The sequence below is a fragment of the Metarhizium album genome (assembly GCF_000804445.1).
Source record: "Metarhizium album ARSEF 1941 chromosome Unknown scaffold_34, whole genome shotgun sequence".
In the NCBI taxonomy this organism is placed as follows: domain Eukaryota; kingdom Fungi; phylum Ascomycota; class Sordariomycetes; order Hypocreales; family Clavicipitaceae; genus Metarhizium; species Metarhizium album.
This window is the reverse complement of record NW_024467608.1, coordinates 15,723-83,309: the sequence shown is the minus strand read 5'-3', so window position 1 is coordinate 83,309 and position 67,587 is coordinate 15,723. Positions and strand designations below refer to the sequence as shown.

The 67,587-nt window shown below is 55.4% G+C and overlaps 16 protein-coding genes across 16 annotated transcripts; 6 read left to right on the top strand and 10 right to left on the bottom strand.

The window, feature by feature from the left end:
* Window positions 1-476: 476 nt before the first annotated feature.
* MAM_07654 (RSC complex subunit Rsc7) lies at window positions 477-2,641 on the bottom strand (the record flags this gene model as incomplete). Its single annotated transcript, XM_040826452.1, has 3 exons — window positions 477-1,837; window positions 2,203-2,283; window positions 2,575-2,641. 3 exons carry the CDS (start codon window positions 2,639-2,641, stop codon window positions 477-479), a joined length of 1,509 nt encoding a protein of 502 aa, XP_040675532.1.
* An 11,566-nt stretch (window positions 2,642-14,207) lies between these two features.
* Window positions 14,208-17,212, top strand: MAM_07653 (mitotic control protein dis3; the record flags this gene model as incomplete). The annotated part of the gene is made up of 2 exons (XM_040826451.1): window positions 14,208-14,403; window positions 14,454-17,212. The coding sequence occupies 2 exons, from the start codon at window positions 14,208-14,210 to the stop codon at window positions 17,210-17,212; spliced, it is 2,955 nt and encodes a 984-aa protein (XP_040675531.1).
* Window positions 17,213-17,443: 231 nt separating this feature from the next.
* MAM_07652 (nucleolar GTP-binding protein 2) lies at window positions 17,444-19,176 on the bottom strand (the record flags this gene model as incomplete). Its single annotated transcript, XM_040826450.1, has 2 exons — window positions 17,444-19,080; window positions 19,149-19,176. 2 exons carry the CDS (start codon window positions 19,174-19,176, stop codon window positions 17,444-17,446), a joined length of 1,665 nt encoding a protein of 554 aa, XP_040675530.1.
* Window positions 19,177-20,209: 1,033 nt separating this feature from the next.
* MAM_07651 (PCI domain-containing protein) lies at window positions 20,210-21,017 on the bottom strand (the record flags this gene model as incomplete). The annotated part of the gene is made up of 3 exons (XM_040826449.1): window positions 20,210-20,596; window positions 20,687-20,749; window positions 20,859-21,017. The coding sequence occupies 3 exons, from the start codon at window positions 21,015-21,017 to the stop codon at window positions 20,210-20,212; spliced, it is 609 nt and encodes a 202-aa protein (XP_040675529.1).
* A 3,575-nt stretch (window positions 21,018-24,592) lies between these two features.
* Window positions 24,593-26,279, bottom strand: MAM_07650 (MYND finger family protein; the record flags this gene model as incomplete). Its single annotated transcript, XM_040826448.1, has 3 exons — window positions 24,593-25,443; window positions 25,504-25,693; window positions 25,776-26,279. The coding sequence occupies 3 exons, from the start codon at window positions 26,277-26,279 to the stop codon at window positions 24,593-24,595; spliced, it is 1,545 nt and encodes a 514-aa protein (XP_040675528.1).
* A 255-nt stretch (window positions 26,280-26,534) lies between these two features.
* MAM_07649 (Nucleotide exchange factor SIL1) lies at window positions 26,535-27,755 on the bottom strand (the record flags this gene model as incomplete). The annotated part of the gene is made up of 1 exon (XM_040826447.1): window positions 26,535-27,755. The coding sequence occupies one exon, from the start codon at window positions 27,753-27,755 to the stop codon at window positions 26,535-26,537; it is 1,221 nt and encodes a 406-aa protein (XP_040675527.1).
* Window positions 27,756-29,403: 1,648 nt separating this feature from the next.
* Window positions 29,404-30,314, top strand: MAM_07648 (glutaredoxin domain-containing protein; the record flags this gene model as incomplete). Its single annotated transcript, XM_040826446.1, has 2 exons — window positions 29,404-29,908; window positions 29,995-30,314. The coding sequence occupies 2 exons, from the start codon at window positions 29,404-29,406 to the stop codon at window positions 30,312-30,314; spliced, it is 825 nt and encodes a 274-aa protein (XP_040675526.1).
* Window positions 30,315-31,453: 1,139 nt separating this feature from the next.
* Window positions 31,454-31,714, top strand: MAM_07647 (uncharacterized protein; the record flags this gene model as incomplete). The annotated part of the gene is made up of 1 exon (XM_040826445.1): window positions 31,454-31,714. One exon carries the CDS (start codon window positions 31,454-31,456, stop codon window positions 31,712-31,714), a length of 261 nt encoding a protein of 86 aa, XP_040675525.1.
* A 1,590-nt stretch (window positions 31,715-33,304) lies between these two features.
* On the top strand, window positions 33,305-36,186 carry MAM_07646 (AMP-dependent synthetase/ligase; the record flags this gene model as incomplete). The annotated part of the gene is made up of 3 exons (XM_040826444.1): window positions 33,305-33,500; window positions 33,579-35,169; window positions 35,328-36,186. The coding sequence occupies 3 exons, from the start codon at window positions 33,305-33,307 to the stop codon at window positions 36,184-36,186; spliced, it is 2,646 nt and encodes an 881-aa protein (XP_040675524.1).
* Window positions 36,187-37,220: 1,034 nt separating this feature from the next.
* On the bottom strand, window positions 37,221-39,092 carry MAM_07645 (C6 zinc finger domain protein; the record flags this gene model as incomplete). Its single annotated transcript, XM_040826443.1, has 5 exons — window positions 37,221-37,299; window positions 37,365-37,560; window positions 37,657-37,708; window positions 37,781-38,822; window positions 38,866-39,092. 5 exons carry the CDS (start codon window positions 39,090-39,092, stop codon window positions 37,221-37,223), a joined length of 1,596 nt encoding a protein of 531 aa, XP_040675523.1.
* Window positions 39,093-40,912: 1,820 nt separating this feature from the next.
* MAM_07644 (Helix-loop-helix DNA-binding protein) lies at window positions 40,913-42,600 on the bottom strand (the record flags this gene model as incomplete). Its single annotated transcript, XM_040826442.1, has 3 exons — window positions 40,913-41,265; window positions 41,330-42,316; window positions 42,441-42,600. The coding sequence occupies 3 exons, from the start codon at window positions 42,598-42,600 to the stop codon at window positions 40,913-40,915; spliced, it is 1,500 nt and encodes a 499-aa protein (XP_040675522.1).
* A 14,053-nt stretch (window positions 42,601-56,653) lies between these two features.
* Window positions 56,654-58,671, bottom strand: MAM_07643 (Peroxisomal targeting signal 1 receptor family; the record flags this gene model as incomplete). The annotated part of the gene is made up of 2 exons (XM_040826441.1): window positions 56,654-58,417; window positions 58,501-58,671. 2 exons carry the CDS (start codon window positions 58,669-58,671, stop codon window positions 56,654-56,656), a joined length of 1,935 nt encoding a protein of 644 aa, XP_040675521.1.
* A 583-nt stretch (window positions 58,672-59,254) lies between these two features.
* MAM_07642 (Brix domain-containing protein-like protein) lies at window positions 59,255-60,299 on the top strand (the record flags this gene model as incomplete). The annotated part of the gene is made up of 2 exons (XM_040826440.1): window positions 59,255-59,268; window positions 59,357-60,299. 2 exons carry the CDS (start codon window positions 59,255-59,257, stop codon window positions 60,297-60,299), a joined length of 957 nt encoding a protein of 318 aa, XP_040675520.1.
* A 414-nt stretch (window positions 60,300-60,713) lies between these two features.
* Window positions 60,714-62,018, bottom strand: MAM_07641 (C6 zinc finger protein; the record flags this gene model as incomplete). Its single annotated transcript, XM_040826439.1, has 1 exon — window positions 60,714-62,018. The coding sequence occupies one exon, from the start codon at window positions 62,016-62,018 to the stop codon at window positions 60,714-60,716; it is 1,305 nt and encodes a 434-aa protein (XP_040675519.1).
* A 1,604-nt stretch (window positions 62,019-63,622) lies between these two features.
* MAM_07640 (cystathionine gamma-lyase) lies at window positions 63,623-64,879 on the top strand (the record flags this gene model as incomplete). The annotated part of the gene is made up of 1 exon (XM_040826438.1): window positions 63,623-64,879. The coding sequence occupies one exon, from the start codon at window positions 63,623-63,625 to the stop codon at window positions 64,877-64,879; it is 1,257 nt and encodes a 418-aa protein (XP_040675518.1).
* A 618-nt stretch (window positions 64,880-65,497) lies between these two features.
* Window positions 65,498-67,264, bottom strand: MAM_07639 (uncharacterized protein; the record flags this gene model as incomplete). The annotated part of the gene is made up of 2 exons (XM_040826437.1): window positions 65,498-66,870; window positions 67,000-67,264. 2 exons carry the CDS (start codon window positions 67,262-67,264, stop codon window positions 65,498-65,500), a joined length of 1,638 nt encoding a protein of 545 aa, XP_040675517.1.
* Window positions 67,265-67,587: the final 323 nt, after the last annotated feature.

Here is a 67,587-nt window from a genome sequence, read left to right as displayed (position 1 = left end):
AAAGAAAACCAAGCCAGAAGGGCTGCCTTCTACTGAGGCTGCTGCTGCGGCGTCCACCACTGGGGAGGCGGCGAGTGCTGGCCTGACCAAGACTGAGAGACTTGTGGCGCTCCGGGTGTGCTTTGAGCCATGTATTGTCGTGGGGTTTGGTCCGCCGGATACATGCCCTGGCTTGTACTGTATTGCATACTACCCATGCCCGGGAACGGCATGTTCGATTGCAGTTGCCCTGCACTTGGCTGGCGTAGGTGCGAGGCTGGGGACTGGGATGGGTGAGGCGCCTGAGATTGCGTGGTATAGCTGCCATAGCTGTGGTGCGGAGTTTGTGTATTCTGTGACCACAAAGCCTGGTTGGGCTGATAATTATAGCCGCCCGGCGTGCCTTGGCTCATGCTGCCGCCGCCTGTAGATCCTGGAAGACACTCATGTTAGCCTTGACTGTTCCCCAAAGGGACCTTGAGGGGGGGCCTTGTCCATCAATCAATCAACGCATCCTCGAGGGACACGGGGGTGACTGGAGAGGTTAGGGGGTTCTGACCAAGTGGATTTTGAGCGTGGATCGACTGCGAGTATGGAGCCGCAGTCATCATCATCTGAGGGCTTTGGGACGACACGACGGGTTGCGAAACGCCGGCAGCAGCAACGGTATGCGGCGAGCTCGAGGGTCGGGTAGTCGTGGCTGCGGTGTCGGTGGCGCCAGCAGAGGGATTCAGCGACGAGGTAACGGGCTGCTCATGGGGACGGCGCCAGACGCCCTGCAAATATTCACCGCGCATGTCACGCTGCTGGTTGACGGATCGGTTGAACTCGGCGGCGTGATGCGCCTGCGAATGGATCTCACTCAGCGGTGATGGCCTGGTCTGGTCCTGATAAGCCGGGCCGGTAATCTCCTGGCGGGGACCGCCTTTGATGATATTGCTGAAGTCCCTAGGGCGAGTGTCGCCCAGCTCTGGCCCGACTGTTAATCCAGGCATTCTTGCAACGTTCCCAGGTGGCGCTCCCATCATACCTGTTTGGACCAGATGTGTTGGCGGAGCACCGGAATAGGGTCCGGGGGTGTTGTTGTAGACGATCTCGGTGTGAGGACCGCTCATCAGGAGGTTGTTTTGGGCTTCGGCCGCCTCGCGGGCCTTGGCGGCACCCGGTCTCTTCTCTCCGGCTAGATCCGCCTCGGTGAATCCTTGCTTGCGGGCCTTGGTTTCCCAGTAGTCATCCCGGACGCGGCGGCCATTCTCAATAACGCGGCTCCCAAACTGTCTGAACATGGATCTGGCAGTCACAATGGCAATTTGTCTTGAACGATAGGAAAAGGGCAAAATCTCCTGCTGGACAAGATCATCCTTTTCGGCCTGGCTGGCAATGATTTTGAACAGAGACCTGTTCTTGTTAAACAACAGGTAAGAATCACGGTATCCCAGCACTCTGGCACACTCCGTCGCAAGCATGAAGAGCTTGTCGCCTCGGTTGGGCACCAGGAAGGTCCGGCACCGGTAGGTTCGGTTGCCCAGGAGCTGGCCGTTGGACATGACCTTTTTCTCACCAAACTCATCAATCTCTCTTGGCAGATACTCATCGCCAGCTTGATTCAATTGGTCAGTAGTATGGTCTCTGACGGTTGGCAGGGCCTTGACCGTGGACTTGGTCGGCGTCGTCTTGGGAGGCGCTCCGGCGGGAGTCGCGCCATAGGCGGGAGTCGTCTGGCTCGGCAACGTAGAGCTTTGAGATTGGGGCGTCTGCGGCGGCGCGCCAGTCTGCGCAACCACGGGGGCGGGCGGCTGCCCAGTCGCGTCGGATGGCTTCATTTGCTTGATTCGCTTTGTATGAGGCAGGAAACTGGCTGTGATGTATCAACATGGATGGTTAGCCCTCTTCTTGTCCGTCGTTTGTAGCGTGCCTCAAAGCACCAAAAATTAGTATGTGTATATATCAAAAACAAGCAACAACATCGCAAACGCAAAGCACATCATGTCGAGTATTTCGTCATCGCTCGTCGTACAGTCACTTCCATCCACGGTGGACCCCTTTTTGTTCTTGTCATGGTTTTTTCTTTTTCTTCTTCTTTTTTTTTTTTGCCCATCGTAACACGGCCGTGTGTTGAGCTTCGGAGAATGGATTGTGGCGCACTGCGGCCATGCGCGCGCACTGTACCGCAGGAGGGACGGGGCAAAATGTCAAGTTGGGTGAAACCCTGCCACGACATACCGTCATCGCCGGGCTGCAGGATGTTGTGAGAATCCGAGGACCGGCTCCGCTTGAGGCCGCGAAGCGGCGGGTTAGATAGGACTGTCGAGCAACAATAGTCAGCAACGCGACACGGAACAGCACACAGATATAAAAAGGCACAGGTCAAAGTCGCGCCAACGTCACAGGTCAAGATGAGCACACGAGTCCGCGTCGCGAGCGCGCAAGCTCAGCAGTCTCGGGAGAGGCACAAGGAGAAGCACACTGCGACGGCTTGGGCCGCGGCCAGTCAGAGTGTGACTTGGGCCAGCCGGTGAGGTCCAACGAAGCTCAAAACGGCATCGCGACTTACGGGCATGGCCGAAGAAGTGATTTCAAGGAGGAACGACTCACCGGGAGAACTCAGAGCGGCAGGATTGATGGTGGCACTTTCAGCGCTGTTTGGCTGTGGCGAGTACATGACAGACGGGCCAGACCAGCAATAGCATCGAGGACAGCGGCAAGGACGGTGACGGTGACGGTGACGATGCCGATGACGATGCCGGCGACGTGTCGTGAAGCAGTTGGACCTGGGGAGGAGCTCAGGCGTGGAGGAGGTGCGGCAGAACAACGTTAAGCGTGCAGGTGGCCGGCGGGGCGTGGGAGTGGGAGTGGGCGTGGGCGTGGGCGTGGGCGTGGTGGGCGCGGGTGCGGATGCGGGAGCATTGATTGACCTCGAGGAGCGTCCAAGTCTCGCGTGGTACCCGCCGCAGGTTCGACAGCGGGAGGGGTACCTGGCAGTGCGCCGCCCGGGGGGAGGGACTTAGGTACTTTGGCCAAGTACCTGCTCTGACGCAGGACGGGGAGCAATAGTGACGGGGCTGAAGCCCATAGCGTAGCAGCTCAGAGCTCAGAGCTCAGAGCTCAGAGCACCAGTGGAGGAAAGGGAGGCTGTTGCCGTGCAGAGACGGAGGGAGGGGAGGAAGCCGGATATACAGATATGCCGTCCAGATGTCGAGGGTGCCAGGCAAGGCAAGAGCGATGCGTGCGAATCGCAGCTGGCTGAAGAGAGAGCACCGAGTTCGGGGTGCTGGCCTGGTATGATATGTACTCCGTACAGAGGGAGGGACACGCACCCGTTGAAGGCTCAGACGGACTGGACTGTGAGCGGCCGGCCGGCCTTGCACGAGGCGCGCGCGACTGCGACTGCGACTGCGAATGCGACTGCGACTGCGACTGCGACTGCGACTGCGCGACTGCGACTGCAGCTGCAACTGCGCCGCAACCAAAGTGCGACTGGAACTAGACCGGGACCTGGGCCTGGAGAGAGAGAGGAGAAAAAAAAGACGACGGCGCGCACCAGACGAGACACGGGCGCCTTGTCAGACGAAGAGGAGGGCTCCTGTCAAAGGCTCACACGCGGCCGCAAAAAAACCCGCGACGAAACAGTCGAGATTTCGTCACACCAACCAAAAAAAAAAAAATTAAACAAAATAAAATAAAAAAAAAAAAAAAAAAAAAAAAAAAAAAAAAAAAAAAAAAAAAAAAACAGCTCAGGATGGTTTACCTTTGAACAGGGCCGCAGGCGCAAGAGAGCGCTTGTGCGACAGCGGCGGCGATCACGGCGGGTGCGCAGCAGAAAGACGGCTTGGACCAGCAATAAGTGCCAAAGCTGTTACGTCGTCGTCTTGGCTCGCAACCGGCACCGCGACAAATCGACGGCTTCCCGCAGGCGCAGTCGCAAAAAAAACACTCGAGGGCGATGAGCGCGACTCGGTCAGGCGACGTGTGGACCGGAAGTGCAGGCGTTTTCCAGATGCGCGCGCGACCGACGAACTGATTGATGGAATCCTCGATGGAAAGTGAGCACTCGGCACCGCGCTGCGCTGCGCACGAGAAACAAGTGATTGCTGGGGCCGTGGCCGTGGCCGGGAGTGGGCGCGCGACCGTGTGAAGGTGGTCGACTTGGTGGTGGTGTTTGCAAGTGGGTGGTCGACCTGGTGGTGGTGGTGGTGGTGGAGGTGGAGGAGGACGGAGGAGGACTGGAGGGCGGGTACAGAGCAGCGGCAGCCGGCTGGGGTGGTGTCGTATTAAGCAAGTCAACGGGTCGACGGGTAGCAGGTGGACATGGAGGTGGTGGTGGAGGTGACAGATGGGGGGCGCGCCCGGCGCTGCACGAGCTGCACGAGTGGCACGGGGAGCGGGGACGGGGGAACGGCTGCAAGGCTGTCCGCGACCAGAACTCATCGAGCCCGAGAACGGAAGAAAGAGAGAAAGAACGAAGGAAAGAAAAAAGAAAAGAACAAGGTCGGCCAGGGAAAGCAAGCCGACCGACTGGCCACTGCGCGCCGACGCAAAGCCAGAGTACGGAGCTTGGAAGCCCAGGTGCCAAGTGCCATGGGAATGCGGAGTACGGGACCAGAAGGTTGGGTACTTACCTAGGTACTTAAGTACTTTATGCCAGTCAGTACGGGGAACCCAATTAAGTAAGTAGGTAGGCAAGTACTAGGTACCTACTTAATCTAATAGTACCCAATATCCAATACCCAACACCGGGCCCGCGGGCAAATATGGGCGTGCACCGTCTTCAAATTGTTGTTTCCTTGTTCGTTGATTGGCCTTTTGGCCTCGACTCGAGTAAGCGCCTGTACTGGACCTGTGACCATGGCGGCCGTTGTGCCTGTCCGAGGTACCGAGAACCTACTTAAGTACCTAGGTACTTAAGTACCTCAAGTACTTGAGTAGGTACCCAAAACCACTCGAGCACCCAGTGACCGAGGCACTAAGTAAGTACTCAAGTATGCGCAAGTGTGCAGCTGCCAACGGCCTTTTCTTTCCTTTTTTCCTGGCCTCTGCGCCTACCTTTCTGTACTGATATATCCCCTTCCCGGGTATCCGCACCTACTTAAGTGCCTCCCTAGGTACTTACTTGAGTATATACATACAAAATGTACATTTCGCAAGTATGTACTTTATTCCTTCGCTTTTTTTGCCACGCACAGCCGACTCTCACACAAGGGTCAGGGTAGCACGCACGCACGCACGCACGCACGCGCACGCACGCGCACACGCACGCACGCGCACGCACGCGCACACGCACAAGCAGGATAGTGGATGGGCGGATATCCGACGTGCAAGGGAGACGGATGACGACGCATGGTTGGCTGAGATGGCGCCGCCTGGGGGAGCTAAAAGAAGATATCTGGAGCCTAGGCGGGGTCATTACAGCGGCGATGGCGCCAGGGAGCAGCAGGGAGCAGGGAGCAGGGAGCCCTCGAGGGAGCAGGAAACGGGGTATGAGCAGCCAAGCAGTCTGGCTCGCACTTGGAGGCACTTACTGGAACCAGGCTGCCACCTAGTGCCATGCCTTGTCCTAGAGCAGCTAGTGGTGGTTGCTGGTACGGAGCACATGATATGTGTACGTCCCCCTGCTTGATGCTTCAAGCAACGCGCCATGTACCTTTGCGCCTGCAATGCCGTGTCGTGGTACTTGCCAAGCGGGGGTCTGGTTCGTCGCCCACCCTTTCTTCCACCGTCGACTTGTTGCCGCTCCTCCCTCCTCTTCGTCTCCTTCCGTCTCCTCCTCTTTTTCCAGCTGGGAAATCCCTCCCGATGGCCGTGCGGACTGGAAAAGTAGGCGTCCAGATGCACGTTGAACAGCGGCTGCCAGTGTGGATTCTGCTAATGCTGTATGTAGCAAAGGAGCCGAAAATGTAAGTCACTCGGCAAGTCAGACAAAGCCCGCGCAAGGGTTAGAGAACGACGCCATCTCAAGCTGCATACCTATGCCTGGCGTTCAACTGTATAACATACCTAGGTACTACCCAGGATGTCAAGAACTTAATTGCCCCGTACACATCCCTGAGCTAAGTAAGGCCTTTGGAAGCCACATCCGAGTCCGCTCCTAGCCCGGCGATGTCAGAGAACCTCACCAATATACCACAAACAGAGCCATCATTGTCCGGTAACGTAAGTTAGTCAGTAGCAAAAAAAAAGAAAAGAAAAAAAAAAACTTCAGGGGTGGGGCGACGCCCATCAACCAAAATCACACAGATCGGAGAGGCCATGTGAAATACCAAGAAGTGCGACGCTTCCCCCATTCTCACGCGAGAACGGATGCAGCCAGGCTGCATGTCGGACTCGGGACATGGGGGAAGCACAACCCCTGGACGCTTGGAGGGGAGCATTGTGATACAAACATACATACACCGCCGTCTCGTGGTCTACCTGCCTGCCTAGGTAGGTAAGTACCTGATAGGACCTGGGTCGTTGTGACTTCAGAGGAAGGGACAGGAATGGCTTACATGTACCAAGTCTCTCGTCACAGCTCGTAGTTCGGTCAATGCCAATAATAGGATGAAAGATTTGTCGTTTAGTATGTTCAATATGGACATAATGGGGACAAGAGGTGAGTGCTTTTTTTTTTGTTTTCCTCAAGGCCGAGCAAAGGAAGGAAACGAAAATAATGCCATGTTCAGTTCTGACATGGGGAGGATAGATGGCTCTGGACGACGTCGTTAACACCCATGCTCCTTTACTCTGTTGTCGAACTGCGGTTACGGAGTACATAAGCAAGCATCTGTCGACAAGCAAAACGAACCATTTTGACACGATACGACGACAGCTTAACAACCTTTATCGTGGCTAGGCAATTTTTGACCGATTGACATTGGATATTAATGGTCCTGTTTCATAGTCTCTCGTTCCTTTACCATGCAGCTTCGGGGCCGAGAGTCCCCAAGGTAGATGGAGTGGCAAAGGCCAAGGGGTTAACTGGCTGGGTGCATATGGAGCTAGGATATAATTGCCAGTTTATCCACTGATTGACGGAGATGAACGCTGCTGACGGTTTTAGAACGTCGCACCACCCAGCAGTTGCAAGGCATGTTGTTGTCGGCTGACGTCAATCAACGGATTTCAATACTGCGGAGCAGTGAAGCGCTCTCGCCCGCCTGCAATTGCAAAACTCCTAGCTACTAATCAAATCAGCAAGAGGACCGGGAAGACTGAGGGATGTGACGCTGGTCTGATCAAGTGCTTACGCTGCCTGGATATAATATGTTCGCTGCTGACCATGCACATCTTCCCCGTCTTCGATGCGTCAAGCCTCCCACTGACAAGCGTCCATTGTGAGTTTCAACGCCGCTGGTGCTGGAGGCTTCAGCCGTTGCTAGCTAAAATGGCTATTATGGATCTTTCATACAACAAGGCCGCCCTGGATTATAACTCACAATATTAACACTTGCGTATCAAATAGCCTTTCGGATTTATCGAGCACGGGAACAAAATCGTGTCGCTTTGCGGTGCCTCGACAAAGATGACGCCTGTGACCCTGCAACAGTGCAAGTCAAGCATCTCCCTCTCATCATCTAAACAAGAGCCAGCTCAGGAAAGGAAGGACTGCCGCTCTTGCCAGACGAGCGCTCTTAAAGGTGGAAGAGTGCAGGAAGGCCCAACCGGTGTCGGTTGATTGGAGCAGGCGCGATCGTGCGGATTCTCAGCCCCCCTCGGCCCTGACCTAGCTAGAACCAGACCAGTCATACTCATCATGAATGCTCATGCTCCTCACTGGGAGGCGCGTGCAACTGAATGTACTCCGTCCATATCGACCAGAAGTCTATGTCTACTTGGGTAATTTTCCTAAGAGGCTTTTTGACATTGTGCGTGCCTCGTGGCTCCACCCGCCCGGCTGACAGCGACATGGGACGACGATCTCGCGGCCCGTCATTCCAGATGTCGGATAATACATGCCATTCAACACTAAAGCGATAGTCCTCATTTTCAACACGATTTCCAAAGCCCATGATGTCCGCCGGTTTTACAATGAGCAAGCTGACGAGTACAAAGCCGACATCTACGCCGTGCCAGATTTACAAAAGAAGACGAAGGACACACTACCGCAATCATCCAGGACTGCACCAAGGGAAGCAGGGAGGATTGAAAAGCAAGATACTTGTATTTCCACCTGAAGCCTACACCAAGGTGTCTCTCCATCGTCCAAATACTGCTTACGACGTGTTAGTACGACCGTGGCACGGTGCTTCAACGCCTCCTAGGCAACGCCAATTCATGGCCGCGAGAAGCGGTTGTTAAAGCCATGGTGGGTAAGAATCGTCCGACTCGACCGACCATTCACTGACACCCGGCCGGTTAGACGGAATTGCGCCTTGCTGCATCGCGCTGTGATTGTCATCTTTCAGCACTAAAAAGTAATTATCTACCTAGGTAGGTGACCGGGATTTTCAACTGGGCGATTGCGACTTTCCCACACGTCGATTTCAACAATCCGTCAACTAGTTTCGGCTGATGATGGTCATCGTCGTCCTTACCCTGGTGCTCAAAGCTCCAAACTGCACATCGTGTTCACTCTCCCAGTGATCAATGTCTCATGGGCATGCTGGACACATGTCTCGCATTTCACTAACCGAGTAGACTTCCTCCCTGTCCCCCGGGTACTGGATGTCTGGAAAGACTGCTTATCAAACAAGTACTCCTCTCGGCGGCGAACACTAACTCTCATCAATGGACAAAGGGAGCTCTCGCAAGTCTCTCTTGACTGTGACGGGAACATGAGCCAGTCGACGCCGTGACGCCAGCGTGCGCCAAACTCCCAGCCGTGGCTTGAAAGAGGTCTGAATGACTCCAGCCAAAGGAGCAACCAAGACCAAAGCACCCTCTTACTTCCTTGAGTTTGCCTCTCAAGGAGTGCACAAGGACGTGCAGAGAATGAGGAGGGAGGTGCGGGAGCGATGCGATCGCTCAACCCCAGACACCTCAGACCACACCAAAGCCATACGTACTAGGTTCTGTCCAGCCACACTGACCGCGCATGACCATGCATGGTGCTTTGGGATACTCCGTACATGATGGATTTTACGGAGTACGTCAGGTCGGGTAGTCCAATCACAATCACAGCGTATGCAACGAAGCACCCCGCATCACAGGGCTCGTGGCTGTGTCTTTTGGTTGGCTTGAGTCGTCCTGTCGATCTATACACCTCTCACAAGTGAGAGATCTGAGAAACGAAATACCCTGGGGGACGTGACAACTAACTTACACGGCTGTCATTGTGGCTAGTCCCCAGAAGACTTGACTCACTCATTATAGTGAGCATGTTACAAAACTTAAATGGTCGAAAATGCTGTGCGCTTGGGCTCATATGAAGACTCGGACGACCTTGCAGCCGCCGGTGCACGGTCCGAAATGGGATTTGATTCGATCGACCCTAATCTCCTCTCAGGTTATCATTTCAGCCACAGGTCACTTGTCCTCATCCTTGACGCCTCAACTCGTCAGTTACTGCCGATAAAACAACAACGTTCTCACTAGTTCGCCATTGTACTCCACAGACGCCAAAGGGTCCGCCGACAATAGCGCCAGACTTTACTCCTGCAGCTGGTGCCTTCTACTCCTTGTGCGACGTTGCGGTGTCATGGCGCGTTGTTTGCCTTCAGCTTCAGTGCTTGCTTTTGTAGAAGCATCAAAGTATCCTGTCATGGACTGTAAGCAAAGTCCAAGCTCGCAAGACCAGGGCATCTGGAGGATAGAAGTTGGAGAGGCTCCTGGCGACAATACCCAGTGCAACGGTCCTGGCGAGGTATCTCTTCGTAGTTCATTAGTCCGTCGATTAACTAGCGAACTGTCCTCAAATCTCATCGAAGTTCAGATTTAGTAATCGGGACCAGATGCTGAGTGTTTCATACTCGGGACGCCATGGCAAGCGATTCAAGCAAGCCCCTCACCATGGCTGTTTCAGGACCAATCTTGCTGGGTTGGCTGAGAAAAACATTGGATTTGACCATGGCGACCGTCTTGTGAGAAGCGTAGGATATGAGCACATTGAAATCCTTGCAGACGATGAGATTCGACTGTCAGGGGACCACTATATGGCATACAAGCGTTCACTCATCCAACAAGCATGAGGGAGGCAATCCCCCAGTCAGACGTCGCAACACATGGCACCGTCTCATGAGGACAGTCCGACGAGACAAGGCCGTCTTCTTGCAACGATGCGCCTGATCCGGCAAACTCACTCTTATCGTGCTCGAAACGCAATCGCATTCACCAAGGAGGCCTGGCGTTAATCTCAACTTGGGACTGGCGTCAGATTTCTGGAAAGCGCTTTAAACCTGCGTCGTTGAGACTTTCAACATCCGCTATAGGCCATCGCCTCGCCATGCACCCGTATAAGTATATCAACTGTTCCAAGGGAAAGACGGAAAGACCCCTTTAGATGTGCACCTACAGCGCTGCCCAGATATCGCACGATTACAACCGCCGGGCGGTTTGCTTCGCAGAAGGCGGCGCCTACTCAGGGTTCATTAAGGATCCTTGTCATCCTTGTCTTTTACTGAGATGATTCGCATTCCTCACGCATGTTTGTACTATGGGGTACTTTGTATGATGATGCACGGCGTTAGTGTGGCTGCAAGAGGGGGTGGGAAGAGTTGATACACGACTTTTCACAGCACCTGCAATGCTGCCAATCTTGAGGGTTCCATTTCACTTGCACGCATTTCGCGTTCTTGCCCTTCTTTGTCGCTCGAATGAGAATCTGCGGTGTAACGGTATACGCGGTGTGTTTGCGAGCATTGGAGGATGTGGAAAATTATGAGACTCCGCAGCAATGCAGTGTTTGGCATCACGAGACGTGGTTACGCGTTTTGTAATGGATGAACACCACGCACGTGCCTGAGATTTTCTGGAAACACAAAGGCGGTGTTCTCAATGACTCGAATTTACATCTTCGACGCTCTGTTTTTGATGGTCAACATGGCGATTATCTCTTCAAGTTGATCGAGGTCACTTATACCGTCGAGGAAGGAACCTCGCTGATAATTTCGAATTCTGACCAGATGCCGCGTTGCATTACTATGTACCAAGGGAAAAAAAGGACCCCATTAGTGCAACCTGTCCAATAGAACTCACCTCCTCGAGGTGACGCTAATACATGGTATAGTATTTCTCAAAAGGACTCACGGCGGATTGTTCCGTATCAAAGTACCGTTGCCGGCCCCTCATGGTCTTCCATGAGCGCCCGTCCCGATGGAAGCTGCCTCCGGTGCAATAAACAGACCTGATGTATCCGCGAAGTGGCCCCAAGGTTCATTTTGCATTGCTCTCTGGCCGGGAGCCCGTATGACTATCTGGTCATTTCGGCCCGTCATACAATGGTGCACATTTTTCGTTGCAGGTGATGGCGAGTCATCCGTTTAGAATGGCGAGCACAAAGGTCGCATTATGGTCTTAAGAGTCGATACAAGTATAAGCTGGCTGTGGTTTGATCGTCTCGTCAAACGAATATTGACAAACTATTCTTCACAGTCCTAAGCTTGCTCAAGCCTTGTTTCCACCCATCACCTGCCCGCGAGCGCACACCAAGAAAGAACTTGCTGATAAATGACATTATTATATATGCATGTATTAGTGTCGCTTCGGCAGCCAAAATATCCTTCGAGCGCCACGGATCAAAGGCAGGCTTCAAAACATTCGTGATGACCTTGCCCTCGAGCCCTCATTGGCAAGATTCTGGCAGAACGTGCCCGGGTTGACGGAAGAGAAGGTCTCAGCGTTTTTGTCGCTCAATGTCCTGAAATAGGTCTCGCCGGATTTGGTCCAAGACAAGGCGTCCGAACACGCAGCACCATATTCTGAGACGCCTAGAACTCATCGATCCGGCACAGCGCGCGCCTGGCACATCTCTTCCAAAGGGGAGAATGAGAATGGCGTAATTTTTGGACCACATTGTTCTCCTGGAAGGCAGTCTTGTCATCGTGACGATTCAAGCGGGAAAATGCCTGCTACATCAGGAAGATGGGCGTGAGCTCGTCACGAGATCGGGCTATCCCTTGTGACCATGTTGGGTAACGAGGGCAGGGCCGGTCTCTGGACGGAGTTGGAACCCGGGATGAGATATCGACTCCTTTTCTCGCAAACCGATCTGGAAGGTCTTGATTGGTCCTTGTCAGGTAAACCACCTCCCGTCCCCCCTTCTTGTTGCCATCGGGTCGTCAATGATGACTAGGTCGCGATTCCGGCCGTCACTTGTACGTATCATCAGCATTTCTAGTCGTGAGACATTACGCCGGGCCTTCGGGAATGGCGAGGACATTCCGCACAGACAGTACACTACTCAAGCGTGAGGTTCACCAAGGAAGCTACACTGACGGCGAGGGGTGAGAGCAGCGTTGTCGTATTCTATTTCGAGTGCCGGCTATATTCTTTGAACGCAAAGGACGCGGACATGCAACGGATGTGATTTTGAGACGCTCACCCGTCAATGGTTGGTCCACGGAGAGACGGTCAAATTGATCTGTGAGAGTTACACAGGAAACCTCGCTGGTTTCGTTCTCCCAGAATGGACGTTGATAAAAAAAGAAGAAAGAACCAGGGATCGTCATGCTGACACCATGGTCTGCATAGCGTTGCATCTCTGAGGGAGACGTGACCTTGCGGCCCACAGACCAGCAAATCATGAGTCTGGCCGCATGGCACTCGAGTAGATAGAGTAGGCACTTGACACCCGGCCACCACGACGAGTATGCATGGCCGCAGGTTCAAAGCCCGCACTTTTGCCTCACCGTTCGAGGGGAGGAAACGGCGTCATGTCACCGAGACGGCAGACTAGTACGGATCTCACAAGGCTGGCCTTGGACTGCCCGCTATGGCTGATTCGCCGTTCATGGTGCGGCCTGTGTCGTGCACGGACGGCACCGTGACCGGCGCCGCGGTTCAACTCTCTCTTTGTCCATTTTTATCCCGCCGCAACATGACTCTGCCTGCCACTCTGCCTTTGTCCAAACCAGTCCTTTGGCCTGTCGTGTCTGCCGTAAAGTGGGGTGGATCAAGATGAAATCCATGGCTTGGCTGCAGCTTCATCGTACAGGCATCTCTTTGATCCGGCCCGGCCAAAGCATCGAAGGCAGCGTACCATCTGATGCGCCGTATCCTGATGTTGCCAAGACAGAAAAATGGAGTGGTTCCGGCAAAGAGGTCACCTGGCCACCAACATCCATGGATGCCCAGCCGCCTGCTAACCCCGAGCCCTGGGTTCGAAGGGTATGAGTGCCTCTATCGCAGTACCAGAGACCCTGGGTTCCTTTCTTCCTCCCCCCTTTTCTTTCTTTTTGGATTTCTCGCCTTGGGTCCGATTCTTTGACCACCCCGGTCGTGCAGCTAAGACATGCACGCGAGCTTCTTGGCGGCATAGCAGTCGAGACTACTTTCCTTTTGCTGTGGTGACTCATTCCCAAGTTCCGACCTGTCCGCGCGGCCGGGCTTCAGAATGACGATCTTTTTATGCATTTCCGGTCTGTCCATGGTCATGAGTTTCGGTATCGAGCGACGCTCCGCTAGGCGCATTCCAGGTATGCCCGTCGTGTGTCTTGGCTGTTGTTTCATGACCTGGGTATTGAAACAAGTTTGTAGGGGTTGTACTTGATCGTGTTGCGAAAACAGATTTCCTGGGTAATGACGGACGGATGTGTTGATATGCTTCAGGACATGCATGATTCATGCCTGTGTCGGCATTCGAAAAGTAAAGGTAAGTAGATGCAGAAGTAGAGCCCCGACACACCAATGTTACATTACCAGAATTTGATGTCTTTCATGGTGGAGATATTATTCTGTAGCGTCATTGCGGATTTGTCCAGATGCAAAGCTGTCCTTTCAACATATGGCAAGATATTACTTTGTTGCTCGTCAGGCGAATCAGACGAAAGCGACCGTTTTGGGCTGGAGCACCTTTTCCACCACGTGACTTGAGTCACGTGGGAGGTCAACCCTTTATCGACAGTTTCGTGTGGCCTTTCTATGACCTATATTTATTTCATCCAACTGGTTTTCTGTAAACAAATAATAGGGATCAGACAGAAGCTGGATATGGTATTGAGATCGCGGTTCTGCAACCCTTGAGTTGTGGCAGTTTGTGAAATTTGAAGCATTCTCGTCGCCACACCGTATCGATAAGCAGACGCAACCTCACCTTTGATTCGCTTAGTAAATGAAGGCTTCATAAACTTGCTACACTTTTGAGCATCAACGCCGCCATGACCAGCTTGAAGAGATCTCACGAGGGGGATCCCCTAGCCTCCAACATCTCAACCAAAGTCTATGTCCGCTCAACACGCAGCGGCAAGGTCCAAAAAATCGTGAAGGAAGTCTATCTCAGAACCGACATTCCGTGCTCCTCTATGCTATGTCGAGTTTGCCCAGAGAGAGCTCCCAGAAATGCGTGTCAACAGGGTATGCTAGAGATTCTTCTCCATTGACGCAAACTTCTAATGCCGAGATAGCTCAGCCATTTGTCCTGTCGGAGAAGCCTGCGGGCACCAAGGCCTTCCCCCAAGGGCATTACCTAGTGCCGGACACAAACGCGCTTCTCAATGCCATGGATCTCTTTGAGCAAAGTTCAGCGTTCTACGATGTTATCATCTTGCAAACGGTCTTGGAGGAGCTGAGAAACGGGTCCTTGCCCTTGTATAATCGTTTGATTGGGCTTACCAAAAGCGACGACAAGCGATTTTATGTGTTTTTCAACGATTTCCGGCTGGAGACGTACGTCAAACGGGAGCTGAACGAGAGCATCAACGACAGGAATGACCGTGCGGTCCGTCTGGCCGTCAAATGGTATGGCGAGCACTTGTCCCAGGCCAAGGCCGGCAGGGCTCCTGCTGTCGTCATGCTGAGCGACGACCAAGAGAGCCTCAAGAAGGCACGCAGTGAAGGTCTCAACGCATCTTCATTACGGGATTACGTGGGCAGTCTTGAAGATGGAGACAGGCTTCTCGACATGGTGGCTGAATATCAGAGCCAAGGCGGCTTCAAGAAGCAGTCCCAAATGCTCTACCCCGAGTATCTCAGCCTATCAAAGATGACAACGGGTGTCAAAGCCGGCTTGATGCATCAGGGCATTTTCAACGTCTCGCCGTACAACTACCTCGAGGGCTCCATCAAAGTTCCGTTCTTCTCTAAGCCCCTTCTTATTCTAGGACGTGAGAGTATCAACCGTGCCGTTGACGGAGATGTCGTCGTCGTAGAGCTGCTTCCCCAGGACAAGTGGAAGGCACCGTCTACCAAGATCATCGAGGAGGACAACATCACCAAGAATGAGAATGCTGATACCGAAGATCGAAATGACTTTGTGTCGGACAAGGAACGAAGAGCACTGCAGGAGGAAGCAAGTCGAATACACAAGTCCTCGTCGGAAAGCCAACTGCAGCCTACAGCCAAGGTGGTTGGTGTCATCAGGCGAAACTGGCGTCAATATGTCGGACACATCGACCCGTCTTCGGCCAGTAAGTCCGCGTCGTCTCAGGGCCGCAAACAGGACAGTGTCTTCCTCATCCCCATGGATAAGAAGATCCCCAAGATTCGCCTGCGAACTCGACAGGTATCTGAACTTCTGGGCAAGCGACTCCTGGTGACCATCGACGCATGGGAGCGAGACTCCAGGCATCCGGTTGGTCATTTTGTGCGCTCGCTTGGTGAAATCGAAACCAAGGCCGCCGAAACAGAGGCTCTTCTTCTCGAATGGGATGTTCAATACCGCCCCTTCCCCAAGACCGTCCTGGATTGCCTCCCCAGAGAAGGCCATGACTGGAAAGTACCGGCGTCCATGGATGACCCCGGCTGGAAAGATAGACAGGACCTCCGAGGACTTCTCATCTGCAGTATCGACCCTGTAGGCTGCCAGGATATCGACGACGCCCTGCACGCCCGCAAGCTGCCCAACGGGAACTTTGAAGTTGGCGTCCACATCGCCGACGTGTCACACTTTGTCAAGCCCGCCAACGCCATGGACACAGAAGCCAGCATCCGCGGCACAACCGTCTACCTCGTCGACAAGCGCATCGACATGCTTCCGCCCCTGCTCGGCACGGATCTCTGCTCGCTGAAGCCCTACGTCGAGCGGTACGCCTTTTCCGTCCTCTGGGAGCTCGACGAAAACGCCGACATGGTCAACGTCCGCTTCACCAAGTCCGTCATCAAGTCCCGCGAAGCATTCAGCTACGAACAAGCCCAGCGCCGCATCGACGACGCCTCCCAGCAAGACGACCTCACAAACGGGATGCGCACGCTCCTCGCGCTCTCCAAGAAGCTCAAGGCGAAGCGGATCGAGGCCGGCGCCCTGAGTCTCTCCTCGCCCGAGGTCAAGGTCCAGACGGAGTCGGAAACCTCTGACCCCGTCGACGTCCAGGCCAAGGAGCTCCTCGACACCAACTCCCTCGTCGAGGAGTTCATGCTCTTCGCCAACATCAGCGTCGCCGCCAAAATATACGACGCGTTCCCGCAGACCGCCATCCTTCGCCGCCACGCGGCGCCCCCCAAGACCAACTTCGACGAGCTCGCCAACCAGCTGCGTGTCAAGCGAGGCCTCGAGCTCCGCACAGACACGTCCAGAGCCCTCGCCGACTCGCTCGACGCCTGTGTCGACAAGTCGGACCCCTTCTTCAACACCCTGGTCCGCATCATGGCCACCCGCTGCCTCATGTCGGCCGAGTACTTCTGCTCCGGGACCCAGGCGTACCCCGAGTTCCGGCACTACGGGCTCGCGTCGCACATCTACACGCACTTCACGTCCCCGATCCGCCGCTACGCAGACCTCCTCGCCCACAGACAGCTCGCCGCCGCCATCGGCTACGAAGCCGTGCACCCGTCCGTCCGCAGCAGGGGCCGCCTCGAGGCCGTCTGCAAGAACATCAATGTCCGTCACAGAAACGCCCAGATGGCCGGCCGCGCAAGCACGGCATACTACGTCGCGCAGGCGCTCAAGGGCAACGTCGCCGAGGAGGACGCCTTTGTCATGAAGATCTTCAGCAACGGCTTCGTGGTGCTCGTCCCAAGGTTCGGAATCGAGGGCCTGATCCGACTGCGCGATCTGGCGGATCCCGAGCCCGAGAGCGAGTTTGATGCCGAGACGTACACGCTCGTCACGAGGGGCACCAGGGACTTGAAGGTCGAGCTGTTCCAGAAGGTCAAGGTAAAGGTCACGGATGAGAAGGATGAGAGGACGGGCAAGAGGGGCGTCAAGATGGAATTGGTCAATGCGTAGCAGATATACACGGCCTGCGTATCCTTATCCTGCTGAACCTCGCAAAGTCTTGTGAGTGATGGAACGTAGTTGGCCGTCACCAGAGGCACGTACGTCATGCTTCAACAATCAGCATGCTAATCTGCACGGTGGCTGCGAGTGTTTGTTTTTTCCCTTTTTTCCCCATTAGATGCTTGTCCTCGAAAAACGCCACACGTGAAATCAAACCCAAAATCCGGTTTTGTGCTAGTTCTACTCTTCCATAGCATCCTCCGTGGCCGCAGCACCTTCATCACCCCATAGGCCATCCAACTTGAACTCGGCAGCCCACTCTGTGACAATCTCCTTCTGATCAGGCGTGACTTCGTCTTCTCCCGCATTCTTGACCCTCTTCGCAGTCCCAGCAGAGCCATCAGCCGACCCGACAGCCAAAGCAGGCGGGTCAACCCAGCCCTGAATGCGGCCATCCCGCCAGTCCGTCAGAACCGCCATGGCGGCGGCATTGATGTTGGGAACGCCGCCCCTGCCCAACCGACCTCGCTTCCGAGCAACCTGCACCAAGAAGTCGGTCGTGACATCGCCGTCGAGCCTGTCCGGCAACAGAGCCGGAATGTCATACACACTGGTCATTTTCTGCATCAGGTCCGGCGAGGACGAGAGACGACGGATGAGCAGGCTGACCGCGGGAACGGGGTCGTCAATCTGCTTTGGGGGGACGGCGTTGAGGAGGATGAGATGGGCGTGTGCTTCGGCTGCGCCTTTGAGGCTGACGAGGCCGCCAGACTGGACGGAGGACGAGGACGGGAACACGACGCCGGGGGAGTCGAGCAGCGTCAGCTTGCTGTCGATCTTAACGGTGCGGATGCTGGTGGTGACGCCGGCTTCGGCGCCTGCTGGGCAGGCCTTGCGACAACCACCGCCCTTTCCGCTCATTCTGCTGAGGAGGGCGTTGATGACGGACGACTTGCCGACGTTGGGGTAGCCGATGACTCCGACGGACACGGCGCGCTTGAGTTGCTGGCTCGCGGCGTAGCTTTTGAGTGCTTTGAAGAGTGTCGCGGATGTGCTTTGAACCGTCAGGTCGTGGTGGTTAAAGATGTGGGCGTTGGGAGCGGCGCCAGAGGCACGAAGGGGAAGAGTCGGGAAGTATCGTCGGAGATACGCGAGCCAGTCTCGCAGGACCTGGGGGGGGATCAAATCGATCTTGTTGAGAACCAGAATGAGGCGCTTGCCATCAGCGGCAGCGGCCATGATGCTGCGTTCAACCTCTCGCGATCGAGTGCCCTCGGGATCTCGTGCATCCAACACGTACAAGACTACATCAGCCTGCTCAATGACCTGCTTGAAAACCTTGTCGTACGTCTTGCGCGACGAGGCCTGGCCGACCGAGGCTTGATTCGAACCGCAATCACCAGAGTCATCGCTTTCGTCATCGCTTTCGTCATCGTGGTCCATGCCATCGCTGTCTGCCAACTCTTTATCATACTGCGCCGCCGCAGCCTTCGCGCTGGCGAGCAAAGCAGCCATGGGATTCGACTCATCTACATGCTCGTCCATTGACTCATCTTCCACGTCCGCAACAGAGCCCTCAACATGGTCAGCGTCGTCCATGGCCTCCTCGTCTTCCTGCTGTGCAGCACCAGTCTTGGCAGCCTTTGCCATTTCTCTTTTCTTCTCGGCCTCGGCAGCCTTTCTCAGGCGCTTCTCCTCGATTTCCTGCAGAAGCTTCTCCTTGTATGGAAACAAGTTGGGGATGCCAGGGTCTTTTTTTAACTTGGACCGCCATTCTGGGTTCTTCTTGGCGAGCTTGCGCTGCTTCTTCTGCTTGGCTGCGGAGGCCTTTTCAATCTTGTTTCGCAGACGGGTCGTGCCCCTCTTGGACTTGGGTTCTGTGGCTCGCAGTTAGACTATCGCGATGGTACTTGGCATTGAAATCGATGGGTGCGCGACAACTCACTCTTTGGTTTGTTAATTGTGCCTGCCATGTTGCGCAACACAAACCAAGACCACGGATGAGGCAATGTGTAAGGTTTCGGATCGGGTATGGAAAAAAATTAAGTGGGATGTATAGATTCTGCCGGCTCTTTTTCACTTCACCGCTTTCCTTGGCTGCCAGGGACACACCGTCGCGGAAGGAACGCCACACCCAGCAGGGCGGAGATCAGAACTGAAGCGTGATTGGTGCCTCGTCTTACAGACATGTAGGACCCTTGGAAATTCATTCGACTCCGTCCACAAAGTCTTCCTCTACTCATTGCAAGACGAGACGACCGAGGAGGATTCGTTAGCAGTCGATTGACCTCAGTCGACTCGTCGTTGTGAGAGGTTTGCCCGAAGCCGCCGGATGCCTCGTACATGCTTGCTGTGTCAGCATTGCAGATGGACGGAAATCATCGGCTCGCACAGTCAATTCATAGGTTTCGTATAGTGTCTCCATTTGAATCTTCCCGGACCTGACACAAGTTCAACGCGCCTTCTTCCTTGCCACCTGCTGGAGGAATGCCGCAAGAGGCTGCAATGTCGCGTGGGGAATAGATTGGGATATTGATTGTGATTGCTTCGCCTCAAGAATAATCTCTTCCTACTACTCCAGTTCGCCCCTTGCTATCATGTATCTAGAATAAAGACCCCAACACCAAAACAGTGTCTCCGTAGCTGTAGCCTGTCAACATAATCTGGTTCCTCAGCTTCATCTGTCAATCCTGTATCAGCCGGCAGCGTCCACGGAAAAACAAGTCAACTTCAAAACCACACTTATTCTCGACCGGCCACTGGGAGACGAAAAGAAGCTCAAGTACCCTCCAAACATTCCTCCGTTTGTTCGCCAGGCGAGTGTTGAAGCCGTGGGTGAGCACATGATGAAAGAAAAGTAAACAAGCGCGCGCGCACACGCAGAAAGCTGGTACTGGTAACAAAATGGGCACAGGGAATCAAAGGCAATTTATATGGGAAAGCCCTGAGTCTTGAAGGGGGCATCCGGTACGGCTGTAGGCAGTGTTCAGATTGCTCTCAGCCCATCTAGAGCAGATAAGCCATCAGACCCATGGCAGCAACAAAGACCCCGTTGCCCATAGGGGCCAAGGTAGGGCCGGCAAAGGCCCTGGAGCTGGTAGAAGTCACCTCGGCGCTGCCACCACTCGTCTTAGAAGGCTGGGAAGCACCCGTGGTGGAAGAGGAGCCGTCATCTTTGCCGCTGCTAACAAGGCTCTTGGGAGGGTCGTTCTTGGGGCAGAGAGGCTTGATGTTGTTGTTACAGGCGTCCTGGCCCTGGGCGTTACCAGCGTTGGCGCTGATGCAATCCGACAAAGCGTACTGGCATTTGTAGTATGGCATGGTCTGCGTGTAGTACTCTAGTCCAGGCTCCGAGTGATTGGAGGTGCAAATGCAATCGTACGAAAGATCCGCCTGTGAGAGTCATCAATCAGCCTGCTTGGGTTCCCAAAGACGGCAAGCGGCCCAATTGCGTGAGTCATGGCAAGATACAAAATTACATACCTCTTTGCAATTGTTCTCGGAAGTTTCGCCCCCGCAGAGAGTATTGCAACTGTTTGTCTGGCCCTGGCACCAGGTGGCTGCAGAGTCATGATGTTAGTTACGGGCAGGAAAACAAAACAACGAGGCGCAATCGACGCCACAGGCGCATGGGCCGCATCGCGCAGCCGACTACCGGGTCAATGGCGAGAAGATACTTGCCTCGCACATTCAGCCCGACGGACTGGGGATTAACATTTATGTCCTTGGCGGATTTGAAGGTGTTGTTGGTAGCTTGGCCCTGGACCTGGGCCGAGGCAACAGCTAAGGCTGCGAAGGCGGCAGAGAAGCGCATTGCGATGGTAGAAGCGAGGCGGGAGCCGTCGAGACTTGAAGCCGGCGAGTAATGAAACAAAACAGGTGTGCTGTCAAGGACAAGCAGTGCTACGGATGCGAGTAGAGCTTCAGAAGCTGCGAAGCAGTATGCCTTGGGTTAGCGTATAGCTTGAAGATGCTGGGATGCGATGATTGTGTAGTGGTGAGAAAGGAAGAGAGAGAGGAGAAGGGCAGAGAAGCAGCCGGAGATGCGGGCCACGAGAAATTGACACGAGAAAAAAAAATAATAATTAAAAAATGGGCAGGCCGGCGGCAGGTGCAGGGCGGGCGCAGTGACCAACCACGTGCAGACTCGTCATGAAATCGGTTGACCACACCTCCCTCGCTCGCGCACGCAAGGCGGCGAGGCAAGGCGAGGCGAAGCAAAGCAACATTGAAGGCACGAAGAGGCCATGGCACGTCACGTACGTAGCAAGACACGAGGCAACCGAAGCAAGCAACCCCACTAGGCGGAGGCCAGATTGGAGCTCAGCACTGGCCGGATAAGTTGCTACGGCAAAGAGCCAGGGCAGGCAACGCAACGGGTGCTAATGCTAACATGGAGTAGTGACGGTGACGACTAGACCAAGAATGGACAAGGCAAACTTATGCCATTGGGAGTTGATTGCGTCCACCGGCCGAAATATGGCCTGTCCACCTGCGACTCGACTTCGCTCTTGGATACTCCGTACATGCGACGAATTTACGCCAAGTGAACCTCGGCCAGGTCCCTGGGGGAATTGATTGATTGCATACTCCACACTTGGCCCCTGCCAGCAGCCCCTTGTACGTCACGGGTGGTTGGGAAACAGGGGTAGAACGCATGGGCACGTAGCCAAGTACCTGCCTTAGGTACCTGCCTAGGTAGGTACTTAGCACTTACCTAGGTGAGCACTTGGCAACTACGGAGTAGAGGAGACCTTGAGCCTCAACCGCCTCTTTTTCTTTTTCTTCTTGCTTCCTTCCTCCTCCACCACACCCTTCCTTTCGTCCTTCCTGCTCAGTCACTGAGTCATTGGGCACCCCGCTCCTATCGCTCCTCTCGCCATCGAAAGGCATTCATCACCAACTACTCCCTACTCGGTGCCACAACAAAAACTCGTGGCTACAACTCACGACCGGCGGTTGTGGACGTGGTCCGTCTGGCTGGGGTCAGTTCTCACGCGCCATGTAGTTAGTCTCCGGCGTGCCCAGTCCTAGTCCTGCCTGACAGCCCGTCCACCATGGACCAGCAGACGCAACAAGACGACCTGGGCGGCAGCCACCGTCTGATGAATTGTGTCTGCCGAATACTCCGTACGGAGTACTGAGCATCGAGTGCGGATACTATTGAACATGTTATCAGTGCCGAGTACCGACGTACGCCGACGCTTCGCTTCCTCATGCCATGGTCCCGCACCAGATCGTCTCGCATTCCAGGCACTCTCTACCGAGCACATGGACAGGCAATGTTAGTTAAACGTCACAATTGATGATTACTAGTCGCTTCCAAGTGACGCCATCTCGCGCATCGTGGCAAGCTTGCGTGCGCGTGTCCCGCTGGTATGGCCCAAGCTTCGCCGCCATGGTCGACGTCAATAACCGACTCGTCGACTAGGGATGAATCGTCATGCCGGGGTGTCTCGTCACTCACTCACCGGGCATCGTGGCAGCATCCATGCCTCCTTTATTAGGCCAGTCAACGTGGCGGAGGATCATGGAACATGCATGCCATTCGGCCCCGCAAAGTTGCTAGGGGCTGACCCGCGCGCGAGGTTTCGAGACGGCATACGCCCCATGTTGCCCATCTCTTTCCAACTCGTGCGATTCGCAACGGATACGACGGCACCCAATTGGCTCTCCTGCTTCGACAACAAGTACCGTGATTGACCCTGAGTTACTGACTGCTAGTACTACTAGCAGGCTGAGTTCGAAGAAACCAAGAGAGCCTCAAGCGTAATATCGGTGGCCCACATCAATCGCCTCGAAACCGGCTGGCTCGCTGGACCTTTGGGGGGGGGGGCCCAAACCAAGCAAGTCCGGCGGGAATTTACTCCGTACTGCATATTGGATGTTCAAAGCGCGGCCCATGTCGCCGACTTCCTCGGGCTAGGCGACGTGACGCAAGGGCCGAGGGGACACAACATGACGAGCGCTTGTCGTGGTTGGGTTGCAATGGGTCATCTCCAGAGTGCCATGTTTTCAAGCTCTTGTCGTCCTTGGCCTGGCACCTCGAGACTAGTGTGCGCCGAAAGTAATTATAGTACTAGCTTTCGGCTGAGGTGGCGGTCTCATGAACAGTACTAAGCAGCAGCACCATGCTCGCGCTCGCGCCGGCACCGCCTACATTTCCCATGAACCACGGTACTCTCGACGGTTCGAACCGGCCACCCGGCTAGACCCGTCTCCAAACGGCGCCAATTGAAATTGGGCTTCTTTGGGTGCCTGGGGAAACTTCTCGTTTGTTGTCATGAGTTGCCGCCGACGCGTGATGCACAGCACAGCACAGCATCTTGCCTTCGAGATGACGCGGACAATGCCGTGCGTGGCAGACGGCGCCTTGGGCCTGCAGGCTGCAGCAGCCTGAATCTGGCAGCCAGCCACCCAAGTGACCACTGGTACGCCGAGTATGCCCAGAGGTTGACCCTTGTTTACAACGTTTGCCGTGCAGACTCGCTGCATTCCAAGGGTTGGTCCCGCCACCATCACGGGGTTGGTGACTCTCCATACGGACTCGTGTCTGTCAGTCTACTCGGCCGCCACACGACGGCGTGAATAGGGCCTCTCGGCTCAACGGCAGCTTCTTGTCCAGCCTCGTATCTGCTGTCCCCACCGCATCGGTGCTGCAATGACACCGTCCATGGTCGATCTGATGGGCCCCGTCGGCATGACGGGAAGTTGGTTGCAGCTGTGAATTTTCCTCCGCATTCACGGGTGGCATGGGCCAACAGTAGCAAGCCGGGCCTGTTGCGGTCGGTCGATACGTACATGAATATCAAAAAAGTTGTACGGATATCGCAGAGAGGATTTGATGTGGAACAATGACTTCCAATGTGCAACCCAAGAATTGCCGCATTGCCAAATGGGTTTGACCCTGAAGCTTTTGCTGACTGAGGCGAACAACGACTTCCAAAGCACAGCATCAACATGCTACAGGATACAGATACAGTAACTAGACTGACTTTGCAATTGCATCCTTGCAGCCTGCTTTTCTCCTTCTTCGAATGAATGCACAGCCAGGTATCGGACACAAGGGCAAAAATAGCGCGCCGTGTCGAGGTAAACGAGGAACCGCGCAGCAACTTGCAGCCACGACGCGCTGGAATATGCTCCTGGCCTTCTTTTTCATAGTACCGGCTTGGAATTACGATTCTGCAATCAAGGGCGAAAAGTGCATCAATGGCTTTTCCGATGATTCTGATTTGGTCTGCATGGGATTCTGTCATCGAACCAACGCTTCATGACTGGCGGTTTCTCGTTGGAGGCCGTCCATCACGGATAAGTGATATATTCTCGCAAACTGGTGTCCAGCCTAGGCTTCCTGCAAGGCCAACATCATGAACAGGTAGTCACCACCTACTCAGACGGGTCCATAGACTTCATCACGTCCCTCCCCAGGTCCGCCAAAATACCAACCTGCTTGACCACGGCGTACTCGAAGAACATTCTCGACACCTCAGCTTCTTCTTCTGCCGCCCACCCATTTATCAGCGACAATTCCTTGTCTCGCCCGGGCAGCTTTCCGATATCGGCCAACATGTCTCTGGCCGAAACGCACAAGTCCCAATTCGCCAGCTCCCCAGGGCACATCTTGAGGACCATGATGAGAAGCATCTGGCACAGCGAGACCTGATCCATGTCCAACAACGTCTGCTGGAGCTTCTGATCCAGTCCACCTTTCGCCGCCGGCGCCGCCGCAACCACCGTGTTCTCGGCAGTGTTGGCTAGCAACTTGGCCATCATGAAGAGGTTTTTCAAACGGACCGGATGAAACGGCGCAGCGTAGCGGAACGGGTCACACCATGTCGCAATCAATGCCGCCACAAACAGCGCGTACGGAAAGTTGTCCCTCTCAGCAAAGTAGATTGCCGTCTCGGCGAGGAGTTGCGGAACCGGAGACACAGCCCACAGATTGGCATCGATGAGGGCGCGAGCAAGCTGATATTGTGCCTTGAGAGCGGCATATCGGGCGGGCAGCGAGAGCGGCAGTTGGGCTGGCTCCGCGGTGCATCTCGCCGCGACGTCTTGCGTGTGCTTGTCCGTGACTGCGGCATGCTTGTTGCTAGATACATCTATTACGCTGCACGTGTTTGGGTAAGCCGCGCGGACCTGGTACACGTTCAAGTCGCCTCTGCACCGGGCGCATGCGCATTCGAAGCTGTACTGTTTGAGGGCCTCCCTACGCGCAGACAGGGGCATCGTATAGTCTGCGCGTTGCTGTCAATTTGACGGAACAATAGACCCGAGGAGAAGAATCTGGAACGCACCTGTGTAGGATATTTCAATCTCGTCACCTGCCTCGATCGGCCTCTCGGCCATCAACACTGCCTTGCGGCCTATGAACTGCACCACTGCGTTGGGGATACACGAGTGGTTGGCCATGGCGAGCGTTGGTTCTAAAAACACGCCTACTTGTCCCAGGTCCGCGTCCCATCTGTGAAAGGCATTCGTCTGGATCTGCGCATTGTCAGGTATGCCTGAAAACGAGTGAACACAAGACAACATAACCAAAGGGCGTGGGAACGTGGTATGGTTTTACCTTGCAGAGCAGCTCGACTGCCTTGTGCACATCGCTCTCGCCTTGCTTGCCGGCAAAGGCACACGCCGCCAGGGCCATCATCTCCAAGTCGGACCAGCATTTGCCCTTCCTCCGTTCTGAGCTGTGGCCGTCCAGCGCGGTGACCCCGTCCTCAATCTCCTTCTTGAGGAGGGTTTGGAGGAGCGCTCTGACGGGGGCGGGGAGGTCGGCGCCTCTCCGCGAGCCCAGCTTGTGCTGCTGGAGGGCCTCGCATTCGTAGGAGTGAACGGCGGCCCAGGCGGCTCGCTGGCAGCTGGCGTTGCAATAGTACGCGGCGCGACAGCGGGAGCAGGCGCGCGGCGAGCCGGGACGCAGGCAGTGGGTGCACACGGATGTGAGATGCGAGAGCGATGGGTGTAAGATGAGCGGGTGGAACGTGTGGATTGTCTGCGAGGGTTGAAAGGGCTGCGTGGCGTGGAGCGCGCGGTGTTTGCGAGGATGGAGCCGGGTCTCAATAGATGGCATCTTTCTTCTCCCCTTTCGCGCTGCGCGTGTTGGAGATGGCCTCAGGCTGTTGTTGTTTGATGTGTCGGGGTGAGTTGTCGGGTTGGGGTGTGGATTCGGTGACGTGAAAATCTGGGTTTGTGCAAAGTTGGGGCTGACGTTGGAGTTGGAGCATTCAGAGCACGACACGGAAGGTCTATCCGCCTTCCTCCGCACCGTCGCAAATATGTTTTTTTTCTTTTTTTGCTCAGTCGATGTGATTTTACATGTACACTGTCACAGATCCTCATGCGTCCTCCCATTACTTTGCTCTTTTCTCGCTGCCGCCAATCGTTCGTGCAGCAGCCGGCTCCAGTCCTCCTCACCAGCCTTGCTCAACTTCATGATCCTCGCCACGTGGTAGTCCCAGCATCCCTCGGCCGTCCCATCCTCCTCCGTCTGACACTGCTCATCTGTCAGCTTGGACAGACGGGGCCAGTCGCCCGGAGCGGCGCCCATGCCCTCGTCGAAAAAGGTATCCAGCACAAGCTGCCCGACTCTTTGTTGCGCGCCGGCCCATGCTTCGTCCTCGGGAACAAGCACCTTCAACAGTGACGCCATGCCGCCTCCTCGAAGGAAGTTTGTGCGAACGAAATCGTCTCCAAGGAGCGCCTTGATCGCAGAAACCTTGGACCGCACCCGGGCAGCAGCCTGCTCGGCACCCGCGCCCTCTCCATTGCGCGACGGCTCGACGCTGGAATACAAGCTCAGGCGCAGAGGCTCACCAGTGCCGGGGCACCTGGATTCGGCGAGTAGTCGAGGCCACGCGGCGACGAGCGCCCTGAGAGCGACCGGGTTGTGCTGCACGGCACTGGCCAAGATTTGCGCGGCTTGCCGGTCGCGAGGGACGGCCCCGTCGGCGGTCGCCGGAGCGCTCTGGCCAGACATGAGGCACAGCAGCGACTCGACCGCCTCCGTGTCCTCGGCAATCTTCACGCCGTAGTATATGTCGTGAGCCAGGTCGTCGAGCACCTCGAGGGCATCGTCGAACGCGCGGCCGTCCTCGCCGACTCCGGCCTTGAGCGCCCGCAGTCCCTCTGCGAATTCGGCGGATCCGCTCGGCGGCTCCATTATCTTTCCAAAGGGCTCGTATTTCGGCGCGCCTGGGGGGATTTCGGGACGAGCCTCGGGCTGCGCCTCCGCGTCGACCTCGACGACGTCTTGCCCAACGGGTAGTCCTTCCAGGGAGGCATCAGCCTCGCCGGGCACGTTGACCTTGGCCTCTTTTTGGCCGGTCCAGATGTTTAGGCGGATGTGCAGCCCCGCGGGCAGTTCCTGGTCCTCGTGGACGATTTGAAACTCGTCTGTGGGTTGGAATATCCGCGGGTAACACTCGTCGGGGTTGGAAGTGTGGCAGATGAGGTCTGGCTTTGGCTCATCAGAAGAGTTTGGCTCCTGGGCTGCCGAGGGTGTTGAGAAGATGCAGACGATGAGGGCGACCATCATGGCCACCACCATGGCGGGCAGACGAGTGGGTTTTGAGCGTGGCCCAGCCATCTTCATCTTTGTCTGGTGAAGAGGTTGTCCGAGGCCGAGGTCTCTCTCTCACGGCGCGATGCGGCAGCCTGGCGTGGCCATAGACACTGATCCGATCAGGTAGGGTGTAACTGAGTGTCCGTCGCTGCGGCGTGTTGACAGGAAGATGAGGCGGCATAGGCCAGCCGACTCCGTCGAGCCTTGCGACATGAGTTGAGTCGATTGTGAAAAAGGACACCTACGACGTTGGCGCCACCGGCCAGGCTGTCCACCTTTCTTTCATTGGTCATTGGCCGACAGCCACGTCGACTTTGCTTACCTAAGTAGTCAAGGGGCGCATCGTGCAAGTGGTCAGGCTCAGCTGAGCTGCATACCAACGGGGGGCACAATGGGCTCGAATGTGCGATGTCGTCGCTTCATTCGTACCATGACTAGTTAGTGATTCCATGTCGTCGCTTCATTCGGAGACGGGGCTGGGTGACATGGCGCCATGGCTTTATAAGTCGCCGTGCTCGCGACACCGTCGAATCTGGACGACGTGTCCATCTCGAACCGCCTTATTCGACATATAACGTTACAACTCGCAGCCTCTCTGCTCGATAGGCGTACAAGATGCTCTCGTACACCATCATCCTTCTCATGGCGGCCTTTGTCTGTGGCGTAAGCGCAGCGCCGAGCACCCGGCGCCACTCACATTCGCTTCGACACATTCACTTCAAGCCGCTGGACGGACACGGCGGTCGCGGCCATGTCGAGTCACCGTACGTACATTCACATCCGCCGAAAACAACGCCTGAGGGGGGCAAGAGAGGCGCCCAGGCTACACTTTGACGATGCATTCGCATAGCGAGCCTCGGCCAGGACGGGCGACGAAGCGAGTGTAGGACTCTGGCAGTCGCACTTCTCCCTCCCTTGTCTACAACATGGCTCGCTCCTTGCCGGGAATGGGGAAGAGAGGCGCGGCAAATGTTTGATGACACATGACTGTCGGAAAGGGACGCCGAAAGGATCAGGGGCCAACGTGTGACGATGGATGGGCACGGGAAAGATGGATTTTGAACACGGAGTAGTGTCAGGTGCAGAGGACCTTGGACTCGGGGCTCCCACGAATTATGATTTATACGAAATTGACGGATTGATGAGACACATGACACATGCACCCATTGCAGTGAGCGGGAAGTGACGGTCCGAAGTTTGAAACCCCGACCTTCCGGTGCGCCAATGGGACACGGTGATTGGAACGTTCAATGGCGGCAACCAATGATGTGGCGGGGAGTCGTACGGAGTACCGAGACTGACTTCAATGCCGACCCCAGTCGCCACTGCAAAGGCCCCCTCGGTACGGAGTACAGAGCACACTCGGCCTATTAACTTATTAGTAAGTGGCCGATTGACCGGATTCGACTCCTCATCCCGTACTTCACCCTTTCTGGCCGACGTCAAAAGACTCGACGTCAAATCATATCAATTCCGAACGACGACTTGACAGAGCCGCGACGCAGGGGACGCCCACAGCTGCGCCAAGGCAACCTGCATGCGTGCCCAACCTCGAAAAGACGAGACAAGCTACTAGTAGTCCCGCGCAAACCCGATCGAGCATCCTCCCCCGAATCACACAACACATGCCAGCATGCCTTCCCAACGACGAATACGCCTGCTCGCCCTGGCGGCCATTGTCACCGTCGCCTTCTTTCTCTTCTACTCGTCCCGTGTCGACCCCGGCCCGGACGCGCACAAGATCCAAGACTTTTACCACAAGACCATGGACGGCATGAAGAACGCATCACCGCCGGGGCAAGCCATCATAAACACCAAGACGGGCGAGAAGGCAGGCCACATCCCCGCCGACAAGGACGCCGACGGCGACGTCGACGAGGACGACAGAAAGGCCACCGCCCAGATGCAGCAGCGCCTGAAACAGGCCGAGAAGGACGCCAAAGACAAGGCCAACATGAAGGGTGGCCTGAAGCCCGACGTGCCGAGCGAGATTGTCGGCAAGGGCAACTCGGCCGGTGGCCAGCCCAAGAAGGACGACAGTGCGGCCGCTGACAAGGCCCTGGCCGAGGAACCAGCCGAGGCGGCGGCTCAGACCGGGGCGGAAGCCGAGCTGAGCAGTATCTTGAAAAGGGCACCAGGTAAGAAGATTGCTTGCATGGCATGCTTCCGCGGGGCCCTTGCGGGAGCCTGGCGGCGGGTTCACGGGTTCTAACCGAGCCGCTAGTCGTCATCTTCTCCAAGACGTATTGTCCCTATTCCAAGATAGCCAAGGGCATCCTCCTGGACAAGTACCACGTCGACCCGGCGCCGTTTGTCGTCGAACTCGACAACCACGCCCAGGGCCCGTCCTTGCAGGACGCGCTGCTCCAAATGACTGGTCGCAGGACGGTGCCCAACGTCCTCGTAAATGGCGTCAGCATCGGCGGCAGCGACGACGTTGTCGAGCTCGACAGGCAGAGCAAGCTGGCTGACAAGATCAGGAAGCTCGGCAACGAGCGCGTCCATGTTTCAGAACGGTTCGCACCGGCCGAGGGCAAGTTGTAAATATGTGGCCGTTTTTCTTGCACAGCTTTCTACCTGTTCGCCTCGAGCTTGTTCCAGTATCATTCATGTCCATGGGAGTGGTCGGGAGGCGGAGCAAACAGGGGTGGTTTGTGTTGCTTGTCCCCGCGCCCACGTTCTGGTGTAACTTTACCCCGGGTGATGGCTGCATTGGGTACATGGAGTTTTCGGCGCCTGCACAAAATATCAACTGAAACCTTGTCTTTTCTTCCTTCTTTCTTCTTTATTTCGTGGAGCAAGGGGAGGGGGGTTCGGTGCGAGACTTGGCGCGGACAGTGCGGGAAATTGCATTTTCAAGACGTCTTCGGACAGTTGGGGGAAAAAGAAAGAACTCAATCAACAGTACGCCTATTCCGGCTCTTAATCACAAAGGGTTTCTGCATGGGCGTTTACCCGCCTGGGGTCGTTGGACCAGGCACGGGATAGTATGTGTTGTGAAAACCAACAAATCTGCCGGGGAGCCCAGCTGCGGCAGGTTATCGCGTTGCAAGATGCAAGAGGCGATTCGACGCCACGCCTGCGCGTATTCAACTGCATGTGCTCCGTACAATGGGCGGCGGTCTGCGTCTTCAAGCCACGCACGCTAGCTACGCGCGCTGCCGTCTTCTTCATCAGCTCGAGCAGACCTCTTCTCACCCCTGGCTTTCTGGCCGCGCGCGTGGCGCTCCAACCTCGCGCCCATTGGGAACGGTGTTGGAAGGGAGGTGCGCCGCGGTGCTGCGATGTCATGTTGGTTCGCCTGTTGGGATCACGAGCCACGGCCGGGCAAAGTCAGGGCGTCGCTTACTCTACGACCGCCTCTTTTCTCCGCCTGCGTCTCTCTCTGTCGCGCTCTCTCTCTACATCTTGGTTCTCGTCTCCCCGCTGCATCCGTCACTCGCTCCCTCATCTCTTCGTCACAGCACGCATTATTGTGGGAGACGATTGACGGCCGGTACGGGTCAGGGACGAGCCACGAGTCCACGACCCCGTTGGCTTGAGCGTTGCCCGTTCCTTTTTTTCCCCTTCTTCCGTCCCCCTTTTGTCGTGCAGCACACCGTCTGCCCGCTCTTGGCCCTCCCTCAAAAGACTTGCAAACTACTCAAATGTTACGGGCTGCTACTGCGCGCGTTACGGTCGCAATGCGGCGCCAGTCCACCGGCCACGCCAACTCGGACGCATCGTCCGCCTGTTCTGTGTCTACCACGGCCTCGTATGCCAAGGAGGCTCTCCTGGACAATGGCGTCGGGCCACGCCGTGGTTTGCGTCAGAAGGCGAGGGACGTGGTGTCCGACCTGGGCAAGCCGCCTACTTGGCGGCAGGACGCCAAGGATGGGAAACACACGTCGAGTTTCGGGGATCCGGGGTTCTTGACGGAGCTCTCTAGGCCCCCCAAGTTCTGAGCGGATCGAGAAAGATCGGGAGACGTCGGGGCTGGTGGCCCCGTGAGGGCGTGGAGCGGGACGGGAACAAGGGAAACAGTTTGAATCTGCGGCGGCGAATGATTCAAGTCTCGGTTCTTTGAGCCGGTTGGTTTCGTGGACTGCTACGACGGGTCTGCCGGGTATGGTTTGGGTTGGACGTCGATCTGGGCGGATTCGATGGCTTTGGATGAGTAGTTTCGCGCTGGTGAATGTTCCCGAGCAGCTGAGTGCTGGCGTTGGTGGTCTTACTCGGGCACAACGCGTGGCATGTTGCAAGTTACCTGGACTTCTATGGATGTCGTTTCCTAGATGTCAATCATGCGTTTGGTGACTGGACCGGGTCTCATGACGGGAGGACGTTTGCGTGCGTCTTCATGATCTGAGCACGCACACTCGTCGACCTCGGAGCAACATCGGCATGGTGTCCGTTAGCCTGGGACTCCGGCGAGAACCGGCTTCCGGAGTCGGCTCGCCGGACAAGGTACCAGCGGTGGATGCGAATGGCAATAGCAACCCGTTGACGGGCGTCGAGTTTCGGAATGTCGAGCGCCATGCCCTGCCCTGCCAGCCACAGCTACTACCGACTACTCGAGTTCTCAAGTACCTAGGTAGGTACCTACTTAAAGTAGCTGCCGATGTGGAGGTACCTGCCCGCGTACCTACCGCCCAGGGGCACGTACCTACCCAAGCAAGTAACTTATGACTTCAAGTAGTTGGGTAATTGCCGCGGCGGGCCTCGGTAGCACCTGCCTCGGTAGCCGCGCTTTGGCCCGTTCAGCTTCCCAAAGTTTGTTTCCACCAACAATTTGAAGCATTCAAGGTTGTCATGGTTCCTGGGGGGCCTCGGTATCGACTCGGGAACCTACCACCAACTTTGGTATGCCGTAAGCCTACCTGGCCAGGTACTTGGTACGCATGCTGCTACCACGAACACGAACGGAGGACGGAGCATTGGCCCATCCGAAGCCCCGAGCAATCAGCCAAGATGGCTTCGTCCACCAGGGTGGTCGTTCCCCATAACTGTCCAACAAAACACGCAACCTCACAACTTTCCGCTAATCACAAGCATGGGGTCTGGCCACGGCATTAGTGGGCGAGGCCCTTGCCTGCACACGACGTTTGCCTTTGCTCCACCGACACGATGATTGAGGCTCGGATCTTTTATAGAGCCTTTCCCTCCCTTCAGCTGCGTTGCCTTCTTCCCCCATGGCCGTCGCTTGGTGAAAGTGTCTCTGCTTCGAGGAGAGAGCTTTGGCAAGGACCGACCTGCACCCCAGCAACGTGCTGCTCCCCTTGTCCCGGCCTTGAGCGTCCTTCATCAGCCCGCCCTGTCTCTTCAACATGACTGGGTCTGCTGCCGGGCCCCTGGCGCGGAGGCTGGACCAGCCACCTCCTCCGGGGAAGCCTCATGGAGTTGCGGTTCCCGGGACCGAAAGACCGGGAAGGACCCCGATTTATAGACACTGGCAAGTAAAAGACAAGCCTTTGGTGAGCACGCTGGATCCCAACACGCGAACCATACACGAGCTCTTGGAGGAGTCAGTCCGACGGTATCCCAACAGTAACTGCATGGGTGTCCGCAAGTGGCTGCCAGAGACGCAGTCATGGGACAGTGGCTATTCGTGGCTTTCCTACGGCGAGGTGGCCGAACGACGCAAAAACTTTGGAGCCGGCCTCGTGGAGCTTCACCGTCGCATCAACCACCCTCGAGACAAGTACGGCATTGGGATTTGGGCCCAGAACAGACCGGAGTGGCAAATAGCCGGTACGTCCACGCAAGTCGAACGGAAATCTTGCCGAGTCCAAATGTATCGCTGACAGCTGGATGCTGCTGACGTGATAGACTTTGCCTGCATGTCGCAAGGGCTCTTTTCGGTATCCCTTTACGAAACCTTGGGTCCAGACACCACCGAATACATCATCAACCATGCCGAGCTTGCTTGTGTGGTCTGCTCCCTCCCGCACGTCCCAACACTGCTCAAGCTTGCGCCTCGCCTTCCTTCTCTCAAGCTAGTCATATGCATCGACGACCTTGACAAGGGAGAAATGGCGGGCTACTCGACAAAAGATGTCCTCAACGCAATCGCAACAGACCGTCTCGGCATTCAGATCTTGTCCATGAGCGAGGTTGAAAAGCTTGGTCTCGAGTCCGGTCGTCCCATGCGTCCTGCTGGCCCTGACGACCTCTACACCATCAACTATACTTCTGGCACAACTGGCCCTCCAAAGGGGGTCCTCCTTACCCACGCCGCAATGGTGGCTGGCAACGCTGCCTCTCGCATTCCCGCAAAACTCTCGAGTGACGATGTCGCGATATCGTACCTCCCATTGGCTCATATCTTGGAAAGAGTGCTTCAGCATGGTACTATTTCCGAAGGCGCTAGTTGTGGCTTCTTCCGAGGAGACATTCTAGGGCTGGTAGACGACATGCTTGTCCTCCAGCCCACCGCCTTTGTATCTGTGCCTCGTCTATTCAACCGTTTCAACACTGCCATTAGAGCTGCGACAGTCGAAGCAGAGGGATTCAGGGGCACCCTATCTAAACGAATCCTTGACACAAAAATGGCTTCCATGAAGCTCCCCATGGGTCAAGCCACCGTTCAGCATTGGCTGTGGGATCGCGTCTTCACACCAAAGGTCAGGGCCAAAGTCGGCCTTGGCCGGGCAACCCGGCTTGCCAGCGGCAGCGCGCCGCTCGACCCCAAAGTTCAGGAGTTTCTTTCAGCCATGTTTGGAGTGAGGCTCACCCAGGGCTACGGCATGACGGAAACTTCGGGCCTCGTAACGGTGCCTCTGGCTGGAGACTTGGACACTGGTCACATCGGTCCTCCCAGCCCGGCTGCTGAGATTTGCTTGGAGTCGATTCCCGAATTACAGTATACTGTTGACGACAAGCCGTACCCCCGTGGAGAGATCTTGGTGCGCGGCCCGGTCTTATTCAAAGGGTACTACAAGAATGAGCAAGAGAATAAAAAAGTCATGGAAGAAGACGGATGGTTTCACACGGGCGACGTCGCAATGGTTGATGAGCTAGGCCGCTTCACGATTATCGATCGGAAGAAGAACGTACTCAAGCTCGCACAGGGTGAGTACGTGGCGCCCGAACGTCTTGAAAATGTTTACACTGCGAATTGCGCGCTCATCGCCACTGCCTTTGTGCATGGTGATAGCCAAGAGTCCACTTTGGTTGGCATTTTTGGCATCAGCCCCGAGACGTTTGCGCCGTTTGCGTCCAAAGTGCTCGGCCAGTCGGTCAAGCAAGAGGACATTGCCTCGTTGAAGCGTGTGGCCCGCGACCCAAAGGTGCAGAGGGAGTTCTTGAGCACTCTGCAGACGATTGGAAAGAGGAACAAGTTCAACAAGTACGAACACGTTGCGAACGTTTTCCTCGACGTCGAGCCGTTTACTGTTGAAAATGAACTCTTGACACCCACGTAAGTAGCGTAGCGTCTTGCACTCGAGACTGCCGCAACTGACTCGCTCGATCCGCTGACGATGCTCTCTCTGCAGGTTAAAACTAAAGAGAGCGCAAGCGGCTCGGGCATTTCGAGGAGAGATTGACCGCATGTATTCTGAAATCAACAAAACGCAGACGGCAAAGGGCAAGTTGTAAAGAGGCCCGTGCAATTCGTCGTGTAATTTACAGTCAGAATCGAGCCCAAGATGCCACGCGTCGACAGACACAATGGGCCGCTTCCCTTGCGGCCGATGCGCATCTGAGGCGCTCCTTCTACTTGCCTACCTGTGCATGGGACATTGGAATTGTTATTGTTTCTCCCGTCTCCAAGAAATCTTTTGCCGTCGTCCATCTTTCCCCTTCCCCACACGCACCTCACCATCCGACATCGAATAGCATTACCGTCATCCGTACCAAAATGCAGTCCTGGCGTTATCACCTCTACTACTGGGTTGCGTCGGTCGTTTCGGTCCTTGCCTACCGTGTCTCTGCCTGGACTGATGGCTGGGACCTGCAACCGGCCCAGGTCTGCTTTGCCGCTCTCTCTTGCATCTCGTTCATGCTTTACTTTGTCCTCCGACTCTACGGCCCGCTCCGCAACATTCACTACCAACTCTTTGCCGCAACGTACATTCTCGGATTGGTGGTGTTGCCACACCACTGCATCGTGTCGATGTCGAAATTTGCCCTGAGGACACTCCTCGTCCGCGCATTCTACCGCATCGCCGTCGGCCCCATGTGCTATCGCGGATACTCGAGGATTCGCCATTTTGTGCTCGCGGCGACGTTGATGATTGCGCTGGGGGCAATGCCGCATCCCTTTTCCGCGCCGGTTGCGAACCCGTGGTTCATTGACGCCGCCGTCCATGCTCTCTTTGCCTTTGCCGCTATTGGAGCTCTCGAGAGTGTCAGACAAAATGTAGGGCATGATCCTCACCCGCCGCAAAGAAGAGCAGCGTGTGCTGACATCGCTGACGAAGCGTCAAGACATTGAGCCCTGCCACTTCTTCGGCTTCTTCTTCGGTCCCCGTGTCTGCATTCGACAGCCAGCGTGGAGCTGCGGCTAGGGGATCCGTCGTCTGTACTGTATGCTTGTGGGATCCGCCTTCCTCGAGATGGTTGTCAGGTTCCTCGACTGTTGGCTGGGCTACATTTACGGACCTCATGTGTCGTGCCGGTCCATTTGGATGTCTCCGCTGGACAATCAAAAGGTTTCATGTTGTGCAGTGGCCATGATGTCGCTTGTTGGCGGTGGAGTAATCGACATGGCGGAGACGGTATGCTCATGCTTCATTCGTGTCCGCCAAGTGTTTGCTAATATTTGTGGCAGGTCTTCTTCATCATTCACAGTCTCATAGTCCCGGATTGGATGCCATCTCGAGCGGCAATGACGGACCGGACACGCTGCTGGTGGCCGATGCGAGGCGAAGTCGTGAGTGCACTTGTGAACGGGGTGGTCGTCAGTTGGTTTGTAGGCATGGAGGCTGAGCGAGCATGTAGCCTGGCGTTGCAATAGAACCGAGCGTTGGCCTTGTCCGTGTTGAATTGTCACTGGGCAGTGTATTGTCCACAGCATTGGTAAACAACACGTAGCGTATAATGCAATTTGACAAGGTCCGGAGAATATAAACCGTTTCGATATGTGAATCGTGGCGGAAGGCCAAAAGAGGTTCAGTTTGACCAGAGCCAGCATCTGGCCAACTATCGGATACCCTGTTATCACATGGCGGACAGCAGTACGACGGTACATACTTGACAAGGGCAATCAATATATGATGCCACACTATCGGGGGGATCGGCTGAGCTGGCAAATTGTCACGATGGATGGCATCAAGAGTGGGCGCGACGGGGGAGAGATTGGTCTGGGGAGTGCCTGCTGACACGGCTCAGGCAGCGGGTGAGTGAGTGCAAGAGAGCTTGATACTGTGATATCGTGGCATGGTCTAAACGCAGACATGGCCTGGGGACTTTGCGTGACGGCGTCAACATCACTTGTTGCCCCTCCAGTCCTGTCCGAGTGCTCTGCTTTCAAGGCGCACGTCCCGGAATGACTGGTATGGCACCGTCACCATTCATAAAATGCGCCATGGCATCAGTACCAACTTGTCTGGCGCAACCAATTAGCCCACAAATGACCTCGATTTCGTGCTCAAGGTCGAAGCGTGTACTCACGTGGTGAGCATAAGCCTCGTAAACTCGTCGCAGTCATCCGGTCGAGCATACATCCAGAAATCCTTAAATCCCATGTTGTGGATGAGAAACTGCGGCTTTTCCCGCCACGCGCGGTAGAACTCGACCGAGTTGGGCGCGTCCCAGAGGTGGCGCGAGGCGGTGAAATTAAAATCGTCACACCACATGTCATCGTCGGCTACGGGTGCTGTCAGCGTGTTGAGTGAGCAAGACTGTTTAGTGTAACATGAGAACACTGACGAGTTTCCGACTTGAGCATGCACGAAATGCATACAAAGGCGTACGAGGTTATCAATGTGCGGCGGCAGCTCTCCAAGAATGTCCAGCTCTAACACAGGCGGTCAGTAAAGAAATGCGTCGAGTAGTGACAAACAAATCGCCTCTCCGGCCAAGCATACCTCCCAGGACTTTGGTGGCTTCTCTCGCACAAATGCGTTTGCTCCACCGTGGGTCTCGTCCGTCTCCAGATTCTTCCTGATGCTGTTCAACTCCTTCAGCCACGACATCAGAACGGGGACTTCCCTCTCGGCGGCGGCCCGCAACCCCAGATCGCCGTCAAAGATTCTCATCGAGTTCAAAATCAGCAGAGCCTGTACGCGCGACAGCTTATCCTCACTGGAGACGGCACGCTCGCCCTCGCGGTGGATCTCTCGTCCTACATCAACCAGTAGACGAACAGTCCATCCCTTGTTCGACGAAGTGCACGCCGCATATGCCGATGAGGCTGAAAACGCGGCAAGAATAACTTTGGGCAGTTGACCGACCCAGAGACGCGGATGCATAAAGGGCAAGGCTCTCGTCTGCGCAAAAGTGCTGTGCATACTTGTCAGGAAGCGCACCGTGTAACCTATTCGGGTGCTGGGGTCATGAACAGAAAGCGGATCAATCTCCATGCAGACAGTGTCGACGTCCTTGATGAGAGACAGGTCACGGATAGGCTGGCGCTGTTGCAAGTCCTGATGAAGCACGGGGAAAGGTGCTATGGTGCTGTGACCGGAAGGCACAGGCGGGACGTGCAGCTTATCCGTCGTCGTCTCCGCAAAGGAATGCAGGTTCCAAATGTCGTCTTCACGCCCGGCAGTCTGGGCCATCAAGTCCACAATAGAAAAGTCAAGTCCTCCGGAGCCATAAGCAGAAGCGCCCAGAGGGACGCCAGCATCGGCTTGAAGGTTCTCGGGACTGGTGTCGGTGCCCAGGCTGTCCATGTCAAAGCTCATATCAAAGTCGGGCACGTCTGAGACGCCAGAGGCGGTGCTGGCAGCAGAAGATGAGGAGACGGCAGGAACTCCAGCACAAGTAGGGACAGAAGCGGTGCCCGCGGTGCCTGCGGTGCCTGCGGAGATGGGACGTGAGCTTGGCACGGAGCCCGGCGGCCTTGCGGACTCTGTGGCGGAAGAGGAAGGGCAAGGGAGTGGTGAGACCGGCCGAGGGGGGCAATTTCTAGTAGACGCAGCACAGTCCCTTGGCAGAGCAACGGCTGCACCGGGGAGTACGCTTGTCGCAGCGTCTCTTGCCTCTCACGCAGGCATTGCAACTCTTTTGGCGCGATGCAGCAGATGCCTTGTCGTCGAGTCGTGTGCCGTCTGTCGTGATGGTGACGGAACTGTCATCAAGGCTGGGCCTCCCGAGCGTCGCTGTAAACGAAGAGCCCATGGCGGCGGCAGCGTCGGTGTCGTCCACGTCCTTCCATGACCGTTTGATGCCGTTCATGACGATGAAGATGAAAGTGGCCAAAAAGTTGGGAGTGAAACAAAGGCCGTGGTCCCACCTTGTCAGGCCGTCGGACGGCTCGAGTATTCCAAACTCGGAAGGCGTCGTGCACCGTACTTTCCAGAAGGGCAGAGAGTTGAATCAGAGGGGTTCTCAATAGCTTTTCCTCCCCCTCGGCCTTGCCGAGAAAAAAAGGACATGAAAAATTAAAATTAAAAAAAAAAAAAAAAAAGAACAGAAAACAGAAAACAGAAAAGGGAAAAAGGGAGAAGGGAAAAAAAAAAAGGGAAAAAAAAAACTAAGCACTTCTCAATGCCGTCAGTCTCGGGAACAATTTCTTCCCAGGAAAACATACGGAAAATCGTCCCTATCCACATTCTCTTCCCAGGAATGCGGAAAGAAATCGCATCAAAGTCCGCACCGAGTCCCCACAGCCAGGTCACGCACCACGCGTTGACGTGACGGGCAAACGGGGTCCGCGTCGGGGCCGAAAGAAACTCCGCACCAAATCCGCTGTCCGCCAAACAGCTGCGGCATTCGGCTCCAATCTGATTGCGAGGACTTCGGTACTTTAGATGTCTATCACTAACTACCTAGGTTCCTAAGTACCTACTTACTTAAGGTAAGTACCTAGGTTAAGTACCTAGGTAATATCGTACAGAGGACTTCAGCAGCCATCATTGATCACTATAATCAACGCTCTCCTCGGTCCGTCATCGCAAGCAATCTGGCAAAGCTAATCACTCCTACGCCTTCAATGACACGCACGCAAGGGGCACATTCCGCATGGCAACCTATCAGGTCAGTCAATTAGCCCTTGATATGGCCCATACTATCTCACAGCCGACGCCTGCTCCTGGATTTTGAACCTCGTCCGGATCCTTGCCCCTCCCGACCAAATCCAAACACAGATATTTCGCAAAAATTGGGCCTTCTAAAACTGGCCCTTTTCCTCCCGTCTTCATCTCCTCCCGAATCTAGTTTCCTCTAGCAATTGGGTATATACAGTCACCCTAGACTCTGCGATATCAGGACCTGTCTGTCTCCTCCCTGGTCCCCGTTGGCCTCGTCTCTGCTCGTCACTCACATACGCTCCGAAACGAGAACAACAATTTCAAATCCCTCCTGGGCTGCAACGCTGACATTGTGCCACTTGATTATGCACTTTTGCATGCAAAGGTCCCTTCCCTCGCCAAATGGACGCTTCGGCCCACCTTTCGTGCATGTGAGCAACCCGGCGACACTTTTGTGTATGCAGCGACGTTGCAACTATCATGCTGCCAAGCTGCCTAGTGGATTTGGCGCACGTTGGTAGTTTCATGTCGACGGAAAATAAGAGCAACCGGAAAGTTGAAGAAGAAGAAAAAAAAAAGCGGCGGAGGAGACAAAAAGAATTATGAAAACCCCCTTGACAGAATCGCAAGGGAACACGCAAACTTCCGACCAACCCAAGTCGGCCGCCCACCTGCAGTAGTTGTACAAATGCCCGCCAGGCCAAAACTCAAAGAAAAGTACTTTATCAGATCGATAGGGTGCAGGGGGAAAAAACTATCTAGTAAGACAAGACAAAGCCCTACTAGTTCAGAGACGTCACAAGAGAGGTGCAACGATAGAACTGTACACCGCTGATAGCTGGTGGCGGATGCTGTGTGGACCTCATCCTTTCCGCCTGTCGTGAAATCATGTAATTTGCCCAGGAGCAAATGGTGGATAGCAGAGAGAAAAAGAAAAAGAAAATTATCGGAGGAAGCCGTTCCGTAATAAAAGCTATTGTTGCATGGTTGTGTTGACTTCGGGCAAGGTGTGAGGGCTTGACCTTGCTAGTATCTTTCCTGTCGGTAGCCATTGACTCGAGGGGCGTCATACTGGACTCCAGTCATGGATTCTGGTCCGGCGTGGATGGAGCGCAAAGGCGGCAACTCGGTTCTGTTGGTATTGGCGTAAATGTCGCTGCCGTACGAGGCTGGCGGCTGCTGCGAGCTCTGTGAGGATGGTGCAGGTCGCGCTTGCTGGGGAGGATTCCCGGGGGAGCCAACCTCTCCTCGTAACTGAGCAGCCTCCATGCGCGCGGTTTCCAGCTCACGGTGCAGCACTTCAATCTCTGAGGCGGCGTTGTTGTAGTAGGATTGGAGGGTGCGGATGAGTTCGGCTTGACGCTGGTGTTCGCCAATGGCTAAAATAAGGGGTCAGAAGAGCTATACAACAATAGGACACAGCTAAAAGAGTGATAGGCCCACCCTTTGTCAAGATTTCCCATTTTGATGCCTTTGATCCTCGCTCCTGGGGCATCAAATCTCTCAATTGATCAAAGAGTTCCTTCATTTCGGTTCGTCGCTTGCGCTCCGCCAGCTTGTGGCTGACCCTCAACTCGGGAGTCCGGCTGTAGGGTTGCGATCCGGGAGGGCCGCTGCCTTCCTCGGCTTGCAAATCGCTCAGCTGCTTGTGTTGCATCGTGTGATGATGCACCGGGGGAAACTCGTTGGGCGCGGTCGACATGCGAGCATAATCAGCTCCATCCTCTAGTCTTCGCTGACCAGGAGGCAATCGCGACTCGGTGGTGAATTGGCTGCTGGCCATGGACGTGATGCTGCTGCGCCGAGATTCATCGTAGTGAGCGGGTGGTCCAACGCGCTGAATCTCTTCCTCGGGGAAAGCCCAGGCTTGACCTTTGGTGGGTTCGGCAGCTCGGGCAATATGACTAGTCGCAGGCCCAGTAATCGCAGGTGCAGTTTTGATGACTTTGGGCTCACCGGGGTTTCGGTCGGCGCTTGGCTGGTAGCCGTTGGAAATTCTGTGTACTGATAGGGACTCTAGACCAGGTCGAGGATTCCGCTGGGAGTGAAGCGTGTTTTGGATGGAACTCGTGCTTTGGTTGTTACTGGCATAAGGAGACGACCCCAAGCGCATGTCACTAATGCCTTGGTTGATCCTGCTATCGACACTCTCGCGCCTAGGACCGCAAGCAACACCAAGGTTCTCACCAAAGGCGGCTCCATTCTGTCCTTGGGATTCAATGGAGGTCGGTCGGTCGAATCTCCGGTCGCTTGTCGGCGACGTGGGCGAAACCATGGAGGCAACGCTCATGTTGCTTGCTGAGGGCGACACGAGCGCTTGGGGTACCAAATTAGTAGCGACGGGAGAAGGAGTCTTGTCTGTAAGTGACGATTGGTACCCGGATCCTGCCGGGCTAAGGCCATTCACAGTAAAGGAGGCAGCGGACGTGTCTAAAAAGTCAAAAGCGTGTTAGCCTACCAACTGGAAGAGAAATCGTTGACGCATAGATCCTGGCGGACCGAAGCCAACACTGACAAAACAGGTTTAACGAGCATTGAGACGGGAATAACTTACGCTTGCTAGAAGCCTCGGCAGTTGAATAGAAGCCAGAGTCCCGTAGCTGCAGCGGAGGACCGTTGGGTGAAGGCCGGTCATCGTTGTTGAGAATGTTGTTCAGCCCTGCGGCTTTGTGAGGCGCAACGGGCGGATGACTTTGCGTCTCCATGGCTGACATGATGCTGACTTTGTACATCTATTGGTGATTTCAAATCACTTATTGTCCACCCTTTTTTGCCTTTTTCCAGTTTTCCTGAGACTTGTTCACCGGCTGAATGGGTCCCTTGACTGTCGCTCGTAGGAAACCGCTCTAACGGCAAAATGTTTCGAAACAGCTGAGAGGAGCGATGAGGTCGCGATACAGCTGTGTGAGAGCGGCGGTGTGTACAAAGGTTTTTTGACGAGTCGCCGCTTTCAAATGACGCTTCCAAACAAGTATGGCCCGCGGGCAAAACGGTGAGTGCGACGGGTTCGCTGAGGGCTGAATTGGCACAGGCTGGGGCGTGTGACTGCGAGGGACGCCACTAGCAGGAGTAACGCATCAAGGATCTCTTGAGCCGTCGGTCAGGCAAGTTGTGTGTATCGAGGCGACAGGTCCCGGAGGAGAGCCGGGCCGTTGCTTGGAATGTAGAGGAATGGACTTTTGAGGGTTGACGCTATGTGCGCTGTCGGGAGACGGTACGCGCAAAGCAACTTGAGCTTCGCAGCGACGTTGGAGTTGAGTGGCAGAATCGAGATACACAGCAGTGCATCGCCCACCAAGATGGGTTTCGGTTGCAGTTGCGAGATGATAAAATCAAAACGAGTGCTCGGGAGAGCCTGAGCGAGAAGCTTCCAAGGTCAAAGGGGACGAAGAGGCGAGGAAAAGAGAGTGTGTGAAGGATCGGGACGAAGGAAGAGGAAGTCGAGTCGACGAGAATGGCAAATGGGCGAGGGTCAAGGTGGAGGAAGAGTGAGTGGGCTGGGGAGGGTGATGTTGCTGGCTGGGGCCGATATTATGAGTTACCTCCTCAGGCGAGTTACAGGCCTTTGGCCAGGGTGGAGGGGCCTAACTGGGCGCTGTCTGGTGGTCGCCTTGGTGGCCCATCTGGAGAACTGGTGTCTGGTCTGGTGCGTGCGTACGAAGTACGTACCCAAGTCAAGTACGTTACGTACGTGCATGTACCGGCATCATGGCGTCCGGTACGTACAGGGGCCAGTTGACGGGAAGAGGGACAGGGGATGAGGGCCAGAAGCGACGAGGGTATAGCGTGGCACAAATTGCCACAAAGTTCTCCGTGCTCCGTGCACGCCGGAGTATACTCGTACTCCGTACGTACCCAGGTGCTTGTCCAGTACCGGCTGCTTGACACAGCACCCCGGTAGATCAATTTGTCCCATGCGTACGGAGTACCACTAACTACTACTAATACTAAATGCAATGCAGAGCGACTGGGTGCCGGGTCTGGTCGATCGAAGTTTCAAGGCACGAGGTCCCTATTTGTAAGATCCCTAAAGCCGGGCTAAGCCAGGCTGAGCAACGAAATGAATGACCCCAAGCGCTGTCGCATGTACTCCGCACGTCGTCGTCGTCGTTGTCGTCGTCGTCGCAGGCACCTGCCCGCGAAGATGCCTTAAGTACGTGAGTAGGTACTTAAGTGCCCGTGTGCCCGTGCGGATCAACCGGTCGTGGGCAACCGTCGACAGGTCAACAAACTAAACTGGTTCCGCTGACCAGCTGCTGATATCCGTGCATGGCGCCCGGCGGCGGGCGCTCAGTTCTGCTTCTGGCCTTAAAAGTCCCGGGCTATTGTTCAGTCTCTGAGCCTGCAGCCCCCGAATCTTCTGCACCAGAGGCTGTGCACTGTCGCACCGCCTTTGGCGCTGCTTGCCTGCCCTGCCCTGCTGAAGAGAACCGCTGAACGTTGAAGGTACAGAAGTAGTACTCGCGTGCTTGCATGTACGGCAGGCCACAGCAGTCCATGCAGCAGCCCTGTGCACACACAGTACGGAGTATTCTACGTACGTCAAGTACTTACTCGAACACCTGATTTGCCGCTTCCCTGGCGGGTCCAAGGTACCGGGGACGTGGCCAGACATTTGACAAATGCACCACCTCCACCACCGGATACTCTAGCTCCGTGCTTCTCCTGCAGAAAGTACCTAGGTACGGAGTACCGGGCGCATGTGCTCTCCTACCCTTGAGCCTGCTACTGCAGTGCACCCGGAGCCCCGGGGGGTGGGGGTGGAGAGGACGGGGAGTGGACATCCATCAAAATTCTTGATGGATGGGGATTAGCGGGAGCGCCACGCCACGAGTGCCAGTCTGGGCCAGTCAGCGCCGCGTTGCAGTTGAATGCTGCGTGCTGCGTGCTGCGTGCTGCATGGTCCACGTTGACATGTCATCGAATGGACCAGACGCTTGAGGCTTGGGGCTTGAGGCTTGAGGCTTGGCGCTTCGCGCTTCGCGGGCTAGATTGATGGCTGCTGACGCCGACGCCTGGTCCCTCGTGGCCTGCGCTCGTGGGCTGGGCTGGGCACTGGCATGCACATGGGCATGCCGTGCCGAGCAGCTTATTTCCTGGACGCCGTACTCCGTACTCCTCACTCGCGTACCTGCCCTCTTCCCTCTCCCCCCTCAGCACGACTCGATCACCCAACCTCGCGCTTGCGTTTTAGAAGGCTCAGTAGAGCCCGCATAATACTTACTTGGCTCCAGTACCATACCCAAGTAAGTACGGATACCGCAACGTCTGCGTCTGCGTCTGCGTCTGCGTCTGCGTCTGCTTCTGCGTCCGCGTCAATATCGTTATCTGGTCCCCATTATGGAGTACCACTTCCGGCACGTTGGACCTGTGTCCGCCACCGACTGCTCGTCCCCGACCAGCCAGTGACCTACGGAGTAGGTTCCCATGGTATTATGTATTGTGTATGTACGTAGTATGTATGTAAGCATGACGAGGAATATCATGTCCGACGCTGCCCAACACCCTTACTTGGATGGCAACCCCCCACTGTACGTATTTTGTACTCCGTACAGCCAGCCGCCTTGTCTCTCAGTCATCCCAGTCGAGCCGAGTACATGGGCACGAATCGGCCAGATACTCGAGTAATGCGCATGTTTCTCGCCATAGTATTGATGTTGCCTGTCGCGGCTATCGAACTGGCCCTCAATTGCCAATCCTGTGCCTGCATGGAGCAAGGAGCAAGGAGCAGGGAGCAGGGAGCAGGGAGTAGGGAGCAGAGAGCAGAGAGCTCTGGAACAATAGAACCCAGCAAGCTACTTAAGTAGGAGTACAAGTGCAAGTGCTGCGAGACCGACTGACCGCACCCCCGTCGCTGACCATGCTGCAGGCCGTAGCATGAGTACGGAAACACCCCTTCTTGTTCTGATTAAACCCCCCTCCCCCCTCCCCACATCAGCATTACTCCGTAGTTGCTTTGAAGCACGTTGAACAAAAATGCGCAGTGCCTTACCAAGAGAAGAAGAAAAAAAGCATTTTTCCCTGGCTGGGCTACGCGGAGAGAGGAACAAGGCCTGTTCGAGTTGTAAATTTCGCTGGCGGTGGCGTGTCGCTTCAGTCCCAGCATGGCAAACTAGCAATGTTGGTACAGAATGCAACAAGCTCGAGGTGGCGGCGCCAATGCGAACGTGGGCAGGAATAGAGAGTATCGATGACAATCGGAAACGGCGCCAGCGGCCACTACACATGCGGGCAGCATGCCCTTGTTAAAGCTCTCCACCCAGCCCTCGTTAATCTTCAGAGGATGTGTGACGGAAAGGGCTGCGGCGTCGATGACAATCAAATGTTCTGCCCAACAACCCAGTTCAAGGACCTACCGAGGGAGATGGGAAATTGGACACGGCGATGGCGAAAGCCAGGCTCCCAGATCAATCTTCGAAGTTCGGCCAGCTGGTCTGTGCAATCGGGAGCCACTGTTGCAGAAACAGGCGCCACTCAGCGAGGTCGTGCCGACGATTGGACGGAGAAATACATAGTCCGTACGGAGTACAGGGGCTGACGATTCATAGATGCGGTTGAAAGGGCGAGAAAAGAAATGTTAGTACGGGGTACTGTAGTGGTGGTCAGTACTCCGTAGTCAGTCGTCAGTAGTCATGAAGTACACAGTACCCAGAGCCTCATCGGAGCGGCAGCACTGTTCTCTGTGAAAATGCGCGGCTTACGGGTTGAAGTCCATGGCCGGAGAACCCCCTTGGTCCTTGGGAAGAAAAAGGGCACACCTCCTAGCTGTGCGCGGTGGCGCTCTCCCTAGTCGTCTCGTACGAGACAAGAGACAGCCACGATTCGGATGGAGATCTCGCGCTAGGCTCACTCCGTAGTTGCTCCGAACTGGCACTAGTTCGGAGTACTACGTACTAGTATTCGCCAGTCTGGGGCCCCGTGCTCGTCACCAGGAAGGAGCCTGCAGACGAGGCTCCGGCGTGGGGCTGGAAGCATGGCAACGAACAAGGCTAGGGGACAGGGATAGTCGACAAGCTTCTGGCTGGCTGGGCCGCAGTCCTCCCGAGATGGCGCTGTTTCCGGCAACTGCGAAGCATGAGTGGCCGCTGACGTTGTACCAGAGACATATTAGGGGCAAGGCCAAAGGGCTGGTTGATGCTTCAGTGGAGTGCTGGCTTGGGTCCCTAACTGGACGGTCAATCAAGGACAAGAGTTCAGTCTTTTGGTCCAGTTGTCCACGTTACCTTGGGTAAGTAAGTAGGTAGGTAGTACTTGAAGTAGTCGGGTAGATGCCAGGTCGTCTTGCTCGTGCCTAGGTAGGTCATCAGTTAGCAAACATGAATTGTACAGGACGCGTCCAAAGTCCTTTCTCCAATCCTGACGATGATTCCCACTCCCAGATGATGCAGTATTACTACTATCCTATCGTCAAGGGACACCCAAGATGTGAATTATCTTGGTGGGGATGTTATGCGATTGAAGAACCCAAATCCTGGGTGCGCAACAACCGAGGGCGGAGGAGAGTCATGACAATTAACTTGTGATGAACCAGAATAAAGTCCGATTGTATACTCGCTGTTTCCGTCTCTCGCAGGACGGACCGCTCGACGGCACCTTTTACTCACTTTGAACTTTGTGTTGTACGCAGCCTCCTCGCTTCATCTTGTTGCGCGTATAAGAGTGCATACGAAACTCTGGTTTTCCGTGTTATCGCAGTGACATTTCATAAATGTGATTTTACCCTCCTTGTCGAAGCAAATGCGTTGGACGTGTAACTCGGCAGCATGTCGACTGTTGGCTGTGCAGACTTGTCCCGCATCTTAGCGGTTCTAAGTGTAGACAAGAACTCTATCGTGGGCATGGCATTACCGGCGATGATGAGCTGATTCTCCGGGCACTAATCCACTGGTGCAAGCCAGTGGAAACTCCCTCTAGAACCGGTGTGGCAGATAATAGCTTTTGTCGTTTTGATCGATCACGTACTCGTACTAGGTTATGTGTAACCAGTTTGCCAGCCAGCAAACAGGTTGGATACTGTGGGGTGCCCATTTCACTCCACGGCCCAGGCTGCTTGCTCAACCGCAACAAGGGTTAGCAAAAATATCAGACACACCACCCGCATGAAGGGCTTCAATAATTGGACTGCTGTCACAGGACTAATTATAGCCCAGTCACGGCTTGTGGTATTGATGCTCGGGGCCTTTGCGAACGAGATGTGATTCGTTTGCATTTTTTTTTTTTTTTTTTGGTTTGAGAGCATTGAAATATCCCGTCAAACAAGGGAGAATAGACACAAAATCATGGTCACCTCTTTTTTTTTTAGGTGTGGCGGGGTTGGTTTGTAGGCCGATCTTCGCATCTGAGTCAGAAACAATTGCCCTCAAGCCTGGCAAAAAACTGGGAAGGAAGAGGGAGGGCCGTTACTATTCAGGAATGGCCTTGGCTCCCCGAGAGGTGGAACGGCACGGCTGTCCAGGAAGAAGAGACCCGTTCGTCTTGCTTCTCTCATTGTCGGCTCCTCGGGCAAACGACGAGGAGGGCGAATGCAGATGTGGCACATCGCGTCTCGGACGAACTGAACTGAGCGGATGGGCTTGCTGGGGTAGGCGGGGAGCACGGATGGAGGCCTAAGGCCCCAACATACAAAGTGTCAAGTCATCCATCCATCCACGACGCCCGCCATGTTGGTCAGCATCCAACTTGCTGCTAGTCAGCAAGGGTAATTGCATCGTGTTGGGGTCCGAGAAATGTGAGAGGAACTAGACAAACGGAATCAATGACAGAGATGCCGGCCTTTTCGTCCAAATGGTACGGTCGCAGGACCATGAGTTGGTTGTCTGAGAATGATAAAGCTTCCACTCCCTCACAGCTTGACTGCCGGCCCAGTCTTCCCGAGAAATGTCTGCAGTGAAGCCCTGGGAATTATATGATTACATTCAGAAATAATCGGCCCAAAATACCTCATCCACATACACCCACGTAGTAGATACAAGTCAGAGCTAATGGGAACAAGTTTGTCGCTGTTGGCTTACCGTCGACACTTGGAACTGTTTTGAGTTTTCTGGCCGTTAGCTAGTATGCCTCCGTTGACCTTGGCATGGATCCAGGTTCGTCTATGGCGTGCATGGTAACGTCGGGAAGATTTCGCAGCATTGAACGGGTAGAATTACGAGCGGAGGTAGTTTTGTCGTTCAATCTTTGTGAGCACACTTAGCCACTGCAGCGTCATCAGGACAACAGACTTGTTTATTCCGATGAAAGCCAGCGTGACCAGCCCAAGACGTGCTCCGTATTGTACTCCGTACCCTCCTGGGCTTGCGTCGTGGGAGACCCACACTGCCAACTGGTCTCCGTCGGACCCACGCACTACTACCTAGGTACCCAGGTAGGTAAGTAACTACTTATCAAGTGTAGTGCCTGCCAATGTGTCTAGGTACTTCAAGTTGACGCGACGCGGGCGGACACTGTCCAGCAGCTGTTCGTTCTGGATCGTGGCCGAGGTGTCGTTGTATCTATCTCCCTGATGATGTCCATCGTAGATGAGGCTCCCATCATCAGAGGTTGTAACAGTAGCGCTATTTTTCCAGGATGGTGTCTGATTCAAGGTGCGATCTTGCCCCAGGTACGGAATGCTCCGTCCTCTCGGTCAACGGACAAAGCCTATCGGGAAGAATGACGGAAAGCCGACACTTGTCAAAGTCTTCGAGGAAGCTGTGTACTAGTACTGTTACCGTCATCGTGGGCTCTCTCTCCCGCCAAAGCCAAGGCCGACATGGACAGGGGCCCACGTGCCCGGGAGGTTGCAAACTATTAAAAGCATTGGCGGCTGACAGGAGGGGGTCGATGGCATCCAGGCATCGCACGGCGGCACAGGAGGGACTAGACACTGGACACTAGACACTAGACGCCACCAGACCACTCCGTGCTCCGAGGAGAACGGCATGGCCCAAGAAAGCTTGTGGCTACAATACCCGCAGGTCGGAGATTCATGTCGGCCTTAAGCCTGCGTCGCGTGTGTGTGGACGGAGTATCTAAGTTAGGTAGATACCAGGGTATTGCGGTGGTTGGGTGGGTGGGTGTACCGAGTATGTTTGTAGATTCATCCCAACGCTCCTTCCACCCACGCGTCTGCGGCGGCCGATCTGCCATGCAGCCACGTGAAGCTCGTCCCCGCTTTCTCCTGCGACTGGGCTACTACGTAGTAGTTCTAGTTGGCTGGCCGGGCACGCACCGTCCACACCACAAACGGCCAAGCGGCGTAGGAGACGAGTCAAAATCATCCGACTGTGAGTGTCCGGAGTACGGGGGCATGGCCTTGTGCAACCATCGGCACTTCATCATGTGGTCCCGCTTGAAGCGGCCCCAGAGAGCACATTATCGACTTCTTTCTACGATCAACACCTTCACGAAACGGGGATCCATGACAACATGGCTCCCCTTGATGCAACTCGCCGACACGAGTAGGATATCCCTTCATGCGCACCATGTGCAGCCTCGCTGCTTGTTACCAAAGCCGTCCCAGCTCAAGAACGACAAGGTTGGGGCCGAGACGAGAAACAGGCCGAGGACGGCGTTGCGAGGATAAGAATCCGGCCGAATGCTCCGCTGGCATCGTTTCAACGCAGCAAACGAACTTGTGATTGCTCTGTGTAGGGGCATGCGTGTCTCACCTGGCTGGGCTAGCGCTCGATCTGGCACCCACACCTACGATCTCGTCCGCCGTTCGGGTCGGTTTATGGCTTCCTAGAGCACCTTGTCGCTGATGGTGCCAACTGCGATGTCGCCACGGAGATCTTAATCGTCGTCAGCTGTCATTGTCGACCCGAAACTTCCCATCAATTACGCGCTCTTTGCAGATAATACCAGACCTCGGCAGCCGCACGCCGCCATGGGTTCGATGATCACCATCAAAAAATCTCAGACACGACATCCCTTGGGCACCCTAATTACACATTGGCCAGCGTTTGGGGTTGGGGGCTTTCTGTCATTTGCCTCGAACCCTCCGAAACAAAACAAAGCACTCTAATAGCAGCGTACGATTGGGCAATTGATCCCTCGTTTCTGTCCAGTTTTGCTTTTGCAAAGCTACCACCTTGGCGCGGCAGGATAGTTCGCCAGCAAGTGCACAGAGGACCCAACCTAATGCAGGCTTTGAGGAAACGATGATGTCTCCATTTTCAGGATACCCATAGTTAATTTCACCTCTGTGCACAATGGTGTGAGTAGTTCCCGCCCTCAAACAACCAAATCAAGGCTAGAGTCGTCGGTCAATTTCTTCATGGCTGTGATCCGAACGGCTGCAAAAGCACATGTCCAAGACGGGAGCATGGGCTGCTAACTTCGTCACGTGTTTGGAAATGTGCACTGCGTCCCACCACAGACACATCTACTACAGACTTCGCCAGGCTTACTCCGAACGCTGCACCAGGCAGGCCTTTTCACTCCGCGGAATCTGATCTTGGCTACGGTCAGTGGATGTGGCTGGCAGTGCATTGAACTGACAGCATGCAGTACCGTCAACTCGGCTGAATGGTTGTTTTTGTCGCCCACCCAAACGGCATGAGTGTGCTGATCATCCCATGCTTGATAATGTTGCCGGGTTGACATGGAGATCTACCCGAGATCTGACATTGTTATGGAGAAGTCGAGAATAGAATGCCAGTGTCTTTGCCTGCGAGTATTCCATACTGTACCGGGGCAAAGTATGTCGATATCATCCGACTTGCCCCATGTGAAATGATGAATCTATATACTCATCATACTCCAGGTCCATCAAGAATTGTCATGACGAAATTGCGAACTGCCCAGTTTCGATTGGCAAAAAAACAATGAACAATTGGAAACGGGAATGCGACGATCGAGATCAAGTTGTACTGCAGAGCCCATCCGACAAATATCTCATGTCAACGCACCACGGCCTGGCACAAGCACCGATAAGACAGTTGTGGCACAACGGCGACGGAAACTAGAAGTCTAATCCAGGCTATGAAATTCTCGGCATTGTGACACGGTGTGAAAAGAAGAAGACAGGCATCACAGCATGTTAGGTTGCGAACAAGGGTTTAAATCGATGTTACAATACCCTGGCACTGCTCCGTATTCGGCGGGGAAAGATGAAGGGTTGAGAATGACGACAACGGACATGGACTGGCAGCACTCGGCCGATCACAACACCCCGCCGAGACGCCACCAGGAACTGCAATCTCATCAACATTCGCTCGGAAAAAGATCACCCACCTGCAGTTCAAGACCAACGGGAAGCACACTAGACGCACCACCGCGCTGCAGCAAGTTTCTCAGGCAGTTCTTTTGTACAGACAGGCCAGTCATGTCCAAAGTTAGCTTGTGTTTGACACATGTTTGGTCGTCACCACACCCTTGCGTTCACACAGAGCGGCTCTTGTTGCAACAGAGTCCCCAAGCGCATTCACTGAGTGGAAGGTGTATCGTTGGACTGGCTGCCTCGTTACATACGGAGGAGCCTTGACTAATTTCATGACTGAGGTACTTGACGCATGTGTCGTCGAACGCTATGAGACGATTAGTTATTCTTCTCCTGAAGAAACCTAAGTTCGCTTTTTTAGAGCAGCATGGAGGTTTTTGAGGATACATGCAAGAACGCTCCCTACTCAAGATCCGGCCTTTCACTCGAACTACACTACTGCACAGGAGGGGCAGGGTCAGAGAATACCTGGCTTGCGTTTTCCGTACCGTCTAGGAGACGTTCCATCGTCGGCTGGCTCAGACAGAAGTCCAGGTCTTAGTCTCAACCTTTCAGAGACAGTTGCCGTACTTGGACGTATCATATTGCGCTGTTGGACATGCACAAGACCTGGACTCTCCTTGAGACACTCGCTTGGAATGCAACTACGGCTTTTAACCGCGCAGATTACATCCTCTGAGTTCGACTGGCCTCTGGAAGTACAACTCTCGCTCTGGCTCGGTTCCTCTTCAATTCTTTTATTGCTTTTGGCCCTTCTAACTGCTGTGATGACAAGAAGCCTCGCGTCGAATGGGAAAAAAAAAATACTCTTTCTCAGGTCAGCCGTTATGTTAGTACGATGATCAGCCGCAGGTCTCGCATGGTTTTGTCTCCAGGCATTGAGTGATTAGCTGCAGAATGGCTTGGGCCTTTCAAACACGCACTCCCCCACAAGATGCAATAAGAAAAGGTGGCATTTTCAGAACGGGAAGCAAAGCCCTCACGCCGAACATTGCTCCTCCCTGAACGCAAAGCTTTGCGTTGCGAATATAGCTCAGTTCTCACTTGTAGTTCGACATCTCTAAGCCGAGCGGCATACGTCGAATGCGAAGTTTTCTCATGGCCGCTAGTTCCAGCCGGTACGTTTGTAATGCCCTCTAGAAACCATATTCTCTGAGCCCCATGAGGCTATTATGTTGTCTAGATGTTGCTGTTCCAGTACAGTGTTCGAAGTAACAACCACCTACCTAGGAACCCTTGTATCATACGGGGCAGCCGACGAAGACATGCTTACACTATGGACAAAAGATCTGGATCTGGACGACTGTCTCAAACAGATAATAACAGATGGCTCACTGATCGGTACTCTCCTCAAAGAGTCGACCATGGGTAGTATGTGTATCTAGCGGAGTTACTAGCAGTGCATACTGAGTAACCGGCGGCTAAAAGTACAGACCAGACCTTGCACACATAACAGATCCCTCCCGGGGCCGTTCCCGTGCTTGTGCCCTCAAGACGGAAAGGCGATATAGATGCAAAGGGGCGTAAACTGTTCAGGAAAGCCGGAGATATGCCACACTTCCCCCAGGCATTCCCATCCAGGTCCTGGGCAAAACTCGTTATTCGATGCCTGGAAAAGGGATCTGGACACGAATCCTTGACCCATTGCCCCCTCAAGAGAACTTCGCCCACCGTATTCTCTCGAGGCCTCGAGACCCTGCCGATGCAATGAGGGTCTTGTCCTGTGTGGCCGCAGGCAGCTGTTGTCTGTATTCTTTGTCGAGACTGAACTACCCCTGACGTGCTTTGAACGCTCCGAGAGACGTGGACTCGATTATGGTGCCCTTTACTCGGTATGCATCAATTAATATTCACAATCAGTCTGTCAGCGCTCTCAGGCGGACAAGCCACGGGCCAATGCGCTCTTGCAACAGTACTTCGGGTGCCTTCATCGGACCCAAAACCATTGCGGAGTAGGTAGCTTGCCGAACGAGAGATTCCTTCTTTCCTGGAAAGGTTGCCGATCTCAATGGTGGTGGTGTTTCACTTGTACAACAGGACTCGCCCAATGGTTCGGATCAATGGCGACTTGTACGACAAGTTTGTCGGCCAGTCATCAGCCGCTCGAGGAGATGCAGACATGTAGTGATGCCGTACTTGCACATATCGGACTGGTTACTTGGGCCTCGAATGCAAGAAAAGCGACGGACCGGAACACGGCAAAGTTGGGCAAAGGTGCAATCACGGCTTGACCTCAAGGCCCAGTTGCGGCGCCGTCTGGCCCTTGCCTCTCCAGTTGTCTCAGGAAATTGAAACAAGAGTGAGCCAGAACAAACCACAAGCTTGTCTTGCAAGGTTGATGTGCACGACACACGGAGCGCGGGCATCGGTCGGTTGTATAGTATCCCCAAACTGTTTTGCCGCCCCAAATTCCGACGTCAAAATGTGAAGAAAGTTAGACGGTGCCCGGCCAGGCCGTTTCTCCTCCCAGCGGCATGGGTGGCGACGGTGACGACCTGGGCGATGCCATGGTGGTTATTCCACAATGGCGGTGAAGACGACGGACGCTTGAGTCTTGACCAAACGTTGGAGAAGTTTGGACATGACCGTAATCTCCGTGGTCCTACGGGAGTGTCAGGCAGCCATCAATCAAGTGCTCATGGAGAGACAAGGGACGTGGTCACGTCGCCCTCGGGGTGCCCCTGGTTCCTGGGACTGGTTTCTGTCGGTACGGAGCACACACGCCCTCCTTGGATATACTACGTACAACAAAGGGTACGGAGTACTCGGTACATGCCGACATACAGACGACGGCGCAGCTCGTGTCACTTTTCACCGATCAAGGGCCGGGAGGAGGGAGAGGAGGAGCAAGGACAGTGCAACGTCATGGTCATGGCCTGATCGACTTGATGACCAACCCACCAAGCGACACATGCAGGCATACAGGCATACAGGCATGCCTGCGCACGCGCGCACGCACACGCATACGCACACGGCCACACCGCCCTTGAGCTCGTTCGTTGCTGGGCTTGGACTTGAAGGGGACCACCAGATGGTGCGATCAGTTCACACGCCACCGTACCGGCTTCGTGGAAACTAGCCGAGCGAAGGCCCCGACACCGCGCGGCACCCGTTACGTGCAGACAGATGTGCTGTGTGGTCGTGTCATCTGGTTGAGGTGTTCCGGTATCTGGGGAGCAGGTCTCACTTGTCAAAGACCATGTATGAGGCCATTGTTCCCGTCCCCAACCCAGCCCAACGGTTGCATCGCCGACCAGCCCGCCCCAGTCTCGATATGGCGTGAGCACTTTGCAAAAACACCATCAAGAAGAGGAGAAGAAGAAAAGCTAGCCAGCCACCGTGACGGGGCGTCGCTGGACGGCATGTGTGGCACGAGTACAAGGAGCAATCCGGATCTCTTTTATGTTGCGTCAAGCACTATACTGATGCTAGGACGCAGTTTGCTTCTCATTTCGACGCTGGGATCATGCATTCTCATCATGTACGTCCGGAGCATCCATCTCGCTTCCCCTGATTTAATGCGGCGGCTACTTTAGTCAGGCGTGCCGGCGCTGCGCTGTGCCTCAGATAATTATAGCAATGTTTTTCCTTTTCCTTTCTTTTCCCTGTGTTTCGTTTCTTCTCATGGTTTGTTTTTCCCTTTTGGTGTGTCTTCTGTTTTACACTGAAAAAAGAGAAAAAAAAAAAAACAGGTTTCAACCGCCAAGCAGCTCAAGGAAAAAGGAACAAGAAACAATCACTTACTCACTTCCACAACGACCAACCGCTTCAACAGACAGGGCTCCTCGCGCAGCGTCCAATGACATGCAAGGGTCGGCTAATCCCGCCCGCCTCTTCACAATCCCAGCGCATGGTCGTCCCGCTGGTCCCGCCGGTCTCTGAGGCGCATCCCGCAATGGACAGGGGCCAAGGCGGCGCGAGTTGCAGTCTCGGTACGGAGTAACGACTCACGAGTACTGACTGGCTCAGCAGCCATTGGCTATTCGTCGAGCGACAGTCTGTCAATCTCCCAGCCGCTCCAGCGGGCATGTCTTTGCACGGGTGCTGTGAAACAAGCACCCCCGAGGGCTGAGCGGCAAAGATCTGGCCCTGCATGCGACCGTGGCCGCTTGGCGACTTGGACAGGTAGCAAGCAACATGAACTTGGACAGGCAGCGGGCAACATGACATGTTGGCAGATGGCAGTCCCTGAGTGAGTGAGTGTAGGGTTGCGACGACTGTCAGAGCATTTCACCATGGTGAGTGAGGTGACTGGGTACGTGGACATGAATGCCAATGAAAAAATCACCGTCGTTGCGTTGCCTCTCAAGATCGTCAAATCAACGGCCATTTTGCTATCGCGTCATACTCGTCGTCAATTACAACTCCTACCCTACCCGGGACCGCCTTGCGCCATAAAGTCTGTAGTTTTATACAATGACAATGCCATGTAAATAAAGCAGCTCATCGTTTCCAGGTCCAAATTGTACCCGCCCATCCATCTCTCTGTCTCTCCCTCCCTCCAGGAGAGGAATGAAGGAGGGAAGAAAAGAAGAAGAGAGAAACGCGCTTCGTGTCCCCGTCATCTAAAAATCAAACTCTGGTCGGAAAATGTCAGGGTCAACGCCTGCGACCGTCTTCTCAGCCAAGTCTCTGCGCCCCATTTGAGTAAACACTCGTCTTAGAGTATCATACAATGTGCTGCTGCGGTTCTGTGCCGACATCCTGTCAATAACCTCGTCCACGTTGCTGCCGGCATTGTCGCCGAGGATCTCGTGAGCCTTGCTCCGTCCAGACTTCTCAATCGACTTGTGCATCTCCAGGGCAGCCAAGAAGTGGGAAGCCGCCTCCTGGTGGCAGTTGATGTTGATGCAGCTCACTCCCAGGTTGTAACGGGCCCGAACGAAATTGGGAGACAGAGAAAGCGCGTGCTCGTAGGCCGCAATGGCTTCTTCTGAGCGCCCGCTGTTTGCCAGCGTGGCCCCGAGTCGGTTCCAGAGCAGATGAACCTGTTCCTGTTGGTTTGACGTGCCCAACTCTGATGAATGTAGCGCCGACTGGAAGCAGTCCACCGCCTTGTCGTACTCTTCTGCACCATAAAACAAGACGCCGAGGCCGACTTGGACGTCGGGGTCCATGTGCTCTCCATCGGGACCAAGCCGAGCAGCCTCAATAAACAGCTTTGTTACTTTTTCATGAAGGATTTGCCGGTCTGTGAAGCCCAGCTCCGAGGCTGGATGCAGATCCTTGGGGTCCAGGACGTTGGGGTACTTGACTGACAGCCAGCGCTCCAGCGTCCTGTACGCGGTGCTGTCGTAACCCTCGTTGGTGTATGATACCGCCAGGCCCATCAATGCTTCCAGGCTGTTAGGATCCAGCTTCAAGGCCTGCTCCATGGCACGGATTGCAGCCGTCTCCTTTTCGTTCTGAGCCTGGGCCTTGCCCAGGTACACCCAGGCCTCGGTGTGGTTGGGGTTTTGCTGCACCGCGGCCTCAAATGCCAAGGCGGCAAGGGATAGATTTCCGCCCTCCTTCATGACCCGTACACCTTCGTCAAAGGCGTTTTTTTCGTCGCGGAAGAAGTTTTCTTGTTCGAACAAGTAGCTCTCGACGACGGGATCGCCGAATCGGCCCCAGTCTCCCATGGAGAAGTCGCGGGGGATGTTGTCGTTGCTCCATTCGGTATCGAACTCGTCGAAAAAAGTATCGTCGTTGACCATGGACCTAGCAGCAGCCGTCTCAGCTTGGATTCCTTTCCAGAGGGATTCGAAGTCACCAAACTCATTCGTTTCAGATTGCATTGCCTTGTCAATCTCGTCAAGTTCCCGCTCAGCTGCGTTGGCTTCGTCATGCTCCTTCTCCCTCTGCTTGAGCTGTTCTGCCTCCTGATCCTGGAGCTCGAGTTGGGCAAACTGCTCTTCCCATTTGCTGTCGTCCAACTCTACCAACTTGCCTTTACCCTTGGCTTGGTGCTGCTGCGGGGGCTGGTTCTGATACATGGGTTGGAACTGGCCGTAGCCCATGCCCATATTCACCATACCGACTCCCATCATTGGCCTTTGGGGCATCTGGCTGGGTAAGTTGGCATTCTGCATTGGACTGGACCGAGCTGACGACGCTTGACCATTCAGCCCTTGGAATCGGGCATATTCATCCGACGAGAAGTGAGCTCCGGGGGGCGGCTTGAAAGCCGACTCCATGCCTGGCTGACTGTTGAAATCTTGAGCCCACGACGGCGAGGCCGAGCTGGCGCGCATCGGGGCATGTTGTGCTGGGCTCAGAGCAGGTCCCGCTTGCATAGGGAATTCCGGTTGGAGGGTCGGGCCGCCATTGAGAAAGCCATTCATCATCTGTAAACGCACACAGGATCATCATTCATCAGTTTCGGATTGACACTCGGTCCCGGGGGGGGAGACAAGAGGGGGGTCGGTACCTCGTCCTGAGGAGCATTGGCAGCCTGGCTTCGAAAGCCACCCATCGAACCACCGGGTCCTCTTCCCACAAGCCGGTCTCGCTGCAGAGTCTTGTCATCTTGGACGTGTTTCTGAAACTGGCTCAAGGGATTCCCCGCCGTGGAGCATTCCGCGCCTCCCATAAACGACATGATTTTCGGAATTCGCTGGTGTGTGCGGGGTGTCGGTCTGGTCGAGGGTGAAGGGTGACGGGTGGCGGGTGAAACGACAGGCTTTTATCGCCGGGGATGAGCAGGTCAGCCTTATCAGCACGACGACTCGAGTCACTGGGAAGCGTGCGCAAGACGAAGAAGAGAAAAGGAGGCAAATGGGCAGATCAGAGAGGAGGCCGAGGACAGTTTTGTCTTGGACTCGGTTTGTCAGAACCGCAGTTCGGTCTGTGGGAGGAAAGTACCGAGGCAAGCCAGGCAAAGTCCAGTGTCAGTCCAGTCCGGCCCCGGTCTTCGCCCCAACGGTGGACTTGTTTCTCCGCCACCCGCCGCGCGCCCGCCAACTTCCCAATCGGTGCCCGACACGTGACGCCGGGTGGGGCGCCGTGCACATAACGTCTTGGCAGAGGCGCGCTTATCGATACGCATCGTTGACGTACAACTTTTCTCTCTCGCTCTCATTTTTTTTTTTTTTGGACTCACATTTCGTCACGGCAGCTGCCCATCCCGAGTAGCAACCAGCATTCACGGTCTGCGGGCACGAGAAAAGGCCACGCAGTCAAAAATGCTCCGTCAAGTGTACGTCAATGCCGCAGACCAGAGTCCCAGACAATTCGCCGAAACCAAGTACAAAAAAAAAAAAATAACAACCTGACACTGTGCCCAGAAAACCTCGCAACGCCCGCTCCAAGCGAGCCCTCGAGAGGCGGGAAGCCAAAGCCGTCGAGAACCCCAAGCAATGCCTCTTCCTCCGCGGCTCGTCCTGTTCCCAGGTCGTCCAGGACGCCCTCAGCGACCTCCACTCACTCCGTCTCCCGCTCGCCAAGAAATTCACCAAGAAGAACCCCATCCACCCCTTCGAGGACGCCACCTCGCTCGAGTTCTTCTCGGAAAAGAACGACGCCTCCCTCCTCGTCTTTGGCAGCAGCCAGAAGAAGCGCCCCCACGCCGTGACCCTGATCCGCACGTTTGGCTACAAGGTCCTCGACATGCTGGAGCTGTACCTCGACCCGGAGACGTTCCGGACCATGGCGCAGTTCAAGAACAAGAAGTTCGCCATTGGCCTGCGCCCGATGCTCCTCTTTGCGGGCACGGCGTTTGAGAGCCCCGTCTCGGACGAGTACACTCTGGCAAAGAGCCTGCTGATCGACTTCTTCAGGGGCGACCCATCGGACAAGATTGACGTCGAGGGCCTGCAGTACATTGTTTCCGTGACGGCCGAGGATGCTGCGGGCGACGGCGAGGCGAAGCCCGCCATACACCTACGCGCCTACATGATACGGACGAGGCGCAGCGGGCAGAAGCTGCCCCGGGTGGAGGTCGAGGAGATCGGACCGAGGATGGACTTTAGGGTCGGCCGTGTCAAGGAGCCCGACGAGTCTATGTTGAAGGAGGCCATGAAGAAGGCGCGCGGTCTGGAGGAGCGGACCAAGAAGAACATCACGACGGACTCCATGGGCGACAAGATTGGCAGGGTGCACTTGGGCAAGCAAGACTTGAGCCAGCTGCAGCTGAGGAAGATGAAGGGCTTGAAAAGATCGAGAGACGACGGGGAGGAGTTGGTACAAGATGTAATTGCGGACGTTGATACCAAGAGGACAAAGAATTAGGGCGCGGGTTTGACCCGGGGCAGCTCTTGTTGCATAGGGGGTCTGGAGTTTCGGCGTCTCTTACACACGTACGGGCAGCCCGGCCAACAACCTTTGGGGCTGGTAAATCCGCGTGCGTCTTGTTCAGTTTGGTTGTTAGGAGCCATTTCATCTGTACGTACGGGGACGTGTGTTTCACCAGCGTCCACTGATACCGTGACATGATGGATTGGATTGGTATACCGTGAGGCTGCGATACACGATACCTATACAAGCAAGATTCCTTGCACTGGCTTCGATGCATGAATAAACATTACACGACGGACGAAAACAAAAAAAATTACCCAAGGCCGCGCCAGAAGTCATCCCTTTTCGTGTCCCATAGTCTCCCAACGCCGGGCGATATCCGTGCAAAATCGCGTTACCTGCAAAGTCCTAATCGAGAGGCACAACCATCAGTTCCAGCTCGGCCTGTGCTGACATGGATGCAGATGCTTGTGGATTGCTCGTCAGTTTGGAGAACAATTCAATGTGGCTGACCATGGTGTCGCCGTTGCCCGTGCTCGACTCGGCTTCCTTTTCATAGTCCACGCCCCAAACGTCGGGCGGTATCGTCCCTCCGTCCCAAAGGGCAATACGCACTGGCCATTCCAGATGCTTCCACCATGGAGAGCCCGACTCGAATAGACTGACCAGGCCCATGACCTCGCGGCGCGTGACATCCTCGAGCCACCATACGCTGTCCATGCGTTTGAGGAGCGCAAAGAAGCAGGCCAGGATGGCGAGGGACCGGGGGCGTCTCTCCTCAACCACCTCGACAAATCTGCGGGATACAGTGGCGGGAAAGGCCAGCGCCGCCGGGGCAAAGGGGTTTTTGTGAGCCCAATTCAAGACGCTGACGGCGTGGAAGTAGCCCTGACTAGTGGCGCTCGCCTTGTCCTGGCCTTCATTTGCAAGCTCATCGTCCAGGCCGTCCAAGAGATGGCCAAAAAAGGAATTGGGACCCAGGGGGTTCAGATCCAGCTGAAAGCTTGGTTGCGAGTCGATAACGGCCTGGACGATGTTGCTGTTGCGTATCCATTGCCAAGAAGTCGCAACAACGGTTTTGACGCCTTGAAACGCATGGAACCAGGCCATGGGCGTGGTGTATCGACTGGACGCGTCTTTGGCCGTCGTTTCCGTGTCGTCCTTGATGAAAATGCGCTGTGCCGTAGCCTGAAAAGCAATCAGCGCGGCAGTCAGAAAGAGCGCCTCGGCATTGTCGGGCGTGATGCCATTGTTCAAGGTTCCAACATACGCCGCCAGTGTCGACGCAGAATACGCATGCGATGCCCGAACCAGGGCCTTGTCGGTGGGCGCCTGTGATCGTAGATGCAGAGCTGCCACGGAGAGCATGGCGTCAGCCAAGTAGGTCTTGCCTCGGAAGGCCATGTCAGGCACGGCCTTTTGCCAAATGTCATCCGTGGCGGGTGAGCTGGTGAGCAACGTCTTGCACGTGCTGGTGGTGTACTGATGGAGAAGGCGCAGTTCCAGCAGCCTGTCCACAGGTCTCGACGTATCTGGCTCCGGCTGAGAGACCACGGGCGTTGCCCGCGCCTGGGAAGGCGAGGCCACCGATGGTGATGGCCGCGGGACGCTCAAAGTTGCATCTTGCGCAGGGGACGGAGATGGACTTGTTGCCGAAGGCGTGGCGGGAGCGGCGAGCTGGTCGAGAAGAACGGAGCTTTCAAAGTCACACATGACGCCGTGCTTGGAACAGTTGCCACATCTTGGGTGCACCTCGTCACACTGAAAGAGCCGTTGATTCGACTGGTTAGCATCTAACTACTTGAGCACCCAGGTAGGTCTGCCAGTGTACATTGCATTACATGTGCATGGAGGAGGAGGGGGGGAGGCGGTCTCACCTTGATCTTGCGATTTTTACACCTGCGACATCCAGCGCGCGACTTCTTGTGCGAACGGCGAGGTGGCATGTCGGAACTGCGTCTCGCTAGCTCAAGGACCGGGCTTCAAGCTTGACGACGGAGCGTGCCGGCAGCATGGCCATGGGAGCTGGGCGGGAAGCTGGGTGAGGTTGGCCGCCGGACGACGTCTGGAGTGACGATGGCTTGCTCGCGTTCAAGGTTGGAGGTGCCGGTGCCGGAGGGAATGGGTAGGCGAGAATGGATGGGCACTGGAAGGGCGAGGTCGAGGGCGATGACGAGTCTCTGGCGAGTTCATTCGTGATGTCGCAAGAGGTCGGACTGAATGCAATTCGGTTCTTCGTTCATGCGGTGCGGTGCGGTGCGGTGGTGTCTGGTGCCTGCCTGCCTGGTGCTTGCGGACTTGAGGAGGAGGAAGGAGCACAGCCACGCATGTGCATGGAAGCGAGCAGTTGGCGGGGTTGGCGGTGATTGGTGCATCATCATCAATGAATGCGAGTGCGCCGACCCCACCCAGGGGCGTGCCAGCCTGGGCAAGTACGGAGCACAGCGGTCGGTGCACCGTACAGCGGTCGAGGACCCGTGATGATTCCGGACCGGCATTGCCGTGCCGCGTGATGCGACCACGTGCTGCGCGCGCACAGCCGTGAGCCGCTTCTGCCCGGACGTCCTTCGCAAAACGGTGCCGAGTGCATAATACTGCGGATCATGGCAGACTGAACCTGCCACCGAGCCCGACCCCGAGCCGACCCCGACCCCGGGCTCGAGCTCAGCCAGGGATGGCGTGGCATCGTGACACTGCGCAAGTGTTCATTGTTCCATGCAAGATGGCCCTCAGCTCCCGGAATGGGTGTTGATGAGAAGCGGCTTGCACAGCATGTAGTTTAATTGCGACGCACTTGAAGAGCGTCGGCGTCACCAAGTCTTGTTGACGAATCAGATGCGCCTGTTGAGTTATTATTTATAATTGTCCAGGTACCTGCAGCCATGTTCCTAGACCGGAAACACAAGTGTCGAGGAACTTGCCGGAACCGGGCCCCAAGTACGGAGTACTCGACAGTAATCACGAGAATATTACATATTACCAATCACCGTCTTGACTCGTGGACCGCCAGCCCCAGTTTTTCTCGTCATTGTTTGAGCCGCCCGTCGCATCTGCGTGGTCTCACCACAGGCAGACAGCAAATCTTACCGCATCGCGTCATAACTTAGTCAATCGACGTTATATGATATCCATACCGTCTCGTCCCAGCTGGATAAGATCCCATCCGTCCTCCCTCTCCGGCGTTCCCGCTGCCCTTCGATTGCGACCGTCTCCTGCCCAAGAATCCGGCTGCCATCCGCCGACGGGCAGACTCTGCATCAAGCAAGAAAACAAACTTCCACCCTCCCTCTCCCGCTCTCCATCTTTCACTCGCCGTCATGTCTCCTCCCGTCACGTCTGACCCCGTCTCGACGCCCCCGCGTCCCCCGACTCCCGTCCACGCCTTCGGCACCCTTGCCGTCCACGCCGGATCACCGCACGACCCTCACACCGGCGCAGTCATCGAGTCCATCTCTCTCTCCACGACCTTTGCCCAGACGGCCGTCGGCAAGCCGGTCGGCGACTACGAATACTCGCGCTCCTCAAACCCCAACCGGACAAACTTCGAAACGGCCGTCGCCGCCCTCGAGCACGCCCGCTACGCCCTGGCCTTCTCCTCGGGCAGCGCAACCACCGCCACCATCCTCCAGAGCCTGGCTGCCGGCAGCCACGTCATCTCCGTCTCCGACGTCTACGGCGGTACCCATCGCTACTTCACCCAGGTCGCCAAGGCCCACGGCGTAAAGGTCACCTTCACCCCCGAGATCGAGGTCGACATCAGCGAGCACATCAACGACCAGACCCGCCTCGTCTGGATAGAGTCCCCCTCCAATCCCACCCTCCGCCTCGTCGACATCCGCGCCGTCGTCACCGAGGCCCACAAGCACGGCATCCTCGTCGTCGTCGACAACACCTTCCTGTCCCCCTACGTCCAGAACCCGCTCGACCTCGGCGCCGACATCGTCGTCCACAGCGTCACAAAGTACATCAACGGCCACAGCGACGTCGTCATGGGCGTCGCCGCCTTCAACAGCGACGACCTCCTGGCCCGCCTCTCCTTCCTCCAGAACGCCATAGGCGCCGTCCCCTCCGCCTTCGACTCGTGGCTCGCCCACCGCGGCCTCAAGACCCTCCACCTCCGCGCCCGCGAGGCCACCCGCAACGCTACCGCCGTCGGCCACGCCCTCGAGGCCTCCCCCCACGTCATCGCCGTCAACTATCCCGGCCTCGACTCCCACCCTCACCGAGCCATCGCCGTCAGGCAGCACCGCGACGGCATGGGCGGCGGCATGCTGTCCTTCCGTATCCGCGGCGGCCACCCTGCAGCCGAACGCTTCTGCCAGCTCACCAAAATCTTCACCCTCGCCGAGTCCCTGGGCGGAGTCGAGTCCCTCGTCGAACTGCCCAGCAGCATGACTCACGCCGGCATCCCCCGCGACCAGAGAGAGGCCGTCGGCGTCTTTGACGACCTCGTCCGCTTGAGCTGCGGAGTCGAGGACGCCGAGGATCTCAAGAACGACGTGTTCCAGGCTCTCGAGCTTGCTGTCAACGAGTCCGTCAAAAACCGTCTTGCCAACGGTATCAATGGACAATAGAAAACTGGGGGCCGGTATATTTTTGCCATTTTTTTTCTTCTTTTCCGCGCTTCGGAACAAGACACATACGCCAAAAAAAAAAAAAAGAAGACGAGGAAGAAGGGGAAAGAAAATAAAGAAAGAGAGAAAGAGAAAGAAAAAGAGAGAGGGAGAGAAGGGGGGGGAGAGAGAGATGTGACAGAAGATGAAATGAAATTAAAGAAACAAACCAAAAATCACGCAATGGGTTTCATGAATAGAGTTAGAGGCCGACAAAGCCAAGGGCATAATCTGCAATGCATAGTCACACAGTCCAAGTTGATACTTATAACGCACAGCACCGTTTGTTGATAAAAGCGACCAAGGTCCATTTGTTTGCATCGAATCAGTAACCATTGGTATATATATAGATATAGTATATATATCTATTCATGTACATAAACGTGGCACATGAACAGCACCTGGGTATTTTCCCCATGCAGCACGCGACAATATGGATCAACCCGTGATTAGTAGAACCCGACACCAAGAAAAAAAAATAATAATAATAACACAAGAGTAAGACGCCGTTGTGTGCAAATTCCTGCTGCACCGTGTTTCCCCTCCCTTCTTTCCCATGAACAATTCCCGTGCTGGGCATTACATTGGGTCTTGCGCATCCTCAACCGACGGAATATTGAACAAGTTGTCCACGTACTCATTGGCCATGCTGTTCCCAGCCGTCCACTCGCTCCGTCTTCTATGAATCTCATTCATGCCCTGGCAGGCCTTTTCGGCAATGTAGTGCAGCTCATCTAGAGTCCCCGAATTGCAATTATGAAATATGCCGTCAATGCTCTTTTGCCATTCTGACGTGGTATTGTCCACGGCACTTTGGTGAGCATTGGTATCGTACTCGTCAACGCGCAGTGGCCGGGTTCTGGGCTTCAGTTGCTGCACGAGCACGTCGTTCCCGGCATCGTGGGGGCAGAATTCGACTGCCTCTCCCGAAGGCATGTTGGGTTGGCGAATGCCCATGACGACTTCGACAAATCGCTGGGATACGCTGCGGCCCAGGCCGCATGGGTCGATGAGATCAAATTCCGGCTGCGGCTGAGTGGACGTGTCCTCTCGGAGATAGTGGTCATAGGCGAGGAAGGACGCTCGGCAGATTCGCAGTCGGCATGCGGTGGCCCGCAATGTCATGGCCATCCACTTGCAGTCCTCGGCCGGCCGTTGGTTGGGCATGCCGATCCAGAGGACTTTGCTCGAGTCCTGGTTCCAGGTTCGTGATTGTTCCGTCTTCAGGTACACCTCGTTTAGGTAGAGTTCTTCCAGGGTCTCTCCAAAAATCTCCATCGCCTTCAAAAAACACTCTGGTAAAATTTCCATTCGTTTGAGCTCGAGGCTGGTTAGATTGGAGAGATAGACCCGCGGTGCTGGTAGGGACCGTGCCCTCCAATCTTCAATTGGTAATTGCCAAAACTTGGTTTGCTTCAACCCTCGCGGCGGACGATCGTCGTGGTCCATTCCCACGAGGCAGAGCGACTTGAGAGAGTCGGCATGCTCAATCATGTCCCAAAGGCAAGAGCCAAACAGACCGGCTCGATGAGGCTCAACGTCGTGCCGCCGCAGAGTCATGACCAAGTGTTCCAACACGGCTACTACGGCCATGATGTTCATGACATCCCTCGGGTTCATCCAGAGGTGGCATATGGCGACATCGGTGACGTTTTCGAGAACAAGGGTCCTCAGGTTGGCCGAGTCCTCTTCGGGGCGACAGGCAAAGGCTTTGAGCGTGTTGGCAAGGATCATGGTGGCCGCGTTGCAATGGCGCCCGACTAGCTGGAATGGAAGGTTGAGGCGAAGGGCGTCGACGCCACGGCAGTAGAAGAGCATCGTCTCAACCATGTTGAAATATTCCACTTCGGTAAAGGAGCTTTCGTTCATGCAGTATTTCCTGTGCATGGTCTGGCAGAAGTCTGTCATTGAAGGGATTCGGGCAAAGACTGTCTCGAGGAATTCGACTTCCACTGTAGCAGGCGAGTTAGCTAGCCTCCGTTACGAGCAGGGGATGGGGAGAACAGTAGGGCGTGCAAGAATGATATCCAGGGCTGAAGGGGGGGGAGGGGTCAGAGTCAGACGGGGAAATAAATACACACTCTCATCTCGGAGAACCATCAGGTCAATGTACAGGCTCTTGCAGTGATAGCCGATGGTCTGCAGGGCATCTATATCAGGTCGGCGCAGGTGGCTGGCTCGGCTCATTCGTGAAAAGTCCAAGCCGAGCGTGCAGCAAACAGACGGCTTCAAGATCCTATCAAATAGGCGGCAAACGAGGCGGAGATTGAGGACAGCGTTCTTTTGGCCGTGGGCGATGCATTGCTGCAGGACGGCATCTATCAGCTCCCGCGGAAGACGGTCCATGTCATCTAGCAAGGAGCAAGCGGGCAAGCCAGCTTGCAAGCTTCATTAGGGAGAGCGACGGAGTGCGTGGCCGAGAAGAGTGGGATTGCAGAAGAAGACGCTGGATGGAGCATTGAACATCGAAGCTGCGTGACGGTGACGGATGACGTGCCGCGGCATCGACGGATCAACAGGACGAGACGAGATGTGGGCATGGAAGTTGGTTCCAGGCCGCGGCGCGCTGTAGGGGACCTCTGAGGCGCTGAGCATTGGGCGAATTGCCAGGGGCCTGCCCCGCTGTGAACTCCCCAACTCCCCCACCAGGAAGCAGAAGGAGGAAGGGG